The 69004-nt window shown below is 53.9% G+C and overlaps 3 protein-coding genes across 7 annotated transcripts in view; 1 reads left to right on the forward strand and 2 right to left on the reverse strand.

Moving 5' to 3' along the window:
- Window positions 1–29645: 29645 nt before the first annotated feature.
- On the forward strand, window positions 29646–42720 carry VGF (VGF nerve growth factor inducible). 4 transcript variants are annotated; one of them, XM_053363126.1, is made up of 2 exons: window positions 29646–29958; window positions 40367–42720. In XM_053363126.1, the coding sequence occupies exon 2, from the start codon at window positions 40388–40390 to the stop codon at window positions 42122–42124; it is 1737 nt and encodes a 578-aa protein (XP_053219101.1). In that variant the 5' UTR covers window positions 29646–29958; window positions 40367–40387; the 3' UTR covers window positions 42125–42720. The 4 variants fall into 4 exon arrangements, with proteins under 4 accessions (XP_053219101.1, XP_053219103.1, XP_053219100.1 ...); XM_053363128.1 differs by lacking the exon at window positions 29646–29958 and adding an exon at window positions 37079–37215; XM_053363125.1 differs by lacking the exon at window positions 29646–29958 and adding an exon at window positions 37738–37825.
- Window positions 42721–53658: 10938 nt separating this feature from the next.
- Window positions 53659–60385, reverse strand: AP1S1 (adaptor related protein complex 1 subunit sigma 1). Of its 2 annotated transcripts, none has more exons than XM_053363162.1 (5): window positions 60259–60385; window positions 58122–58300; window positions 56525–56633; window positions 54431–54568; window positions 53659–53741 (listed from the first exon to the last, which is right to left on the reverse strand). In XM_053363162.1, the coding sequence occupies exons 1-5, from the start codon at window positions 60259–60261 to the stop codon at window positions 53694–53696; spliced, it is 477 nt and encodes a 158-aa protein (XP_053219137.1). In that variant the 5' UTR covers window positions 60262–60385; the 3' UTR covers window positions 53659–53693. The 2 variants fall into 2 exon arrangements, with proteins under 2 accessions (XP_053219137.1, XP_053219136.1); XM_053363161.1 differs by having other exon boundaries at window positions 54425–54568.
- Window positions 60386–63419: 3034 nt separating this feature from the next.
- The window catches only part of SERPINE1 (serpin family E member 1), a 12019-nt gene continuing 6434 nt past the window's right edge, over window positions 63420–69004 (reverse strand). Inside the window, exons 5-9 of the mRNA XM_053363148.1 lie at window positions 68484–68682; window positions 67565–67665; window positions 66647–66733; window positions 65523–65606; window positions 63420–64310 (exon numbers count right to left, since the gene is read on the reverse strand). Of these exons, the coding sequence (XP_053219123.1) occupies window positions 64273–64310; window positions 65523–65606; window positions 66647–66733; window positions 67565–67665; window positions 68484–68682 (509 nt within the window). The 3' untranslated portion in view covers window positions 63420–64272. The remainder of the gene's footprint in view (window positions 64311–65522; window positions 65607–66646; window positions 66734–67564; window positions 67666–68483; window positions 68683–69004) is intronic.

Consider the following 69004-nt stretch of genomic DNA (forward strand, 5'->3'; position numbering starts at 1 on the left):
CAAGTGACCATTAACACATAACCTTCCAGACAGAAGGTAAACAACGCACTCAGATTTCTGTTGTAGACCACATTTTCTGTGATGTATGTATGATGTTTCTGGGGGTGGTCTTGGACTCCAGGGCGGGCAATTTAAAATGTCTATATAAGGGGGGGCACACCTTGGTTTGGGGTCCTCCTTCTCTCTCCTGCGTGTGAGGGGAGCACCCTGTTGCAACAGATCAATAAATATCAGGCTTACTAGCTGCTTTGCTTCTCAATATTCTCTGGTTGGCCTCTGTTATTTTCTCCGACTGATGGAGAACCTGCAAAGGACTTGTTAAGGAAAAATCTGGGTGCGAGGCTGCTCAGTCCCCCAGCTGGCCGGGCAGAGCCCGCGGGTCCCTGCGGAATAAAGGAAGGAGTCCAGCCAACCGGAGCAAATAGCTGTAGACCAAAGTTTATTGCGCAATAGGTTCAAAGAGCAAATTTTGAACCCCGAGGATGGGGTGACAAAGACTTTTTAAACTTTCCCACCACATCCCAGAATACAGTTCGTACAGCATCATTGCTACATCACTGCCACGTCACAAAAGGGGAGGGGTTAACCTTGGCAAACATGTCCAGACAAGTCCTTGGTACAAGATTAGCATAAGCAGACATGGGAGGGCAAGACTCAGGTATAAGATTAGCATAGGCAAGTATGTCTTAAGTACCCACCACCCAAAAGTACAATAGAAGTTCCTTTGCATGTCTGGAGCCTGAGGCGGGTCAGGTGATGAGATTTGGCTTCCCTTGGCTAACCATGAGCCCAGCAATTGTCACCTTTGAGAACTTCCTGGAGTCCTTTTGCAAGGGGAAAATAGCTTTGGAATGGAGGAAACTGGGAAAGGAGATGATTTTATATTATTTTTAAAGCTAGGTGACTTCCCTGAGCTGTCAAGTTGGAAGGATATATTCAGGCATAATATTTGTAATATTTAACTTGAAAGATGTGCCCCCCCCGTAATTTCCGTAACAGACTCTATATGGGCTCTTACCCCATAAGGGAAAAGGAGCAGTTTTTTTACTTATATCACCAGTTTGGGGCACCTGCATTTAAGATGGGTATTGACAAGCTGGAAGGTGTGCAGAGGTAGGCGACCAAGATCATACTCCCCCAACGCTTCTCAGGTGAAAATAGGGACATGCCATTACAATCTCCTCTAACGTTTCTCCGGTGAAAATAGGGGTGTCCTATACCATGTCCCCCCAAAAATTTCTCCAGTGAAAATAGACACATCCAAAAGCAGCACCTTCCAAGATCAACTCAGAAAACAGAACGGCTTCTGTAATTCCGGGACTCTCCCTGGAAAATCGCGACACATTGAGGGTCTGCGAGATGATAAACAGTCTGGAAACGAGGCCTGATGAGGAACAGTTGAGGCAGTGGCGGTGTTTAGCCTGGATGAGATGAGAACGAGAGGAGATATGATAGCTGTCAGGGCCTGGCTGGACGAAGAGGAGGAGGAAGGCTCAGAGTTCAGGGATTGGTGGTGGGGCACTGTTGCAGGAATTTATGTGTAGATTGGGGGGGGTTGCCCCTCCAGCAGATTTCATGCACCTGCAGCCCACTACCAAAATCAGCACCATCGCTTTTGTGACTTGTGACTTGTCCCCACAAAACACTTCATCACAGTTTCTTCCTATCTATTCAAAGGGCCTTTGCTGCACGATACCAAATGTTGGAATTCACTGATCAATGTATCTCTGTACTGGCTCACTGGGAAAACTTCAGAAATTCATCTAGACATGTGAGCTCAGCTCCTCAGCAGCCCCTCTGCCTGAGGGATAATCCCTGGCCTCCTGATACCTGAGTGCCGGACAGGTAGCCATTCCAGAATAACAAACCCAGATGAAGACAAAAGGGTGGGACGAACTTGGCTGGGAAACAGGGAAATGTAAAGATCTCTTTTGTTCCACTTGATGGGTGTTTGGTGGAGGGTAACATGGGGCAGGGTCCAGGATGCTCAGATTATGGCCACCAGACCTCCCCTTTCATGATGTAACCATGATGTATTAGTGATGTAGTTTTTTGAGGGGTGTAACACAGGGATTAGCAGCTAATAAAAGTTTGGGGCTCTTTTGTTTGGGGCTTCCACCTTGTTCCACCTGGCGGCAGGTGGGAGTCCTGTCGAGACAGTCTTCAATAAAGACTGGCTGCTGTTTTGCTCTGGTCTTCCTGGCTGGGGTCCTTGTTTTTTGTCCAAGGGAGCCCTCAGAGTTCTCCGTTAACAACACTGAGGTCAGAGGGAAGAGAGTGGGAGGAGGTGATGGATGCTGAAGGGGCAACGGGGTTTAGTGAGCAGGAAGAGCTTGTGACAGGGAGCTGTTCAGACTCCGAGAATGAAGCAGAGGAGGGGGCTCAAGAGGCTGCTTGAGAATCCCAGGAGTCTCCCTCTCCCCCCTCCTCCCCCCGTCTCCAAGAATGTGCAGAGTAATGAGGGCAGAACAGAAGGCAGAGGTGTGCAGACGCAGTTTGGGGATGTATGGGCAATCTATCCGAAAGATAATTGCATTTTGAGGAGTGATGTGATCTAGCATGGTCATTTCTCCCTGCCTCTGTCTACTTCCCCTTCTCTATCTCTTGTTCTGCTCTTTGATGGCTGAGAACAGCCTTTTAATGTCCTAATCTGGGGAAGGAAGTGATAGGGCTGGGTACCTTCCTCCTTTGAAGTGAAACATTGGGAGAGGTAGGTAGCTAATGAATAATCTGTAGGTAGGTAGCCAGTAGCACTTTGGCAGTCAGGCAAACCACACAGGTTAGCTACCTATGAATCAGATGGTGTTGGGCATAGTTTTTGAGAAGCTCATGTACGAATTGATGGCCACAGGACCCGGGGGGGGGTCACTTTGCCATTTCTTGAGGGCTTGCCAGTGGCAGATCAAAGTGCTTGCTTGATAATGTATGTAATGCTTGCTGTTTAGAACGGAATCTTTAACCTTCTCACTCACTTGTGTTTTGCATTACTTCTGAATCTCATTAAAAGAACCGCCTTGCATTTGGCAAGACAGGGACTGCTTGTCTCAAACATGTGGGAGAGAAGGACCCTTGGGAGGAGTGGAAGGCAGGGAACTTCAGTCCTGGCAACTGCTCCATCGGGGGCAAGACCTGCTGGGAAGGGTTGGCAAGACCACCAGGCCGGGATGTACCGTATTTTTCGCTCCATAAGACACACTTTTTTCTTCCTAAAAAGTAAGGGGAAATGTCTGTGCGTCTTATGGAGCGAATGCGTGGTCCCTGGAGCCGAATTGTCCAGGGGAGAAAAGCAGATCATGCTTTTTTTGGGGGGGGGGAAGAGGGAAGTGGGTGTTGAAACAAATCCTCTGATTGGCAAGTGATAGGGAGGGAGATAAGGGAGGCTAGAGATAAAGGAGGCTGCCTGGGAGCGGGGAGGTAAAGACAGCAAACTTGCATGGAGAGGAGACAGGAAGACTAAAGCAATGAGGAGAGAAATTAGAAGAAAAGGAGGAGCAAAAAACTGCTCCAGCTAAGGAAAAGACACGAAGGCAAACAAGAGGGAAGGGAGTGTTGAAAGGAAGCAGCTGATCAGTGGGATCGGGAGGGAGATAAGGGAGGCTAGCGATAAAGGAGGCTGCCTGGGAGGGAGAAGGTAAAACCCATGGAACCTCAGGATTTTAGCATTGGGTCACCCCAAATTCACCATCAGATCACATAGCATGTCCATGGCTGCAGCCTGCACCAAAAAAATCACACATCCACTGTTTCGTGGGGCCACAATGGCACAAAAACGTGGTTACAAAGCACTGATCCACATGGATCCTCAGGATTTTTGGTTACCCCAAAGTCACCGTCAAATCACATGTCTGTGGCCACAGCCTGAACCACAAAAATCATACATCCACTGTTTCGTTCAGAATATTTTTTTTCTTGTTTTCCTCCTTTAAAAACTAGGTGCGTCTTATGGAGCGGAAAATACGGTAGCTTTGCTGATAACAGAGAGCTGCTTCCTTTATTGCTGACTCCAGCCCTGACCAGGGTGGGGGAAGCTACTCTGAAGCGGTGGAAGAGCCCTCCCTGCATGAGACACACACCTGGCTTGGGAACTTTTGGGGGTTCACCTATCGCTCAGTATTGTCCGCACTGGGTGGCAGCAGCGACCTTCCAAGGTTTCAGGGACATGACATTTCGCAGTCCTGCCTGGAGAGGCCACCGTGGGGCTGAACTTGGGACCTTCTTCTGCATGGAGAATCACAGAGCTGTAGAGTTGGAGGGGACCCCAAGGGTAATAATAATATTATTATTATAATTCGTTATTTATACCCCGCCCATCTGGCTGGGTTTCCCCAGCCACTCTTGGCGGCTCCCACCAGAATATTAAAAACACGATAAAACATTAAAAGCTTCCCTGAACAGGGCTGCCTTCAGATGTCTTCTAAAAGTCAGATAGGTGTTTATTTCCTTGACATCTGGTGGGAGGGCATTCCACAGGGCAGGAGCCACTACCAAGAAGGCCCTCTGCCTGGTTCCCTGCAGCCTCGCTTCTCGCAGGGAGGGAACCGCCAGAAGGCCCTCGGAGCTGGACCTCAGCGTCCGGGCAGAACGATGGGGGTGGAGACGCTCCTTCAGGTATACTGGACCGAGGCCATTTAGGGCTTTCAAGCTCAGCACCAACACTTTGAATTGTGCTCAGAAACGTCCTGGGAGCCAATGTAGGTCTTTCAGGACTGGTGTTAAGTGGTCTTGGCAGCTGCTCCCAGTCACCAGTCCAGCTGCTGCATTCTGGATTAGTTGCAGTTTCGGGGTCACCTTCAAAGGCAGCCCCACGTAGAGCGCATTGCAGTACTCCAAGTGGGAGATAACCAGAGCATGCACCACTCTGGAGAGACAACACAAGAATCACGACAGGAATCCCTGCCTTCAGCCCTTAAACGACTAACTCTTCTTAAATCCAGAAAGCAGCTGACACACCAGATGTAAATTCACACCGGCAGACAGAGAAACTTCTCTCAGTCATAGATTACAACCGTCTCAGAGATAATTAAGAAAAGGAGGCTTTTGCAGACCCTGTGCCCTTCAGGGCTCTTACGTGGCTTTTGGGCAAAATGTGCCCCCCCCCATGTCACTCACCCCTGTCCAGGTTCCCAGCAGCTGACAGCTTCTCAGTCTCCAGATGTAGATAGTGGCTTTTTCAGAGCACCAGAGGTTAACCCCCTGTTCACTCCATATCTCCAGAGTAAATCTGATAGCCGAGATTTATGCCTGGCTATCACCAATCACCACAAATACCGGATAGCTCAGTTGGTTAGAGTGTGGTGCTGATAACGCCAAGGTTGGAGGTTCAATCCCTATATGGGGCAGCTGCATTGCAGGGGGTTGGACTAGATGATCCTCAGGATCCCTCCCACCTCTGTAATTCTATGATTCTACGATAATTGCCTCTGTTGGCAACCTGCAAGCAAAAGACCTTCAGTCCACTGTGTTCCTCGCCTGGAAGCATGCCGGAATTGCTTGAGTCAAGAAAGTTTTAAATTATCAAGGGAGTTCTGAGTGCTAAGAATTTTTGTTTCCTTAAAAAAACCAAAAAGTTTTCTCGACAAAAGTGTGGGAGAGGAATGTGTTTTGATAAGAGGTAATGCTGCGAAGATCTTAAGGTATGGCAAATATATCACTGGACATTCCACTCACTGTTGTCATTCTTCTCCAGATGTTTGATGAGCAAACACAGTGGATTGGATTTAAGATTTGATGAAATGGGGAATGAAAGCAGATCAGAGAAGGGTGGAAAGTGGAACTAGAGAGAACACTGAGACTTGGGAGAACAATATGGGTGAAGGATTGCCAGAAGAGGAGGGTGACATGATAAGAGTTGGGAGCAACAGAGGGTGAAGTGAATAAATCAGGGGTCAGCAAACTTTTTCAGTTGGGGGCCGGTCCACTGTCCCTCACACCTTTTGGGGGGTCGGACTATATTTTGAAAAAAATAATGAACGAATTCCTATGCCCCACAAATAACCCAGAGATGCATTTTAAATAAAAGGACACATTCTACTCATGTAAAAACACACTGATTCCCTTACCGTCCGCAGGCTGGATTTAGAAAGCGACTGGGCCGGATCCGGCCCCCGGGCCTTAGTTTGCCTACCCATGGGATAAATCCTGCACTCAGATGTTTAGAGGAACGAAACAGCCAAATGGCAGAGCTGTGATGTCGGAGTGGAATGAAGCCATGGATGGGGAGGTGAAGGAATAGATGTGTGAGAGAAAGGACTGTGCGTACAATTTGGGGAGAATCCAGAGGGAAAAAGCCCTCACACCTCTGGTGCTTTTCTTGCAAAAAGAATGGAAGAAGCGTAAACGGAAGGAGAATTTTTTTATAAAAAATTAGGGTGAAAAACCACCGCAAATACAGCAGGAAATTGGATCGGACGATACGGAACTGGGGTGCAAATTAATGAATACATAACAAGAAAGAAACTATGGGGTAATTTCTCAATATACAGTCACAGCAGAGAGACTCTTGTGCAGACAAAGATGTAAAGACTTGCTAGTATTTAATATGGAGGGATGGCTGATGAAGCTGTATGTTTGATTAGAGGAGAAACTCTTCACAACATCAGCTGCTTCATCCTTGCAATCCAGCACCCACATTCCATTTTGTTTGTTTCCACATTATTTTTCATGACCAGGAAGCCTTCCTACCTCCACTCCTGCCTTAAAATTAACTTCCCATCCTTCTCCAGTCGCTGCGGGGACGGACAAAAGGGCATTTGCGAGTTGGGGCAAATGTATACTGTATCATGTGCTGTTGTCTTTGTCCATGGGGTTTTCTTGGCAGGGATACTGGAGTGGCTTGCCGGTTCCTGCTCCAGGTGGATCACGTTTGGGCAAAACTCTCCACTATGACCTGTCCATCTTGGGTGCCCTGCACGGCATAGCTCATAGCTTCTCTGAGTTATTCAAGCCCCTTCACCACGGCAAGGCAGTGATCCATGAAGGATCACTGCTTCTTGGGAGAAAAGCAATGACAAACCTAGACAGCATCTTAAAAAGTAGAGACATCACCTTGCCAACAAAGGTCCATATAGGTTAAAGCTCTGGTTTTCCCAGTAGTGATGTATGGAAGTGAGAGCTGGACCATAAAGAAGGCTGATCGCCAAAGAATGGATGCTTTCGAATTCTGGTTCTGGAGGAGACTCTTGAGAGTCCCATGGACTGCAAGAAGATCCAACCTCTCCATTCTGAAGGAAATCAGGACAGATCCTGAAGCTAAGGCTCCAATACTTTGGCCACCTCATGAGAAGAGAAGACTCCCTGGAAAAGACCCTGATGTTGGGAAAGATGGAGGGCACAAGGAGAAGGGGACGGCAGAGGACGAGATGGTGGGACAGTGTTCTTGAAGCTACCAGCATGAGTTTGACCAAACTGCGGGAGGCAGTGGAAGACAGGAGGGGGTCACGAAGAGAGGACACGACTAAACGACTAAACAACAATCATGTGCTGCATTACCCTTCCATCGCCACTAGGTGTCGCACAAGCCACAATTCCAGATCCTCTTGAACTTGAAGAGAAGATCTTTCTGCTAAAATCATGGAATCAGCCTTAAAACCTATAAATAATTCTTTGTTGGGTGGGACATGCGTGAGTTGGCACCAGAGCCAAGAATAAAAGCACCTCTGGACCAGCCTCCATAAATTACTTGCATCCTCAGGAAAGGAATTGAAAATTATAGTGCCTGTATCATAATGCCACAAATATATGCTGCGGCCTCATTTGGAATACTGTGTCCTGTTCTGGTCGCCTCACTTCCAAAAGGATATCGTAGAGTTGGAAAAGGTCCATGAAAGAGCCACCAAAATGATGGAGGGGAAGGAGAGACTTCCCTGGGGGGAAAGGTTGCAGCGTTCGGGGATTGTTAGTTTAGAAAAAAGGCGCGTGAGAGGCAACACGGCAGAAGTTTCTAAAATTATTACTGCTTGCTGGTTTCCCACAGGAAACTGTTCAGCCCCTGGGAGAAGAGGATGCTGGACTAGATGGGCCAGGGGCCTGATCAGGGCCGGCCCAAGGCCTTTTGGCCCCTGATGTGGACCCCAAGATTGTTCCACCTCCCTGGCTGAGAAGAGAGGAAGATCTGCATAAGAAACAAGGAGAGGGGAAGAAAGGTCAATAGTGGGATCTGCTGCTCCTGTGGATTCTGCCACCGGAGGCAGCCGCCTCGCCTTGCCCATCAGACCCTGGGGTCCTAATCCAGCAGCCTCTTCTTACATTGTTATGTTGCCAAATATTTACTCCTGGTCTTCATTCCACTCCTGGGTGTCATCGTTTTATATATATATATATATATATATATATATATATATATATATATATACACACACACACACACACACACACACACACACACACACCATTTTCAACATTAATTAAACATACTTTCACATCTTATTCAATTTTCTGACTTCCATCAGTCCTGTCTGAAAATTTTCCAATCTAATCTCTCAGTATGCATGTCATACTTTCCCTATTACATTTAAAACTCATAACCAATATGTCTGTCTTTTTCTACTTTGTAACACTTCGTATATTTCTCCTTATAAAATTTCTTGTAGTCCTACTAGCATAATTTGTTGGTTACAATTGCTCTTCAAATAGTTCATATACTTCTTCCAATCTTCTGTAAATCTCTGGTCCCGCAGGTTTCGAATCCTTCCTGTCAATTTGTCCAATTCTGCTTAGTCCATTAATTTTGTCTGCCATTCTTCTTTCCTCAGAATTTCTCCTTGCTTCCACTTCTGGGCTAACAATACTCGTTTTCTGAATGATCTAATGGGTGGAGCCTAGGGCTTGCCGATCACAAGGTCAGCGGTTCGAATCCCCACAACGGGGTGAGCTCCCATTGCTCGGTCCCTGCTCCTGCCAATCTAGCAGTTCAAAAGCACATCAAAGTGCAAGTAGATAAATAGGTACCGCTCCAGTGGGAAGGTAAACGGCGTTTCCATGTGCTGCTCTGGTTCGCCAGAAGCGGCTTAGTCATGCTGGCCACATGACCCGGAAGCTGTACGCCGGCTCCCTTGGCCAATAAAGCGAGATGAGCGCCGCAACCCTAGTTGGCCACAACTGAACCTAATGGTCAGGGGTCCCTTTACCTTTACCTTTTACCTAATGGGTGAAGCAGAGTTTCTTAATTGCCTTTGTTCCATGCTCGTGGGGCAGGGGGGCATCTGCCCCCTGAAAGGCAACCTGCTCTTCTTGCCAGCCAAATTTCCCTTCTCACAGACAGCGCGAATGGTCCCTCTCTGCTGCCTTGCAAGGGATCCGGCCCCTAAGCAGGCGACCATCTGGCCCAGAGAGCTTCTCTGTCGTCTCTGGCATTGCGACGACAGCGTGGTGAGACTTGGGCGAACAGGCCAGCAAGAATGCAGCCAAGATGTGTGTAGGGTGTGCAGCCATGTTGCAAATGCATCTTTTGCTACATAGAATCATAGAGTTGGAAGAGACCACAAGGGCCATGGAGTCCAACCCCCTGCCAAGCAGGAAACACCATCAGAGCACTCCTGACATATGGTTGTCAAGCCTCTGCTTAAAGACCTCCAAAGAAGGAGACTCCACCACACTCCCCGGCAGCAAATTCCACTGTCAAACAGCTCTTACTGTCAGGAAGTTCTTCCTAATGTTTAGGTGGAATCTTCTTTCCTGCAATTTGGATCCATTGCTCCGTGTCCGCTTCTCTGGAGCAGCAGAAAACAACCTTTCTCCCTCCTCTATGTGACATCCTTTTATATATTTGAACATGGCTATCATATCACCCCTTAGCCTCCTCTTCTCCAGGCTAAAGAGGATAGGACTAGTAAGCACATAAGCACAGGACTAGTACACAGAAAGTTCTTAAATTTCCTAGAGAGGACCCTCTGTGTGCAGCCACTTCCTTTGCCTCCTCTGGGTAGGAAAACTGTAACAAATATCTTCCACATCTTTTTGCCCCTGATAAGACTCTCTCCCTTTCCACTATGCTCCCAAGATAAGTAGACATGTGTCTGGGGGCTGCAGTCACAAACACCCTATTTTGATACTACCAACTTTTATTTTACTGTAACTTGTAAGTCTTTTTCTGCACACTACTTTGCTGTATTTGCTGCCTGCATTGAAATGTAAGTAAACCCTTTTTTGTTTTGTTTAACTTACTGTAAACATGTGGTTCATTCTCTGCAACGGTGTGAAGAGGGGGATGTCGGCAGACCACAATTAAAAGGAGATACAAAGGTATAGCTGTCTAATTTCTAAGCTTATGTAAACTGCAAACTGTATACAGTGGTACCTCGGTTTAAGAACAGTCCTGTTTATGAACAATTCGGTTTACGAACTCCGCAAAACTGGAAGTAGTGTCCCGGTTTGAGAACATTACCTCAGTCTAAGAATGGAATCCGAACGGTGGAAGGGCACCAGCGATGGGAGACCTAATTAGGGAAAGCATGCCTCAGTTTAAGAATGGATTCGGTTTAAGAATGTACTTCAGGAATGGATTAAGTTTGTAAACTGAGGTACCACTGTATGTGTTTTTACTCTGCTAGAAAAAGGCTTCACAGCCTGCTTATTTTTGTATTTCTCCCACACACATGCAATAGGAGGTTTAAATGTTACTCTACAGATTTAACCCTCAATCTATCTCCCATATAATGTGGCTCTCCAGTTCCATAGAATTCTAGAGTCTGGAGGGACCCCTAGAGAGCATCTAGGCCAACCCTCTGCAACAGCTAAATAATTCTGGACAGATGGCCATCTAGCCTCTGCTTAAAAACCTTCAAAGTAGGAGAGTCCCATCACCTTCTGAGATGTCTTCTTTCCTGCTTGGGCCAGACTCAGAAACTTACTCAAATGATCTTCATTTCATTTCACTTTTAATTTGTGTTATAAGAATTCGAAGGTCTCAAATATAAATTAAATGCTCATAAATGTACAAGGCAAACACATACATAAGTATATAAACCACGTGTCTGAAATGGTGCAGGAGAGCAATCCTGAAGCCATTTTGACTCTCCCAAATTGACCTCAAATATTTCTCTGCAAGGAGGAAGGAAATGGGGAAAGCCCCTCCATTGTCTTTTGCTTACCTGTTTTTAGGGCATATCTGTGTATGAACAGGGTGAGCCTGTGACCTGGAATGAGGGACTAAAGCATTTACCATCAGAAAAGAATGGCCAGGCTGCCCAGGTAAAGCAATCAGTGATCATTGTCAGGTATCCTGGCAGACAGGATTTCTGCTGTAGATGCCCTTCTTCTGTGATGTATGTATGATGTTTTGGGAGGCGGTCTTGGGCTACAGGGTGGGCAATCTCAAAAGCCTATATAGGGGCTTGTGCACCATTGTTCTGGGTCCTCCTCCGTCCTCCTGCATGTGAGGGGAGCACCCTGTTGCAACAGTTTAATAAAGATCAGGCTTACTAGCCGCTTTGCTTCTCAATATTCTCTTGTTGGCCTCTGTTCTTTTCTCCTACCGATGGGGAACCCACTTAAGGACTCTATACGAGTTCTTGGGTACTCCATAAGGGACAAAGGGGCAGGTTTTTTCCTATAACATTTGCATACCGTCTTTCTGCACTACCATAGGCAAGGCGACTTACAACAACAATCAGATCTTCTACTAGGGGATGTATCTATTTCATTTTTAAGGCTGACAGTTCTTGAGAAATAGACGTTTTTACAGGCACCACTGGATTCCTCCTACAAACTGCTCCCATTTCGCTGGTCCTGAGTCACAGGAGAGCAGTTTAAAGGTTACTGCAATATGGAGGATAATCTCTTCGTCTTGGGAAATTATCTCAGGAAGATTCCTCCTTTTGCGCAGGGAGCCTGGCATCTGGGCCGGCCAGAAAGGATAATTCAACTGCCGGTAGCTGAGTCATCTTCTCAGCCGCTTGCTGCCATTGTTTCCTGGGCTCTGACTTTCCCTAATCTCTGCCTTTTGTGCAAAGCCTTTTCCAATCTCGTGTTCGCAGCTCCAGAACCTGTTGACTGATATGCAAAGTTGGGGGGGGTGCGCACGGAAGTGATCAAATAGCAGCACAGGAAAAAGGCGGTGGCGGGGGGGGGGGAGATTGTATGTTCACTCCTCTGGTTGTTGTTGTTTTGTTACTTTCCAGTTGCAAATGAATCAGCTATAAAAAAAGAGAACATGAAAATAATAACATCAACAATGACAGCAGCAGGTTGGTAAGAGCAGGAGACTCTTACTAATTTCAGGGTCATGGGTTTGAGCCCTGATTTGGGCAAAAAGACTCCTGCACTGCAGGGGGCTGGACTAGATGACCCCATGGGACCCCATCCAACTCTACAGTTCTCTGATTCTGTCACCAAAACAGGGGGAAATAACCCCATGTTAAAGCCATGGTTTTCCCAGTAGTGATGTATGGAAGTGAGAGCTGGACCATCAAGAAGGCTGATCGCCAAAGAATGGATGCTTTTGAATTCTGGTGCTGGAGGAGACTCTGGAGAGTCCCATGGACTGAAAGAAGATCCAACCTCTCCATTCTGAAGGAAACCAGCCCTGAGTGGTCACTGGAAGGACAGATCCTGAAGCTGAGGCTCCAAGACTTTGGCCACCGCATGAGAAGAGAAGACTCCCTGGAAAAGACCCTGATGTTGGGAAAGATGGAGGGCGCAAGGAGAAGGGGACGACAGAGGATGAGTTGGTGGGACAGTGTTCTCGAAGGTGCCAACATGAGTCTGACCAAACTGCGGGAGGCAGTGGAAGACAGGAGGGCCTGGCGTGCTCTGGTCCAGGGGGTCACGAAGAGTCGGACACGACTAAACGACTCAACCACAACAACAAACCCTTCTCAGCAAGCTGTGTGGCTGGACCAATGGTGGTGCAGTGGTTAGAACTCCGGACTATGACCTGGGAAGGACCAGGGTTCGAATCTCCACTGAGCCATGAAGCTCACTGGCTGAGCTCTGGTCAGTCAGCCTGGTCTACCTCACAGGGCTGTTGCGGGAGTAAAATGAGGACTAGGACCTGGGAGGGAGGAGGGTTCGAATCCCCACTGAGCCATGAAGCTGACTGGGTGACTTTGGGGGCTGGCCCCCTGCGTCGCAGCTTAACTTCTACACCACAGGAGTCTTGTGGGGATTAAATGAGGAGGAACCAGGAGACAGGAAGAACTTTCTGACGCTAAGACTTGTTTGACAGTGGAAAGGACCAGGATTCTTCTTCCTTGGAGGTTTTTGAGCAGAGGTTGGGTGGGCATCTGTTTAGCTGAGATTCTTGCGTTGGAGATGGTTGGGCGAGAGGACCCTCAGGTCATCTAGACCAGGGTTTCCCAAACTGGGGCCACAGGATATTTCAAGGGGACCACATGTGAAAATCGTGTAAATGAGGGGCCACAGAACGAGGTGAGGGAAGAGAGAAGTGAAGAAGAAAACCCCCTGAAAGGCTGGCTCTCAGCTTGGCCAATGCCCAGTGGATAAGGGGGCCTAACGCTGCTTTTTGCCACATGTGTTTTCCTGGAGCAGTCCTGGTTTGTGTCCTGTGGGAGAGGGGGATCGCTGAGGCTCCTGTTTCGACCAGTGGCGCCTGTGATCCAGGACCCCCAAGTCAGGTAAGTGTGGTGGGGGGGTGGCAATGGGGAGGGGGCTGGGTGAGCCGGAGCTGTTTGTTGCTGCTGCCAGTCTTGGGCCCGGTGGCAGCCTGGGCCTGACTCTGCAATCCACCCCAGCGCCTAGTGGATCAGGGCCTTCGGATGTTGTTGAGGGGTGCAGGGCCTAGCTGACTGGGGTCGTCTGGTTAGGGAAAAGGTTTTTGCTAGGAGAGGGGAAACCTCATATCTCTGTTGATTTTTACTTACTTGGGGGGCAGATGCCCCCCTGCCCACGCCCATGGGGGGGCCACAGGAAGCTAACGAGGTCGGAAGGGAGCCATGGTCGAAAACCTTCCCATCCTGGGATTCCAGGCAACACCGGCCTCCCTCATTTGGAAGAAAAGTGATGTTCTCCCCATCTTAAAGGGGGGGGGGGAGCTCCCATTCAACCATCAAGCCCAGTGTCTAAAACGACCTTGATTTCTGCACTGCATTTGGGCAGAATGACCCCTGAGGGAACGTTGGGTCTGCAAACCCAAGTCTACGATTCCAAGCCTTCGGAAGGCGGTGGGCGCACCTTCACTGGAGATTTCCAAGCCACCTGCCAGGTAAGATCCTCACAGAACTCTAGCCCAATGGCTGCCGTTAATTTGATTTGAATTGATTTTAGAAGGAATTGATTTTAGAATGCTGTGTTACTTTTATTGTTGTCAGCGGCTCTGAGCCCGGCTCCGGCTGGGGAGGGCGGGATATAAATAAATTATTATTATTATTATTATTATTATTATTATTATTATTATTATTATTATTATTATTACGTTGCTTGGGGGGTTGGATTAGATGATCCTTGGAGGTGTCCCTTCAAACTCTACACATTATTTGACCTGAGTGACCCACGGTGGAGCCCGCGTGCCCTACCGGGGCTGCTTCCATCCTGCTGTCTCTTCTCCGAGCACAACAGGCCCCTTTAAAGGACGTCCCGCCTCGCGGATCCTGCAAAGGCAACTCGGGAGTGATAAGAAGTTATTCGTCACGGAGCGAAAACCGCCGCGTCTGACTGTGTCTCCCTTTGAACGAGGCACCGGGAGGCGAGAGGATGAAGCGAGAGCCGGGGGGGGGGGCGGCATCTGCGCAGGAGCAACGAGGCACCGCGCTGCCCCCCCTCCCCGCTTTGAAGAGACTCCTCCGAGTCGGGAGGGGGATGCGCGGAGAGCCTTTCGCGTAAGGTGCCTGCGATGGCGTCATAGAGGGCAGGGAGATTAATTGCCAATCAAAGCCCCGGGATGAGCTCAGCATGACAGCCCAGAGGAAGGCAGAGAGAAAGAAGGGGGGGGGAGAGAAAGACCCGTCGCTGCCTCTGCTGCTGAGAGCAGGGGGCACCCAGAGGACAGCAGCAGGACCCCAGCAAAGTCTCCTGACTAAAGGAGGAGAAGGAGACAAGATGTCTCTGCAGCGATGTTTCTAGGGACAAGTTGCTAGAAGCCGCAGGAGGGGAGAAAGGGCTCTTGGGCTCGGATCCTGCCCCAGGTTTTCCCCATTAGTGGCATCTACAGTAAGGTTACCAGACGTCCCCGTTTCCGGGGGACAGTCCCAGGATTTACAAATCAGTCCCCACACAAAATCCATTGAAGTTGAAAAGTGTCCCCGGATTCATTGACAAAAATCTGGTAATCTACAGGATACTGGACTAGGTGGGTGGGTGTTCCCCCCCCGGGGGGGGGGCTGATGCAGCAGGCTGGACCCAGCTAGGGTCGCCCGGATTCAGGACAGGCAAGAGAGGAAGTGCAAAGTTAATCTCTGGAACTCCCTTCCACAGCAGGCAGGTGGGCAACCAGCCCCGGGTGGCTTTGCAAGGGGGTTAGAAAAAGGCAGGGAGCAGGGGAGGGCTATGAATGGGCAATTAATGGTGGCTAGCCATTGACAAAGGTCCGTATAATTCAAGCTGTGGTTTTTCCAGTCGTGATGTATGGAAGTGAGAGCTGGACCATAAAGAAGGCTGATCGCCGAAGAATGGATGCTTTTGAATTCTGGTGCTGGAGGAGACTCTTGAGAGTCCCATGGACTGCAAGAAGATCAAACCTATCCATTCTTAAGGAAATCAGCCCTGAGTGCTCACTGGAAGGACAGATCCTGAAGCTGAGGCTCCAAGACTTTGGCCACCTCATGAGAAGAGAAGACTCCCTGGAAAAGACCCTGATGTTGGGAAAGATGGAGGGCACAAGGAGAAGGGGACGACGGGGGACGAGATGGTGGGACAGTGTTCTTGAAGCTACCAGCCTGAGTTTGACCAAACTGCGGGAGGCAGTGGAAGACAGGAGGGCCTGGCGTGCTCTGGTCCAGGGGGTCATGAAGCGGCAGACACGACTAAATGACTCAACAACAACAGCCATTGATGGCGATGTTTCATACAAGGAGCAGGAGGAAGACTAGTGCACTCAGAACCTCCTTCCGGGAGGCCTCTGGCTGGTGTTGCTGGGAGCAGGCTTTGAAAGCCACGGTCTCTTTTCTTTCTTAACAAAATAGTTTTCATTAAAAAAAATTTTTGGGTGATCATAGAATGATAGAGGGACCACGAGGGTCATCTAGTGTAGTCCAACCTCCTGCAATGCCCAACCTTTTGCCCAGTGTGGGGCTTGAATCCCCAGCCCTGAGGTTAAGAGCCTCGTGCTCCACCAACTGAGCCATCCCAGGACGAACCCAAACAAATAAACAAGGAAAAGTACATGCAGCACCTCCACTTTCAGTCAATGAGACCCTATTGTCATAGACATTGGGGTGGAAGAGAGTGGGGAGAAGGTTGAGGGGGCAGGTCCTTCATTTATATGGTCATTTGTTTTTAACGACAGCGGCACACAGTAGGAGCTGACAAGCCAGCTACTCTCAGCAGCCGGGAGCATGAAAACGAGACACCGGAAGGAGCTATCAGGAACGGACATAGCCAGCTGGTACCCAAATGTGTGGGGAACTGCCCTGCCAGAAAAGTTGACCAACCTTACGGGGACCAGCAAAGGAACCATAGAACTGTAGAGCTGGAAGGGGGCCACAAGGGTCATCTAGTCCAACCCCCTGCAGTGCTCAAACCCATGACCCTGGGATTAAGCATCTTGTGCTCTATCAACGGAGGCTATTTGCATGGTTCCCCTTTATTGCATACACAGCACAACAGGACAATGACCTGTCCGCCCAACTCAACAGCATGCAGTTAACATGGCTAATCTGACCCAACAACAACAATAATATAATTTATTATTTGTACCCCACCCATCTGGCTGGGTTTCCCCAGCCACTCTGGGCGGCTTCCAGCAAAGATGAAAAATACATTAAAATGTCACGCATTAAAAACTTCCCTGAACAGGGCTGCCTTCAGATGTCTTCTAAATGTCAGGTAGTTGTTTATCTCTTTGACACCTGCTGGAACGGCGTTCCACAGGGCAGGCGCCACTACCGAGAAGGCCCTCTGCCTGGTTCCCTGTAGCTTTGCTTCTCACAGTAAGGGAACCGCCAGAAGGCCGTCACCGCTGGACCTCAGTGTCTGTGCTGAACGATGGGGGTGGAAACGCTCCTCCAGGTCTACTGGGCCTTTGAGGCCGTTTAGGGCTTTCAAGGTCAGCATCAACACTTTGAATTGTGCCTGGAAACGTACTGGGAGCCAACATCCTCACACATGCAAACAAACCACACTGCAACCAACCAGCCACTGGAGCCTCCAGTCTCTCCCCCAAGCCATGGTCTTTGTGCTCTAAGGCAGGGTTGGCCAAGTTTCCTGCTCCCACAGCCACAAATTGGCCTTTTCTGGGCCACACAACCTGGGATGGAATCCAAGCCAAGCCGTTTCCCAACACCTGTCACTCTTGGGGTTAAGCCCTGGAGCCCCCGTCCCAGACAGCAAGTGCCACAGGTGAGTCTTTTGTTTGCCTGCTCATTAGGCTGCTCACGAGAGGCAGTGTGGCTCTGTGGTTAGAATGTTGGACCAGGACCAGGGTTCGAATCTCCTTTAAGCCATGAAGCTCACCTTCAGCCCTACCTCCCTCACAGAGTGGTTGTGGGGGTTAAATGAGGAGGGGGGGACCATGTGGGCTGCCTTGAGCTCCTTGGAGGAAAAGGTGAGATATGAATGCAATAAGAAAATAAAATAGGCCACAGGGGCTGAGGGGCTTCGCTGAATCCACCGGACTCCCCATTTCACTTGCAATTCTCTCACCGCCATGGAAGGAGAGGGGTTGTTTGCCATCTCCCCACACGGCCAAAGCAGCATCAATGCTTCCCCTGCCACAAAGCCATTAGAGACAGCGATGCTTTCTCATCTTGGGAGTTGCCAGTCAAGCCTGGTCATGCGCTTGTTCTGTGGGATTTCCAGTCAAACTCACAAACGTACGATTGCCAGACAGGCACAGAGTTCCTGAATCAATATAGAAAGGACTGTGTGAGGTCACCTCCTTAATGCTTCGGCGGGAATTTCTAACAAAGGAGATAATTTTATGTACTTCCTTCCTGCCTGAACTCTCTCTCTCTTCTTTCAAGCCAAGCATGTGTGAGCAGAAACACATGCCTGGGCTCTACTCAGAGCCCAGACTCCATTTTGGAAGCTAATTTTGTCTTTTGTAACTATTTTTGCCAACATACTACATTCATGCATTTGCTGCCTGCACTGAAATGTAAATAAAACCTTTGTTTAACTTACAAAAATGTGTCCTTCATTCTTAGCAACAAGGACAAAGAGGACCACAAATAAATGGGGATAAAATGTGTTATTTCTAGCTTCCAGTAAGCTGCAAAAGGGCGTAAGTGTTCTTACTCTGCTACAAGGGCTTCATAGTCTGTTTACTCTCCTTCCTTGGAAGTTTTTAAGCAGAGGTTGGATGGCCATCTGCCATGGAAACGTTAGCTGTGCTTCCTGCATCCAGAGAGAAGTTTTTCTCCGCCTCACATAACACAAAAACCCATGGACACCCAGCTCAGCTGAATATTGGAGGATTCTGTGGGACAGGTTTTAATGGGTAGGGTTAATTGCAATTAATTGAAACAGGGTTTCAAAATCCCACCCTTGACAGTAAAAATTAAAAGCATGGGATCTGAGCTGCAAAGGCTACTTTTGAGCAAGTCCAGCTATGAAGCTTCCCCCTTTTTGCCACACTTAACAAAGAATCAGGTAACAATTTATAAAGTAAGTTTAAAAGTAAGGTTGACTTCCTTCATAATCAGGCTCTGGTTCATAGCAAACAGTAGCTGTAAAAACTATGCAGGCAAAGCACATTTACAGCATAACCAGCTTCAGGCATGTACAGTGATCTGTGCGGGATGCACATTCGCAACCTGCAGTGTTTGCAACCCACAGCGGCACGTCTGCGCAAGCGCAGGTTGCGATTTGGCACTTCTGAGAGCCAGTGTGGTGTAGTGGTTAAGAGCGGTAGTCTCGTAATCTGGGGAACTGGGTTCGCGTCTCCGCTCCTCCACATGCAGCTGCTGGGTGACCTTGGGCCAGTCACACTTCTCTGAAGTCTCTCAGCCCCACTCACCGCACAGAGTGTGTGTTGTGGGGGAGGAAGGGAAAGGAGAATGTTAGCCGCTTTGAGACTCCTTAAAAGGAGTGAAAGGCGGGATATCAAATCCAAACTCTTCTTCTTCTTCTTCTTCTTCTTCTTCTTCTTCTGCTCATGCGCAAAGTGTGATTTAGCGCTTCCGCTAAATGCGCGACCGCTGAAACCTGGAAGTAACCCCTTCTGGTACTTCCAGGTTTCGGCGCATCCGTAACCCGAAAAAAACGCAACCTGAAGCGTCTGTAACCCAAGGTATGACTGTACTTAAAGCTGGAGCAATGCTGGTCAAATGAAGCGAGAGAGAGGAACAGGAAGTACAACATGCTCCTTCCTCTCTAGGAAAGGAGGGGAAATGACATCACAAGGAGCCCTCTCTACCAATTGTATTTCTATGGTCTGCCCATCTGCAATACAGCTCTGTGGGCTTAGCCCTTTCTCATGCGAACTAGCAAGAATATGCATTTGTTAGGTTTGGCGTCTAATCTCCCACAGAACAGGGGCCAAACAGATGTTCAAATTGGAAACCAGAGCACCAGAGCAACTCTCCCCACCTGTGGCATTTAAAAGTATCGCTGCCTCTGACCGTAGATGAATTATCGAATCATAGAGTTGGAAGGGACTGTGTGGGTCATCTTGTGCAACCCCCTGCAATTCAGGAATCTTTTGCCCAACATGGGGCTCAAACCCACTACCTTGAGATTAATGGTCTCATGCTCTGCTGACAGAGCCATCCCAGCAGACACTTGCATTTGTCTGGAAGCTTGACACCAGCCTAGTGCCTGCTCCATGTGGCTATTTGGGTTGTGGGTGTGCAAGGAGGCTGCAGGGGAGTGGGGTTCCTGCCACACTGCCACCCCCTTCATGGCAGAACTTACTGGCAGTGTCCGGCCCTGAAAGACTGAGAGGGAGAACCACACCCTGTAGAGCCCAGAGCAGAGGCGGATTTAGGAGAGCACGACCAGGTCTTCTGCACTGGGCACTGAGCCAAGAAGGCATTGCAACCACAAGAAGCAAGAAGCCAGCAGAGTCAACAGAGATTCATGAAGTATACACCCTCAGCATGAACTGTTGCCCAGAGTGTCTTGCTCCTCGCATCTAGTCTATGTGGGATGTGAAACACAAGAGCAGTCAAGTACAACATGCCTAGAGTGAACATGTTTACACATGGGGAGGGATGTTTGTTCCGCCAGCAAGTAAACCTCCTGTTTCCTTCTGGGCTGGGACAGACTTCCTCTGCATGTGACTAGAGGTGGGCGTGGCCTCACCTGTGCAGGTAACGACAAAAGCACAGGGCAGGGCAGCCATCTCTGTCTTTTAGACTACATGCATCGAAGAAGCAACATCTGCTTAGCCAAAGATGCCGTCTTGGCTTCCAGCCAAGAGAGGACAAAGGGACTGTCTCCTTATGAGATATTTTCTAGGTATATGTTACTTTTCTAAGCTAAGTCTGCCTTCTGGGATCCGATTGTGAACAGAATGTGAGTAAACTCTTTTTATACTTTTATAGAAGACTGTGTCGTGTCTTATCTTTTATGAGGGAATAAGGGGAAAATACCAGAACAGTTATTATAGAGGCTTTAGCGAGCCTGAGCAAACACATCCGCTGTGAGTTTAAAAGGGGGAATGTTACTCTGCTAAATTGTGAACTTGTTTACACAAGTTGGAAAGGCTATAATCAGACAATATATCCTCTCCTGCATCCCTGAACATTCCCACAGTCTATTTTCTAAGTCTCAGGTCCTTCCCTCTGCCTATGGCGAGTCCCAAGGAACCCTCTCTGTTTCTGCCTGGTGTTCTGTTCTGTTACGTTGAATAACCATCCCTTCTTTTAGGGATGGAAGCTGGAGCTGGCAGGTTTTCAACAGCCACACTATTGGTTGGTGCTGGTGTTCCCTCTATTAAGTCTGACTCCAGTCTTTGCTCAGCGCTGGAACATTTGCTTATCTGCCCCCATTCCTCTCCCTCCAGCCTCCCAGACTCCAGTATTTCCCAGCTCTCCTCTGGGGTGTATCCAGTCTCCCACCACCACGAACCTGGGTCCAAACTGTCCTTTCCTTCACTTTCTCTGGAGGCCTCTTAGTCTGGTGGTCTCCACCACTCCTCCTCATCCACCCAGACCCTGACAAATGGAAGGGGTGTGTGTGTGTGTGTGTGTGTGTGTGTGCCGATTTTTGGTGCCACTGGAATTTCAAAGCCAAAAGTTTGCCCCTGCCCAGTGGCTTCGTGGCCCTCTGCCCGCCTGCCTCATCTTCTCCTGAGCTCCATCAGGGGAACCTGTTTCCCAGAAGGCCAGCCCTGCTTGCTGACGGGAACCGCCCATCCATTAAAGGAGGCTGGAGTGCGTCAGCTCCAGGCACCTGCCCAATGGGTAGCTGGCAGCCTGCCAAGATGGCTCGTGGCCTGTGTGCCCGCCTGCTCCCTCCACACCTGCCCTGCCCGACTGGGGGAGCTGGGTGCAAGTCTCCCAACTGCTGGGGGGTGGGCACAGAAGGGGAGAGTTGCTCTTGCACCCAGGTTCTGCTTGTAGGCTTCTTCCCTTTGGGGCAGGGGTCAGCAAACTTTTTCAGCAGGGGGTTCATGTTACAAGAAAGGAGATTCTGACTCAACATCAGCAAGAACTTTCTGATAGTAAGAGCAATTTGACATTGGAAGGTGATGGGCTCTCCTTCCTTGGGGGCTTTTAAGCATACGTTTGATGGCCGTCCATCAGGGATGCTTTAGCTGAGATTCCTGCATCACAGGGGGTTGGACTAGATGACCCCAGGCGGTCCCTTCCAACTCTACCATTCCATGACTAATACCCCGCCCATCTGGCTGGGTTTCCCCAGCCATTCTGGGCTGCTTACAGGATATATTAAAACATAATAAAATATCAAACATCAAAAACTTCCTGAAACAGGGCTGCCTTCAGATGTCTTCTAAAAGTTGTATAGTTATTTTTCTCTTTGACATCTGGTGGGAGGGCGTTCCACAGGGTGGGCGCCACCACCGAGAAGGCCCTCTGCCTCGTTCCCTGTAACTTCGCTTCTCGCAGGGAGGGAACCAGATTCTGTGATTTGGCTGGCCCCTGGGGGGGACAGGATGCTGGGCTAGGAGGCACCCCTTGGGGCCTATTCCGGTAGGCTGTGGTTAGCTCTCTCTCTCCCAGCCTCAGCCACCCAGCCCTTTCTTTCAGGGAACAGCAACATCCCTCCTCCCAGGGTTTTTGTGAAAACTACCAGGAGATCAAGTTGCAAAGCAGAGCGCAGTTTGCTTGTTATAGAGGCCTGCTGCACTTCCTGGTCTTAGCCCGCAGGGCTGTTGGGAGGAAAGGTAAAGAGCTTGCATTCACAGTTTCTCCACTTTGGCTCCCCCCTCTGCTCCCCCCACCCCCAAACGCTGTGCGGGGCTGCCTGTAGCTACTGAGAAAGATGGAAAGAATTTTTTGCCCTGCACATTCTCAGAGGTAGAGCTCTGTTAGGCTCCCACCACGTCGTCCCCTTTCAGGGAAGCCCTGGATGATTCTCTAAAGTTCTGTGCGAGGGGGGGCAGGAGGACCCGAAGACCCTCCCACCTCCCCACAAGTGATCCAGAGTCTCAGCTGGGAGACGGGAGGGAGGTCCACTACTGACCTCTCCCACCCTGGCCAGATCTCACCCCTCCTAGCTGTCCTTCTCTATGGGGCGCCTCTGGTGGTGGGGGGGAAAGTTTTCGTGGCCCCCTAGCCTTCCTCCTCTCCGTCGCCCTATATTTAGCTGCCGCTGGTCTCTGAAGCGCTCTCGGAGCGGCGTGACTCACTCTCTGCAGCCGCTTCCTGCGTCACCGGAGCGGGAGGAGGAAGAGGAGGCGGCTGGGGGGGGGCTGTGCTGACCGGCGGGTGGGAGCAGCTTTCAGATGCAAACCCCTCACCCCAGGAGTGCACCCCAGGCCCGAATGCGGAGAGCAGCCCCGAAGCCTCTGCTGTCCCCGGTCGAAAACCTTTTCCGGGGCTCACAGCCTCACTGAGCCCAGTTCCCAATACAACCCAGTGCCCGGCGCTGCACGCCTCTTTCTGTGAAGTGGGGAGGGAGTCAATTGCTCCATTCATGGAGGAGCGAGTTGCCTCCTCCACCTTTCCCTAGAGCATGTACAGAGTCCCTTTCCCTCGCCCCCACTAAGTGCAGGGGGTTGTCGCGGGGCTTAAAAACCACGTGCCCTTTGCTAAGAACCAGGACCCGGCCCTCGGTACACCCCCCCCCGCCGCATCCCAGCGAGGTAAGGGTCGATTGGTCCGCGCCGGTTCCGCCAAACAAGGACAGCGATGCTGGCGAGGTTTGTGCGGAGGGATCGTTTTTTCCCATTTAATCCTGACCACATCGGCACGCGGCTCTTTCAACCTTTGACGGGGGGGGGGGGGGGAGAGAGTGTTTGCTTCTCGCGCTCCTGAAATGGCCCCCGGCACCTCTTCTGAGAAATTAATCGCTTCCTTTCCCCCCGCCCGCCCCGCCCCGCACTCCAAGGTGGCAGCGAAAGGCCGAGGCGACACCGGAAAAGCGGTTCATCCTTCGCAAACCTTCATTAACTGTGACTCATCCGTCCGTCTTCGCCCCCACCTTCGCCCCCACCCCACCCGAGATACCTGCAGTGAGCCTGCTTGCATGTGGATATTTGTGGGGAGGGAGGGGGGACGAGAGAGAGAGTGGAAAGAGGCCAATACTCTTCTGCAGGGATTGGAGCTCGCTCGCGTGTGCCTTCCGCCCGCCCCCCCGCCCCATCCTGTAATGGCATTCATTTCTCCTGCCCCCCCCCCGCGCTCCCCGCCTCAGGACGAAAGCGAAGTGGCAAGCAGCTGATAACACTTCGGAGCGCGCGCGGCCGCGTGATTCATCGCTTCCTAAAGCCCTAAACGGAGATCGGAGCGTAACAGCGAGGGAGAGAGCGCGGCTCTCCAGATCACACGCAAACTCCCCCCCCCTCGCCCCATCCACTATACACGCGTCCACGCAACGCCACCGCCGGCACGCTTCGTTTCATTCACACCACCCATTCAGAGGTTCGTTTCACGCTTTCCCGAGTGCCCCTGAGCAGCTGCAAAGTACTTTTCCGGAAGAACTGCAAACAGCCTTATTCTCTGTTTTGCGTTTCTGTCTTCTCTGCGGCCAATAAAGGCTGATTGATTGAACTGCAACCAGCCCCTCCACCGCTGTCTGTAGCAGCTGGGGCTTCCAAAGGGGGGCAGGTTCCAAGTCATGTCTGAGCCCCCACAGCACCTCTCTTGAGCCCCGCCAGCGCTTGAGAGGAAGCCGGGAATGGCCAGGGGGCGGCCAGGGAGAACCGCCCGGGGCAGCTGTCCGAGGTGCTGAAGGAAGCCGCTCCCCGGAGCAAGAAGCCGGTAAAGGCGCCGGGTGACCCTGTTTTCCTAGGCCCCGATTCCCTCGTAAACGCAGCCCGCCTGACCGAGAGGCCGAACCCCACGCCCTGCCTGCTTCTCGCGGGCTCGTTCCCTGCCGGCCACGCGGCAAAGAGGGAGATTTATAAAGCGCAGCAAGCGACCGCGATGCTAGAGAAAGAGCGCGCCGGCAGGTTCCCTCGCCACGCCGGAATGCGCAAAACTAAGGCAGGCTCCTTCTAGTCCCAGGCACAAAACGCAAAGCTCATTTACACCCCGGAGAAACACTTGATGCGCCGCCGCTCATGGGATCGAGGAAAGAGCCCTGCTCAAAGGATCGGGACCTCTCCGTGGCTCCCAGGCGCAAAGAAACCGTGATCCTAAACAGGCTGGATCCTGCCGGAGAGAGCAAAACTGGCACCTCTCCCGTGCAGGCGCTTGGCACTAGCTCAGCCGTTAAAAAGTGCTGATAGATCACCGCCCCCTCCCCTTGAATTTGGACGACCGGCTCTTCCCCCTGCGCTCAGATCCTGACAGATTTTCAAGCGGAGTGGGGGGGGGGCACATCGGAGCTGTTGGATAATGGGGCGGATGACCTCGGAAGGTGGTGGGGCTGTTTTTCCTTGGAGTTCTATAAACAGAGGTTGGAGGGGGCGCACCTGACAGGGACTCTGTGACTCCCGCATTGCAGGGAGGCTGGGCTCGGTGACATTTGGGGGTCCCCTCTCCAATAAGATCTGCAGCACACCGGCCGTATAAGAGGGGAGCGCGCAAATATTGCAGCAACAGGCTCTGAACTGAGCGTGAGACTTTTGCAGGGCAGAAATGGCTCTTGCGCTTGGAATGGGAGCGGGGTGGGTCCGTTGCAAAGAGCAGGGGTCTTGCATTGTAGGGGAGAGCGGGGGGGGGGCGCACACCAGGGACGGGGAGCGAAGCACCCCAGGAGTAGCAGCATCTAGAGGCGGCGGAGAAACAGCTTCGCCTGGTGGGCCTGCAGCAGCGCTGGTGTAGCGTGACACGTCTCTCTCTCTCTCTCCGCTGGCACGTGCTGCGCCACAGCCGCCCACTCGCCCACCGGGACCGGGACACACACACACACACTGGGCCCCCCATCTCGGGCTATTTCCAGATCCCTATTTTGCCATCACGTGCCCCACCAGCTGGAAGGAGAGTGAAGGGGAGGAGGAACAGCCAGGATGACTCTTCTGCAGCATGCGTGTGTGTGTGTGTGGGGGGGTCTTTTTGCCTCTCACCTTGACAAGGATGGAGGGGGGGAGGGAGGTGCTTCGCCGCTTTATTTCGAGGCCTCCTCCTCCTCCTCCTCACCCCTGGACTTTCTGCCACCGGAGAGGCAAGTTGGCAAAAGCAGCTCTTTCCGTGCGCACCAGCCTTTCACACGACCCAGCCAGCACTCCGGTGAAACTCAGAAGGCATGATGCGGGTGTGTGTGGGGGGCAACAGCGTCACTCTCTCCCGCACGCCTGTACCATGGAGGTTCTCTTGAGCCCCGGACAGAGCTCCCCCCCCCCCGCCCCACGGATCCGTCCCTTTTTAAAAGCCTCCTTCGCCCGATGTCAGTGAGCCAAACCCTGGCCGGCGCGAAGCAGGCGCCTCCTTTGCTCCACCCTGAATCCGATTCCACTCCGTCCCAGTGGGAAGCCTGCAGATTCCCAGAATGGTAGAGTTGGGAGGGATCCTCAGGGATCATTTAGTCCAGCCCCTCTGCAGTGCAGGAACCCCATCGCGAAATCGCAGCCTGGGGGCTCTAGGGAAGAGAGTGGGGCGGAAGAAGCTCCCTCTCCACAGGATCCCTGCTTCTTAATATATAACCCACCCCACCCCCGCCATAGCCTGCTCTTCCTGGGGGAGGCGCCTCCTCCTCAGTCAAGTCAGTTGCCCCTCCAGGAAGTTTCCTATCCGGCCTTCCCCTCTCTCTTCCCCTTTGAAGGGGCCCCCAGGATCATTATAGTCCAGGGGTCAGCAAACCTTTTTCAAGAGGGGGCCGGTCCCATGAGACCTTGTGGGGGGCCGGACCATAATAATAAATATGATAATAATGAACGAATTCCTACGCCCCACAAATAACCCAGAGATGCATTTTAAATAAAAGGACACCTTCTACTCATGTAAAAACACGGTGATTCCCGGACCGTCCGCGGGCCGGATTTAGAAGGTGATTGGGCCGCATCCGGCCCCCGGGCCTTAGTTTGCCTACCCATGCTTTGGTCCAACCCGGGAAGAAGCTCCAATGATTCCCCCCAATTTCTTTTCACCAACGCCCCCCCCTACATCCCTTCCATTCCTTTCCTGGCCCGTCCTCTCTCTCCTGAGCTGGGGCCAAGGGCGAACCCCCCCCCCCGCGCCACGGAGCTCCCCCGACGCGAGAGGGAAGCGCCAGCCGAGGATGAGTCTCCCTCTCAGCCTCCCCCCCCCCGTCTTGCTCTTTTCGCTGTTGGCAGCAGCACAACAACTAGCTCCGGCAGCAGCACAACACGCGCAACACACGCAGACACACAACTAGCTCCGGCTGCTGCTTTCCTCCTCCTCCCTACAAATCCCCCTGAGTCGAGGCGGGGGGGGGGTGTCCGCCTCCCTCCTGCCCCTCCCACCCCAGAGCTATAAACTGTGCCTAATTAACCAGAAAGGATGTCTCATCATCATCATCACCGCCATCATCATCTCCTCCTCAATGGCTTGGCTCGGCTGCTGCCCGCCTGTGACTCACACGCTCAGCCTCCCGCCCCGCGGAGAGAGAGGGGGGGGCGGCTCCAGAAGCAACAGGAAGGCAAGAACATCAGGAGGGCCTGGCTGCTGGATGAGGCCGAAGGGGGCCCATGGAGGCCAGCGTCCTGTCTTGGCCAGTCAGGTGCCCCAAAGGGAAAGCAGGCTAGTGGCCATTGATAGTCTCCTCCATGGATTTGCCCCCATCGTCTTTTAAAGCCATCCAGCCTGTGGCCGTCCTGTCTCCAGTGGCAGAGAGTTCCTCAGCTCAACTCTGCGCTGCATGAAGAAGTAGAAAAAGCGGCAGCAGCACCATACCAGCCCCCCTCCAGCTGACCCTGTTATCACCCCTCCAACACACACAGCACTGACAGGCAGCAGGGGCACCCACCCACATTGTTAAAGCAAGAGCACTAAAAGCCTCACACCGGGCTAAATTGGAGCCTCCTGGCCCAGCAATGCCTACCTGAGGAGCCAGCCCTGACCTGCAGCCAGCCTCCTGAGCCCACTTGCTCCTCTCACCATGATGTGCGCTGCCAGTCAGTGCAGGCAGTACTGAACTGGGTGGACCACTGTGCATAAGCCAGTTCCCAACATACATTGCAGGGGTTGGGCTAGATGACCCTTGTGGGCCCCTTCCAAAGCCACAATTCTAGGATTCTACACATGGTGGCTGTGGGAGGATCTGCGGCCAAATCACGAATGAGACTCTGTGAGGTCATATCCTCTAAACTTTTGTGGCGGGAACAATAGAAAACTTAATATTCTTTCTGCCACCGCACACTCTGATTCTGACCTGCAGTGGGGTAGCGTCTCTGCAAGTTCCATTTTGAACTGGACTGCGGACTTCTGCAACTTTTCAGGATTATCGCCTGCCTGCTTTTCACCACTGTCACTGTTGAAACATGGCAAGACTTTTAATGTGAGTAAACCACATATTTTTCTTGTTTACTTTAACAGTCTGGAGAGTGGTTTCTTTGTTAAGATGGAAAGATAAAGGGAGAATGTAATCCAGGCCTGCCTAATGTATCCTTGGATGTCATCATTTGTTCCAGAAGCTTGTACAACCTTCTCCTAAAAGCTTCTAGAGATGAGCTGCGCACAGATGGTGATATCACTCTGCTGAAATAGGTATTTGCATTCTTCACACAAAGTGAGAAAGAGGGAGGGTAAGAAATGAATAAAATATCCTCTCCAGCTCATCAAAACCCACCCAACAGTGCGAAAGAGACCTCTGGGCCTTGAGAAGCTGGAGTGATGCTGCCGGTCAGATGCAGGAACACAAGAGGGTCAGGTGGACGGACAGTCTCTGCCCTGGCAAGGCAGCTCCCATAGTTGCGTCTGGGAAAGAGTAGTGGGGCCTGCCCTGAACCCGTGGCCACTCCACACATCAAGAGGGCATCCCCACCTCACCTCTGAGGACGATGCAAACAGGCTGCAGTGGGGCAGGGGGTCCTGCTCCAGACCTGCCCCCTCAGTCATCTGTGGGTGGGAGAAGTGTTCCCAGATTTGCAGCTGACCCACACGCCTCTCTTCCTTCCTCCCTGGAAACCTGGTGAGGCTCCAAGTCCGAATGGAGCCTCTTTGTAGAGATGGATCAGAAGCAGGTGCCCCCACACCCTGCAAATTACCAGACCAAAATATCGCCGCAGGATTGAGTCAGTGGAGCATCACTTGCACCCAGGACTCGGCTCTGAAACCTGTTTTGAATCAGACCTGCAGCCTCTCTCTCTCACCCTCCAACCTCTGCTTATGCTGCCCAGCAACAGAGAATCACCCCCAAACCTGGGATTCGGGGCAAGCGGGGCAGAAGCCCCAGCATCTCCCCTTCTATAAACTGGGGTGGGGGACCAGCAAACTGAATCCCTGGCTGTGCCTCTGCCTCTTCTCTTTCTTCTCCGCTCAACGAACAGAGGAGCGCCCCAGGCCTCTGACTCATGACTTCTGATTTCTCGCAGAGAGTGTTTAGTGCCATAAATAATCTTCGCAGGAGTCTGTTATTCTTGATGGGTGCAAACAATCACAGCTTATTTGTTTACCAAAAAAAGAAAAAAGAAAAAAAATTCCTGGGCTGTGGGGAGGCTGGGAATCTGCTGCCACCCCCATCGCACAAGTCCGTCCACTTTGGGGAAGGGCAGGAGAGGTCAAAGGTTCAGAGGGAGGCAGGCAGGCAGGCAGAGATCAAGATGTGTGGGGGGGGGCGGGATTCAGGGCAGCTGGTTGTGTTGAAGGGCAGAATGGGGGGGGGGTGAGTGGATGAGACATGGAGGGATGTGAGGGGAGGGCAAGCAGGGTCTCTGAGAGGGAGAGCTGTTCTTAGAATCGTAGAGTTGGAAGGGAACCCAAAGGTCATTTTGCCCATCGCAAACAGAAATAAACGGGTGAATGGATGAACGAATGGGCAGAAAGAGGAAGGGCCAAGGTGGAGGCAGCCAAGAGAGTCCCCAGAGCAGAATAATGGAGAAGAAAAGGAGGCAGGTGTGATGAGGAGGCAGGTGTTCTTCAGGTAGGGCTGGGGCGAGGCAGCCCCCACTTCATGTCATGCCTGCTGGAGGACTGATCCGCTAGCGAGTCAATGTATGATGTCATATCCTCTAAACTTTTGTGGCAGGAAGGGGAATGATAGAAAATGTCTTCTTCCTCTCACACTCTTCTCCTTACCTGTGATGGGGCAAAAGATGCCTGTGAGCTCTCCTCAAGAGAAGGCACACCATTTTTGGACTATGCGCTTTTGTAATTGTTCAAGATTACTGCCTGTCTGATTTTCATCACTGGAGCTGTTGAATCCTGGCAAGACTTATAGGTGAGTAAGCTTTATATTTTTATTGTTTACTTAAACAGTCTGAGAGTGTTAAGAGGGAAACAGAAGGGAGAAGTCTGCATAGCACATGTTTGGATATCCTAATTGTTCTAGGTCACACCTTTTTGGAATTAATTTTGCATTTTGTAACTAAGAAGTACCTACTATTTTGATGCATTTGCTGTCTGCGTTGAATTGTAAGTAAACTTTTTTGTTTTTGCTGAAAGGGGTGGTTTATTCTTAGCAACGGGGACAAAGAGGGGCAGGTCAGCAGACCACAAACAGGGATAAAAAAGTGTATCTTCCTAATTCCTAGCTTCTAGTTAGCTGCAAAAGCACACGTGTTTTTTTACTTTGCCAAAGAGGTTTCACAGCCTGTTCACTCTCACAATTCTCCCACACACATGGGACAGGAGGTTTACATTTTAATTGACAGCTTTAAAGCTCAGTCCATCTCCATCATGAAGGCTGCAGGGTTATGGACGTTCCAGCTTAGAGAAAAGCTGAGTAAGAGGCAAAGTGATAGAAGTTTGTAAAATTAGGGATGGCATGAAGAAAGTGGAAAGAGAAAAAATTGCTCCCTCTCTCCTATCACAGAGACTCGTGGGCATCCAGTGGAGCTGAACACTGGAAGATTCAGGGCAGATTGAAGAAAGTCCTTCTTCATGCAGTGCAGGGTTAACATGTGGAACTCCCTGCTACAGGAGACCTGGATAAATTCACAGAGGAGCAGAGGGCTGCCAATGACTACTAGCTGTGAAGGTTCTGCTCTGCCTCACAGCTGGAGTCAGTGACACTTCTGAATCCCATGCGGGAATAATTTTGCTCTTGCGCTCAAGTCCCCCTTGAGAGTTTCCCAGAAGAGGCAACTGTTTGGCCACTTTGAGAACAGGACACTGGACTAGATGGGCCATTGGCCTGATCTAGCAAAACCCCAGGCGGGGAAGGGGCTCCCCCACAGGGGGGCCTTGAAGGGAAGGAGCGAGGCCATAGGGAGCATTTCCCCCTCAAGTCTTACCTCCAAGCCCCTCGGCCAAACTTCTCAGGAAGATTGTCTGGGTGTCTGGCCCTTGCAACCTCTGTAAGGGATGGGGGGGCCACGGCCTAGAGTTTGCCTTTGCAAACCTGCCAGATTTTATTCCCTGGTGAATTGCTGGTGGTACCCCCTTTGCCTGTGGGTGTTTTTTTGGGGGGTGCAGGCGCTGAGGTATTGCAGAATAGTGGGCCGCATAGGAGGAAGGGGGTGTAGCTGACAGAGCAGCCGGAAAGCGAGCGAAGTGGTCCTAAGCGGACGACTCAGTCCCTTCCCCTCCTCTCTCTCCCATCTCTCCACCCACCTACTGGATCTGGCCAAGCATGAAATTGAATCCGGGAGCCTCTGTTGAACTGGGCTGCCCCTCTGCTCCGCAGGTCCAGCCCCCCCACCCCATAATTCCTCCACCTGCGGCTCCTGACTCTGGGCCAGCCCCCTCCTGCTGCAGTCGAGGAAGAGCGGCAGAGATCCAGGCAGAGCAGCCCTGCTTTACGCCAGCCAGGCAGGGATCCAGCCCCTTTGATTCATTCACACAATCAGAGGCTCCTGCTGCAAGAGTGACTCACTCACCAGGCATCAATCTAAGCTCTGACAGCCCGGAAATCCGGCATTAGCCCCGGGAGGGAGCAGCTAATTTTCCAGGAGAAAGGATGGGAAATGGCCGAGGAGGAGGAGGAGGTAGGAGTGATTGTGTGAGTGAGTCAATGTGGGCGTTGGAGGAGGGCGTCAGGTAGCCCATGGCACGGAAAGGGGCCAGGGGTCACACGTGGGGAGGCTGCTCTCACACACCCCACCCTCTGAGCCCAGGCTCCCTTCCCTATTGCCCCCTGCAGGCTCACAGCTTCTAGCAGTGGCGTAGCATGGGTTGTCAGCACCCGGGGCAAGGCAAGTAATTTGCACCCCCTAACCCGTGGATTTGCCCTAACCCCCAGATGTTGCGCCCGGCCCCCCCTGCACCCCCCACGCTACGCCACTGGCTTCTAGACCTCACTTCTCACCCCAAGCCCATGGCTTCTCACCTCACCCTTTATGGAGTAAGGTAAAGGTAAAGGGACCCCTGACCATTAGGTCCAGTCGTGGCCGACTCTGGGTTTGTGGTGCTCATCTCACTTTACTGGCCGAAGGAGCCAGCGTACAACTTCCGGGTCATGTGGCCAGCAAGACTAAGCCGCTTCTCGCGAACCAGAGCAGCGCACGGAAACGCCGTTTACCTTCCCGCTGGAGTGGTACCTATTTATCTACTTGCACTTTGAGGTGCTTTCCAACTGCTAGGTGGGCAGGAGCAGGGACCAAGCAACGGGAGCTCACCCCGTCATGGGGATTCGAACCGCCAACCATCCGATCGGCAAGCCGTAGGCTCAGTGGTTTAGACCACAGTACCATCTGGGCAACTCAACCAACAAGGAACCCCTCCTCTGGTCTCCGGGGTCTTAACAACCCTGTTTCATGGAGGAGGGGGCTATCAATGGCTAATAGCCACAGTGGCCCTGCTCTGCCTCTGTGGTCGGGGCAGCGATGCTTCTGACCCCCAGTTGCTGGAAACCCCAGGAGGGAAAAGGGCTCTTGTGTTTGGGTTTTGCTTGCTGGTTTCCCAACAGGGAACAGGTGTTTCCTGCTTGGCAGGGGGTTGGACTCGATGGCCCTTGTGGTCTCTTCCAACTCTATGATTCTATGATTCTATGATTCTATGATCTAGTGGGCCACTGTGAGGACAGGGTGTTGGACTGGATGGGCCCCCTTTGGCCTGACCCAGAAGACTCTTCTAATTCTCTTCTATGTGGAGGGGCAGAATAAGGAGTTTCGGCTTGTGCCAGCAAGGGGGTCTCCATTGGCCCGTGGTGGGTGGGAGAAGCGGGGGAGAAACACAGTGATGAAAATCAGGCAGGCAATAATCCTTAAATGTTTACCAAAGGAGGGGGTAAATAATAAATAAAATTTTATTATTTACCCCCTCCTTTGGTAATCCTCAAAAGGACGCAGGTGGTGCTGTGGGTTAAACCACAGAGCCTAGGACTTGCAGATCAGAAGGTCGGCGGTTCGAATCCCCACGATGGGGTGAGCTCCCGTTGCTCGGTCCCTGCTCCTGCCAACCTATCAGTTTGAAAGCACGTCAAAGTGCAAGTAGATAAATAGGTACCGCTCTGGTGGGAAGGTAAACAGCATTTCCGTGCACTGCTCTGGTTCTCCAGAAGTGGCTTAGTCATACTGGCCACATGACCCGGAAGCTGTATGCCAGCTCCCTCGGCCAGTTGGGCGAGATGAGCGCCGCAACCCCAGAGTCGGCCATGACTGGACCTAATGGTCAGGGGTCCCTTTACCTTTACCTTTACCTTGGTAATCCTCACAGAACTCTAGCCCAATGGTTGCCATTACAGTGGTACCTCAGGTTACATACGCTTCAGGTTACAGACTCCGCTAACCCAGAAATATTACCTCGGGTTAAGAACTTTGCTTCAGGATGAGAACAGAAATTGTGCTCCAGCGGCGCAGCGGCAGCAGGAGGCCCCATTAGCTAAAGTGGTGCTTCAGGTTAAGAACAGTTTCAGGTTAAGAACGGACCTCCGGAACGAATTAAGTACTTAACCCGAGGTACCACTGTAATTTGATTTTGAATTGATTTTAAAATGGATTGATTTTAGAATGCTGTGTTACTTTTATTGTTGTTAACCACTCTGAGCCTGGCTTCGGCTGGGGAGGGCGGGATATAAATAAAATATTATTATTATTACAAATATCCACAGTCCAGTTCAAAAGGGGGACTGCTCTCTGGAGGAGAGTGAAGAAACATCTCCCTCCATCGCAGGTAAGAAAAAGAGTGCGTAGTAGTGGAAGGAAGAAACAGAGGGAAAGTTTCGATTATTCCCCTTCCCACCACAAAAGTTCAGAGGATATGATGTCCTGGAGTCTCCTGCCTGTGATTGGACGGCAGGTCCCCCCAGAAGAAGCAGAAGAGTCAGAACTCAGTGGCAGAACACCTGCTTGGCATGCAGAAGGTCTCAAATCCACACATTTCCACATAAGGCTGGGAGAGAGGTCCTGCAGGTGAGCCTCTCCATTTTGGTGCACCTGACAGAGAACAGGGTGCTGGGCTATATCCAACTGCTGGGAACTTCTTCCACTCCTGTTGTTTGTGGTGGAGCTGTCAAATTTAAACGCAGCTAAACAGGAACTAGCTGCATTTAACTTTGCGCAAGGCAGGGAGGTCCAGTCTTGCACACAGGAAGTGATGCAATAAGGAGAGGGACCCAGGACTGCATTTTGGGGTGTGAGGTTCTTGTGCTGCTCTGACCTCACAGAAAGACTGCCTGGAGAGTATGGATACCAAGGAGAGAGGGAGGGAGGGAGGGAGAAAAGGTTGTTGCCCTCAAATCCTGGTCGGCCACCATGGAAAGCAGGAGGGTGTTGAGCTAGATGGATTTTTGTTCCGCTCCAGATAAAGGGCTGTTCCCGTGAGGAGGGGGTTGCAGCACTGGGGGGCTTTTCAGGCAGTAAGAGGCGGCACGGCAGGAGTTTATGCAATTATGCATGGCATGGAAGAAGAAAAGTTTCCCTCCCTCTCCCATGACACCTGGATTTGTGGACATCTGATGACACTGAATGCTGGAAGCTTCAGGATAGATAAAAGAAAGAGTTAAAGTGTGGAACTCCCTTCCGCAACCTTCCGCAAAGATGGCTTTAGAAGAGAATGGGATGGATTCATGGAGGAGGCGGCAGAATACCTTTTGAATCTCAGTTGCTGAAAACCAGAGGAAATGGGCCCTGGCCTGATCCAGATGCAAGTTTGTCTCATGTTCTTACAGGATGGCAACGTATGGTCCTTATGTATGTATGGACTCTGGTTTCATAAATCTAGCCACATGGTGGATTACTAGCGTCTCTCTCCAAGGAAACCTTCACTCTGCAGGAAGAAGCCTATGGATACTTTAGCAGCTTAAGACAAAAAAATCACTCAATTGTAGAGTTGGAAGGGACCTCAGGGGTCATCTAGTCCAACCCCGAGATGCAGGAATCTTTTGCCCGACGTGGGGCTCAAACGTATGACCCTGAGATTAAGAGTCAAGAGCCAGTGTGGTGTAGTGGTTAAGAGAGGTAGACTCGTAATCTGGGGAAGCAGGTTCGGGTCTCTGCTCCTCCACCTGCAGCTGCTGGGTGACCTTGGGCCAGTCACACTTCTCTGAAGTCTCTCAGCCCCACTCACCTCACAGAGTGTTTGCTGTGGGGCAGGAAGGGAAAGGAGATTGTGAGCTGCTTTGAGACTCCTGAAGGGTAGTGATAAAGCGGGATTTCAAATCTAAAACTAAACTCCACCAACTGAGCTTTTCTACCTGCACTGAGGTTCTTTCTCCTCCCCAAGTTTCAAATCGCATTTTCACAGTGCTGTACAACTAAGTGACTCACTGCTTGTCTGCCCCAGGGGGTGCAAGGGGAGCGGGGATATCATCACCTGACGCACATTACCTGTCTGCTTTCCCACACACCTGCGATCCACCCCCACCTGGAACGCCTGTTTGTAAAGCTGCCCTCTGCACATGCTCAATGGCCGGCTCAAACCTCCACATCTCAGCTGAGCTGAAAAGGGGGTGTTGGTGTGTCTTCGGTTTCCAATTCAGATTGGAGCTGGCTTGAGGGGAGAATGCATGAAGATACACAAATAGTTACAGGGCAAGTATGAATTGTGGCTAACGTCATGTCTATACGTCTTCAGAAACCAGCAGTGGGAGCGGGAGGACAGAGGCAACAGCAAGATGTACACAGCTGTTGTTTCAACCCTACATTTCAGGAGAGAGAAATCTGCTGCCAAACCTCCTCCTTAGAGCTGAATGCTCGACAGCCACGTCTACCAACAATTTGGTCTGTGTTTAGCATCCAGAATATTTCATACCTTCAGCGGGTTCCAATATTTGATGTTATTCGACAGCTTGCATGCAGACGGTTGTTCTGCTTTGAGGGTTTATCATGGCTGAAACCTACCCAGCCCAAAAAGGATCTAGAAGGTTGCCCAAAAATCTAGAAGCAGACACCTTTCACTTGGGGGGGGGGGGAGAGAAGGTGGGATTTCATTCAGGCAATGAGATATTGCTGTGTCCCAAGTATTTGTGAATGTCTCTTTCAGTTTTAAATCCAGGCTGCTGAGGAGCCCCTGCAACTGGGGTGGGGGGGCAGAGTTCGCTGAAATGGGGCAGGAAGACCCCCAGAGACCCTTTTGGCGTTGTGTGCATACATGGGGGGCTTCAGGGACGGAGCCACCTTGCTCAACTGCAGCTAAGGAGGGGGGGTGTCAATGACCTTCCCGTGGATGCTCGCCCACCCCCAGCATTGTGCAGCATAGATCCCTCCACTGCAGCGGGGGGGGGGCGCAAAATGAATCCCCTCATTCATTGCAGCAAAACACGAATGACAGTGTTGGGGGAGGGGCAGAGAGGGAACCAGCATCTTTGGAGTAATGTCAGAAAGGGAGAGGTGTGTGTTGGGGGTGGGGTTCCACCTGTAAGCATCTCTCTCTGCCCTAAGCTCCCCTCTCCCCACATATGGGGCTGTTGCAGCAGCCGAGCATCAGCAGCCACCGCAACGCCCACCCCAACCCCCACTCCCAGGACCGTGAAGGGGGCGTGAAGGACGCAGAGGACTGCAGAGCGTGCGGAGGGTGACTCATCGCCCCTGCCCTTCTCCCCACCTGCCACCCCCCGAGGCTGGAAGCACCCGGTGGCACGTACCCCCACCCAAAAGTGTGGGGCGGGAGCTGATCAACCTGGGAGCTAAGAGGAGGAGCGCCGTCCAGGGATGGAGGGCAGGATTAAAATGCGGCGCTGGGGGGGGGGCGCTCTTTGTATGAATGGGCGAGCACCGCGGTGAGAGGGGGCTGGAAGGAGAGAGGCGCGAGAGCGCGCAGGTGGGAGGGAGCCGGCAGTGAAGCGCCCGGGCCGTCGGGAGACCGAGAGCCAGCCAGCCAGAGCGCATCTCCCCATCGAATCGCTCGTAAGAGGCGAGGGCGCAGAAGGAGACCCGCCGGTTAAAGCGCGGAGGAGGAAGAGGAGGCGCGCCCCGGGTCCGCACTGGCGCGCGCGCGCGCGGGCAGGAAGGCGACGTGGACTCTCCGGGCGAGCGCCCGTCTGAACACACGCGCGGAGCACACGCGTCCTCCTAGCGCGCCCCACCTCGCCTGGTTACCTGCGTGCGCGTCCACGGGCGCCTCTCGCAAAGGGCGCCCTCCGCGCACTGGCCCCGAGGTAAAGGGCGCGGGAGAGAGAGAGGTTCTCTCGGAGCGGCGCCTGGGAACAAAGGGGTCTTCGCCCGCCAGCGCGCTCCCGAGCGCCCACACCGGCCAGAGGCGGCGGGGAAGCCTCCCCCAGGCCCTGGAGCCGAGGCTTCCTCCGTGTCTCCCCCAGGCCCCGTCTCCCAGCCCGCCGGTCCATTCACGAATCCCTCTCTCCTCCTCCCGATTCTTCTTCAGTCATTCATTCACCCAACACTCCACTCTCTTCCCATTCATTCCCTTCATTCATTCTATTCGCTCGCTCGCTCGCTGGACTTTTTTTCCTTTCTTTCCTCCACCCCCCCGGTTCTGCGCAGGCGCGGGGCTCCCCTCCAATCGTGCTCGAATTTTATGAATGAACATTGACGTCAATGGGGCCCCCCACGTGAGCCCGGCTGGAAGTACAAAAGCGGCCGCCCAGCCCAGCCGCTCTCCAAGGTGCTGAACGGCGGTAGCGCAGCCCCGGCCAGCCAGCCAGCGAACCAGCGGCGCCGGGAAAAGGCAGAGCCCGGCAGGCGGACCCAGCGACTCCAGAGGGTGGGGCGGACCCCAGACCCCCGGCCGGCGCAGCTGCCACGGAGCCGGTAACACGTCCTCCTCCCTTGCAGTCATTACACAGGCGGAGAGAGGGGGTGGGGGTCCTAGAGGACAACCCCTGGCCCGCCTCGCCCATCCCTGGAAGGACGGTCGGAGAGGGTGGGGGGAGCTGAAGGAAGCGCTGCTCGGTAGCTGTGGTTGAAGGCCAGGCGGCGGCCGCGGCTGTGGGGCGGCGGCTGCGCGTCTCCAGGATGGGAACCGCCGGTTGGCGAGTAGGGCGTCTGCTCCCCCCCCCCCCGCGGCTTTGCAGAAGGGTTGCCCCGAGATGCGGGGCTCAGGGTGGTCCCCTTGGAGCGGTTCCCCAAGAGGGGCGGGCGCCATTCGATAGCGACAGGGGGAAGCCGGTCGTAGAGGGGGAGAGAGAAATGGAGGGGGGGGCTCGGCCGCTTCGAGATATGGCAGGTAGGCGGACGCAGATGTGGGGCAGGGGATTCTATCATTTGAGGATGGAGGGGGAGGATAAACGCTTGTGGGGAAAAGAATCGGGACCTGGAAAGGAATTGTGCGAACGCTGGAGATGGCGAGGAATCCGGGGGTGTTGGTGGGAAGGATATCTTGAAACTGGGGTGGGGCTAAGTTATGCAGAGGGGCTGAAAATGGGGGGCGGGGGCTGCTACAACGGCATTGGAGCGGGGGTCAGCTTTCAAAAGGTGAATGGCTGTTGGGAAAGAGGGGGGGCAGCGGAGGGTCTCAGCCGGCAGAGGGAGGCGGCGGCAGCAGCGCTGAGGCTGCCAGTCATCTCCTCCCCTGCATGTGTGGGCGGTGGGTGTGGGGACTGCAGAGAGGGGGGGAGCGAGCGAGCGAGCGAGAGACGAGCCAGCAGGTCCTTCGCGCGCTCTCTCTGATGTGGGGAGGCGCCGGGCGACGCTTTCGCTCCCCCAGAACCAGTCAGCCCAGTGACCCACAGCTCAGAGATAACTGAGGAAGGAAAGGTGGGCTTGGGGGGCGCGAGGGGGGGGACTTCTTTGTTCTATATTAACTCTTATATGCGGGGTGGGGGGAAACGAAGATCCCATCGGTCCCATATAAAGCCGAATAGCGGGGTGTATGAAAGAACACCCCAGTCGATGAGAGGAGGGTGTTGGAGCAGCTCCAGGAAAGTGGGTGGTGGGTGGGAGGCAGGGAAAGAATGATGGGGACCCCAGATCTAGCTGCAAGCGGACCCCCGCAGACTCCCCTCTTCCACAGCACGATTCAGACGGAAGAGCCCCCCCCCCCGTTCCCCACACAGTATGGGGGAAAACTAGGCTTGGTGGAAAAGGCAAAAACGAGGGTAATAAAACTGCCAGTTCAAAATGCACTTCCGATAAACAGCAGCCCCCCCCCAATTGAACACACCTAGGCTGAGAATGCAGGAATGTAGCCGGGTGCCAAGAAGATGGTCCTGGCGACGGAGGAGTGGGGGTGGCGGCACCCTCCTGCCCCCCTCCCTCTGCTGAGCACGATGAGCGGGCTCTTCCGTCTCGTGGCAACCCTTGGCAACCCCGGCGGAGTTGGGAAAGTGTGCGGGGGGGGCGGAGGAGAGAGAGATGCATGGCGTAGTGTTTTGTACGTGCGCGCAGAGAGAGACGTTTTGTCGAAAGGAGCTGCCCGGGTGTGTGTGTGCGCGCGCACCGCTGGCTGGCAGGCAGGCAGGCAGGCAACCCTACGAGGCGAGCAGGATCCCGGAATCCGGCGGCGCTGCACGGAATTGTCAATGAGAGACCCATTACGAGCGTACAGTACACGACGTGCCTCTCCGCCGCTCAGGGGGGAAACAAAGCCCCACCATGCAGCCGGGTCTTAAGAAAATGGGAGTGGGGGGGGGGGAGATGTGGGGACGAGAGAGGGCCACGTTAACACGAGGGCTGGAGCGCTGCGCGTGGTGTGGGGCTGGGCAGAAACCATTTTCCGAGGGAAAAGCGGGGGCTCAGCCCCACAGAAGGGGAAGTACTAATAAGGAAGAGGCTTGTTCCTTCGGGGAAATGAGAGCGGCTCGCCAAAGGACCCCGCCACCCCCTCCTCGGTGACAGAACTGTGTCACCTAGCCCGGCCAGCCCCCCTCAAAGCTTGTGGGTCGAGGCACCTCCCCTCCCGCCAAGGAGATGACGTCTCCTTTTCCAAGTTCGTTAAGTTTGTGGGTCTCGCCAAATGCCAGGGCAAACTTGCATGAGGCAACAGTGTTAACAACATAACACGGAACAGCTCAGCTGGTCAGAGCTTGGTGCTGAAAACGTCAAGGTGGCAGGTTCGATCCCTGCCTATCCCTGCACTGCAGGGGGTTGGACTAGATGATCCTCAGGGTCCCTTCCAACTCTAGGATTCCATGGCACGTGGGGGTTTTGCTCTTCCACAAGACCACTCAATCTGTGCGCGTGAATCATAGACTTCTAAAGGGACCTGAGGGTCATCCTGTCCAACCCGCCCTATGGCTCGAGCCCTGAGATTAAGAGTCTCCTGCTGTACAGAAGAGAGAGAGAGAATGGGGAGGGGGGTCTCCTCGACTTCATGCCGCTCTGACCTCGCCTTTGTCTGTCTCCCCTGCACAGCACCTCTCTCCGCGTGGCAGGATGCCGTGCCTTCACCACCTTCGCAGAGCTGCCTGGCTCCTCTCTCTCTGCCTCCTCCTGGCGCAGTCCCACCTTCGCGCTGCTGCGCTCCCCACTGGAAGGGGGCAGGAGGAGGAGGCCCGCCCAGGCGGCGACAACGACCGCGAGTCCCCCCAGCCTGAAAACTCTCCAGCCGGCCGGGGGATCCTGCCGGGACCCCTCGGCGCCGAAGACCAGAAGCGGGGCGGCTCCGACGAAGGCGACCTCTTTCAAGACGTGGACCCCAAGGCCTTGGCCGCGGTCCTCCTGCAAGCGCTCCAGGCCGAGGCCGACAAGCCCAGCAGCGGCCAGAGCCTGAACCCGGAGCCCAGCGCCAACGAGGAGCGGGTGCGCAGCGAGACCAAGAGCTCCGACGCGCAGGAGCAGCCGGAAAAGAAGGCGCAGGGGCCGCGCTGGGAGGCGGGCGAAGACGGAGGCCGAAAGCAAGACGGGCTGGAGGAAGAGGGCGAGGCTGGCGAGAGAAGCTTCGGGCAGCAGGAGCTGGACGCCCTCAAGTCCATGTTGGAGGAGCTGCAGCGCTACAGCTCGGCCGCCAAGAGGGCGGAGCCCCCCCAGGGCCCGCCGGCCCCCCAGGAGCGGGACGACGTCCTGAAGGAGCTGGAGGAGTACGAGCGGCTGAGGGCGCACGCCAAGCGCAGCCCGGCGGCCCCGGGAGCAGAGCCCTGGGACGGGGCGCGCAAGCTGCGCCAGCAGCAGCACCTGGAGCACCAGCTCCTGCAGAGGCGCTACGAGGAGCTGGCCGAGAGCCGGCGCCAGGCGGAGGAGGCGCGGAGGGCGGCGGCCGAGGAGGAGCGCCTGGCGGACATGGCCTCCGACCTGCTGCTCCAGTACCTGCTGAAGGACGGCGAGGAGGAGGAGGAGGAGGACGGGCGCCAGGGGGCCAACGCGCAGGAGGAAGACGAGGACGACGAGGAGGAGGAGCAGCCGCAGCGGAGCGGCATCCGCCGCAAGGGCAGCGGGCTCCTCTTCGAGGACGAGGAGGGCAACGTGGCCGAGGACAAGCGCTCCAACGAGGCGCCCGTCGAGGAGGAGGACGACGACGAGGATGACATCGACCCCAACACCATCGACCGCCTGATCGAGCTGTCCAGCAAACTGCACCTGCCCGCCGACGACGTCATCGACATCATCAACAACGTGGAGAAGAAGAAGAAGGAGGTCCCCGAAGTGGCCCCCGCGGGAAGCAAGGCCAAAGGGCCCGGGGCCCCTCCGCTGCCGCCGCCGCCGGCGCGCAACAAGCCCAAGAAGGCGCCCGCCTACGCCGTCTACCGCCCGGAGCCGCGGCCTCCGCAGAAGCCCTACTACCCTCCGGCGGACTACAAGTCCTACCACCACCGCCGCCTCCCCAAGCAGAACGAGGCGGCCTGGAACGAGGTGCTGAAAGGGGACGAGTATCCGGCACCCAAGTGGTACCCGGCCCGGCCCAGCGGAGGCAGCAGCAGCGGCGGCCACAGAGGAGGAGGCGGCGGCGTCAGCAACTACGCGGGCAGCAACAAGATCTCCAACTACATCAACCCGCGGACTTTCCAGCCTCCGCCCTACGCGCGCTTCCGCGGCCCGCTCCCCGGCCCCGTGGTGCCCCGGGAGGAGTTCTACGACGACGGCCCGGCTCGCGAGGAGGACGACGGCGGCGAGGACGAGGAGCTGCAGAACTACATCGAGACGATGCTGATGAAGCGCCCCAAGGCTTTCCAGTGAGAGCCGCCGGGGGTCCCCTCCGCCCCTCTCCTCGCCCCCCGCCCAAAGAAACTTTGCCATCCGCCGTGTTTCCGACATGAAATTCAGGTTCTTGCATGAGTCAGGAGAACAGAGTCTCCCCCACCGAGCGAAAGGGCCACGCGGAGGACGCCCGGTTGCGACCCCACCCTCCTCCTCCTCTCAGCCAGCTGCCTGGTTGCCTCCTCACCCCCCCCCGGACACCAAGCCGCCGCCCCCCTGCCCACACGCTCATCAGGTGCGCATCTCACATACCTGGCCTCCAGAGGGGAATGAAAGCTGCCGCGGAGCGTTCAGACAGAGGGACAACTCTTTTTCCGCTGCAGTGAGTCAAGTCGGAGCTCCCCATGCAGCCATGGGGCAGGACCCGCCCCCCGCCTGTCCCAGCTGTACAAAACAGCAGGCAGCAACCCTGTCAATGCAAAATTGTCAAGGACCCCCCCCCTTCCTGGCCTCTCCTTCCTCGGGGGCAGCCTCAAAGCAAGCAGTCCAGGTGTAACGCTGAAAATCCTAAGGGGTTTTCAGTTGAAACCGCCCCCTCTGTCTGGATCTCCCTCCTGCCCCCTTTGGAAATAGCCACCCCCCAAAACCGCACAATTTAATGGGCACAGCCAGTATTTGTATTAGGGGGCAAGTTTCATGTTAGGGGGGCCAGAACCTCAGATAGTTAAGTATGTTTTATTGATTTACTTGGTTTAGGGAGGGCAGCTGCCCTCCCCCCATGGCTACGCACATGCACAGTTTTACAGCACACTCAAGAGTGGAGCCCCAGCAAACAGTGGAGAGGAGAGAGAGAGAGGAATGAATAATTGTGGCCACATCTCCCCAGGTGTTTGTGATCATGAAGGCCACCAGGTGGCACTGAAAGTGAGGACCCAAGAGGATCTGATCCTGCACCCTGAGCAGGGCAGCAGGGAGTGGTTTACTCTAGCAAAAAGCTAGACAGATGTTTCCCAAACTTGGGTCTCCAGCTGGTTTTGGACTACAATTCCCACCATACCTAGCTAGCAAGGCTAGTGGAAAGGATTGTAGCCCAAAAAACAGCTGGAGACCCATGTTTGGGAATCCCTGGCCTAGACTGAGGCTCTGAGCACCGCAAAAGCTCCTCACACAGCTGGATACAGAGATAACGCCCCTTTTATCTGCAACAAGAAGAATAGCAGAATCCTAAAATTGCAGAGCTGGCAGGGACCCCAAGGGTCATCTAGTCCAGCCCGCCCTTTAAAACACAGACATGTTTTGGAAATCTAACATAGCTGCTAAATACCTTGCCCTTCTTTGCTCATCCAATATTTAGCCTACCGAAAGTGGAGGGGGTAAAAGATGCGACCCAGAAACTGCACACAGAAGTGCCCCCACTCCAATTTCCTGGCTGTGACCCCGTTCAAAGAAAGGTGTGTGGAAATTCAGGGTTGCTGAGAAGCCGCAAACATGGAGGAGTATTTGCCCTCAAATACTCGGAGAGCAGAGGAGAGGAGGACTTATTCTCACGGACCTAAATTAACCCAGTTCACTTGTGTTCAGTTTACAAACCCTCCTGCTCAAACCAAACTTTCCTCTGCTTAGTAGGCGTGGGAATCTAAAGAACCAGGCTGGAAGCTAAATAAAATTTGAAACCAATGTTTAAAAAGAGCCACTCCAAACAGGTGGCGGGGGGGGTGTTCCGGCCCCTTGGGGCAGACTTTTGGCTCCAGAGTCTGGCTGAGGTTTATACCGCCTTAAATCAGGTGGAAGAGGCAAAATTGCCACAAAATCCACACTCCTCCCCCTCAAGCACTGGGGGCCCAGAGGCTCTCTGCTGCTGCTGCTGCCTCCGCCACCCCCTCTCCCCACGGAGTTCTGTCCAGAACAAAAAGATTCCCTGGCTGAGATGGAGGAGGACGGGGCATCAGAAAGAGACCGAGAGGTTCCTGACCACAAACTGCCTTACCACAAACTCTTCCCGCGCCCCGAGCCGTTCCTTCCAGCACCCAAGTGTGGGGCACCTTGAGCTCCACCGGCACCCAGAAACAAGTTGCCGCCCCCCCTGCAAAGGGGGGGAGGGGGAGGCTTTGAGCATGCTGTATCGATACCTACTTGTGTAAGTCCATGACCATCTAAAGCTGCACCTGAAAGGGTCCACCAGGGCGGGTTTCCAGAGAGCAAGCCGGGGGGGGGGAGGGGGAGGGTGGCAGTGAAGGAAGCAGTCTGCACGCGTCCAAAAAAAAGAACCCCCTTCCGCCGGCATCAGTCCTAGAGTGTGCGAGTTTCTTCGCTTTGTGGCGTCCAGTCCTGTAAAATAATAATAAAAAGAGTTGTTTCGATGTCCTGATCCATTTTGTTGTACTTGAAATAAAACACCTTTGGCCTGTTGTAAATAGCATGTGGAATTCCTAGTTTTGCTATAAAATAAAAGCAACTATTTTATTACGAGTTACTCTCATTATTTGCAGATCTGGAGGGTCAGTGGTGGCACAGGAGGGGGGGCATTCAAGGTGTGGCGTGACCCCCCCTCCAAAGAGCACCTGACCACATTTCAATGGTAGGTTAAGGTGCACCTTTCTGCACAGGTATCCGGTCTGTGTGTGTGTGCGTGTGTGTGTGTGTGCAGGATGAGATTAAAAACCTCCCTCCTGTTGCAGCCGCCACCGCTGTTCTCATTTCTTCCTGATGCAGCATAACTTACAGCCTAGAAATGATTATGCATTACAGTTTCCTTGCATTGCACTGTACATAACCCACCCTGGGAGCACATGCGGAAGGCCTGGTTTGAAATCCCAATTTAGAAATAAATTAACAATAACCTCTAGGGCTGGGTGATGTCCGGTTTTCAACATTGCAATATTGTTGTTGTTGTTTAGTCGTTTAGTCATGTCCGACTCTTCGTGACCCCATTGCAATATATCATCAACTAAACATAATGACGCCATGATATATCACCATGTCTGAAATAAGGATGGAGATGCGTAGAGGCATCGGCTGGCTTCACAGTTTCTCCAGCACTGTGATTTTTGCCGGCGCCTGCTCTTGTGATTCGCTGCCCCCCTGCACGAGGCAGGGGAGAGCTGAGATGGCAGAGGTTTTATTATTAATTATTATTATTAATTTTATTTATTTTATGCCACTTTATATTTTTAAGAAAAACCTCAAAGCGGTTTACAGCATTTTAAAACGTCAATAAAACAATCCAGATCCAAACATTTCTAAAGAAAGTCAAATATAGCGTATACAGTCAAAGCAACATAATTAACAGAAAACTAAAATATTATCTTAAATATTTCAAAATAAAACATTACAAAGGAGGTCAGCTACAGAATACATATGAGACGGCAGAGTTACCCGGGGCTGAAGGAACCAAGAGAAACATTGGCTGGCTTCACAGGTTTCCCCACATTGTGATTTTTGCATAGCACACGCACACATATCATGATTCGCGATACTTTTGCCGGGTCAACAATGATGAAACTGGTATCACAATATGGACTTCAAACTGGTTTTGGACAATATGTCAATATATCACCAGCCCTAAAAATCCCCCTCGTAACCTCCACACCCAGCAGAGGCATGGACTTATCCCAAGAGGCTGCAGGATCAGGCCAGGGGCTCAACTCGTCCAGCATTCTGCTTGCATTGTGGCTAACCAGGAAGTGCCAAAGCGACTCTCCCCTCCAGCGGTTCCCAGCAGCTGGCATTCGGAAGCCTGCTAGGCCATGTTGAAGTTTATTCCCGCGCTGCCTTTCAGCTAGAAAAGTCCTCCAAGGCAGCTCACAAAGAAAAAGACAAAGGATGATCCAAGCCGGGGAGGCAGGCGCGTGGGATGCAACTTTCCCAAATTTAAAACATTTTGGAAGAGTCTAAGATGCATTTGTGTTCCTGCCCAAAAGGCAAAGGCAGCCCCAGAAAATTGTCTGAGAGAGCAGGAGCAGTTCCTGCTTCTCCTAAGGGTCCGGAGAGGGGCTGGGCGAGGGCAGGGGGTAGGTGGAAGAGGTCAACAGAATCGGCTTCTGAGGCCAGGTTATTTTTTTGCTGCAAGTGCTGAATTCAGCAGTTCTCGAAGGGTGGGGCAGGAGAGAATGGCAAGAGCGGGGGACCATCAATATGATATTTTGGGGGAAATTTATGTCCTTGTGTGGCTGCGTTATTTCATCCTTTCTGGACGTCCCGTCTGTGATCGTATCATAAAGCAGCTGTGCCCTGTGTTATAATTCTTGCTTTTCGTTCTGCGACCAAAAAGTTCAGCGTGGCGCTAGCAATTTTTTTGTGTGAAAGTGCGGCCCAGAGAAAAAACGTTTTGAGAACTACTGTTCTAAGGGGTCCAGCCGCCCGCGCCCCCCCTCCCGGAAACAGCTGCGCTTTCAGGCGGGTGGGGAGGAGCTGCGTTGCCCCTCTGGACCCTAAACTGAGTCACGGGATATTCTGAGCTCGCTCTGCGCAGAGCTGGAGGAGGCAACCCCGGATTTGCACCTCGGGCCGGGGGGGGGGAGCCGAACCTCCACAACTTGCAGGACTGAGGAATCCTGGTGCCCTGTTCCCCCCGCCCCCCAAAAACCAGGCCTTCCCCAAGGCAGCAGATGGGAACCCCACACTTTCCCATCCCGCTAGGGTCGCCTCGCCCGCCCCCTTGCAGGGCCACAGCCCGGATCCGAGGCAGGCGGAGTTGGGGGTTCGGAGGAGGGCAAAACGAAGCGACTAGCCCCCACCGCCTCCCGCCACTCACCGGCGCTGGAAAACTCCCCCAAGAGCCGACCCGCCGCAGCAGCGGGACAGAAAGGCGCCTCCCGGCTCGGGCCTCGCCCCTGGCCCCTGGGGCCGCCCCCTTCCCGGCCGCCCACCCCACATGCCGGCCTGGAGGGAGGGTCTCGCGGGACTTGCGGCGCGGGACTCGGGAGGGTCTCCTGGGCAGCTGTCCAGTGGGGAGACCGGGAGTCACAGCCCCACCGGCACCACGTGGCGCTTTCCTCAAGGGGCAAGAAGAGGCGCCCTGCAGCTGGATCGGGTCTCAAAGAGCGGAGCGCGCTCCTTCCTCCTGCTGCTGCTGTCGGGGCCGCCTCCTTGACGAAGGTCGGGGGTCCTTCGGCATCATCGCAAGAGAAGCCCCCGACGGCGCCCCCGCTTCCTCGCTCCTTTCCTCGGGCGATTTAGGGGAGCGCGACCGCCCAGATTTAGGGGGCGCAACAAGGACCCAGAGCGAAGGGAGAAAGTGCGGGGAGGTGGCGCGGGTTTGGGCGTCTCACGGGGCGCCCCCTGGAATCTGAATGGCCAAATCCCGCCCCTGGGGGGCAGCAGGTCAGCAAGCCAACTGGGGAGCGGACTGAGGGGGGAGGAAGCCCCCCACCCACCCAAACGCGCGGCGTAGGAGGCCGCGCCCTCCCCACTGCGCCCTCACAGCAACCCTGCGAGGGAGGCGACACGGAGAGCTTCGAGGCTTAACCGTTACGCCACACGGGCGCCCCCCAAAATAGCTTTGCAGTGGGGGTTTATGGGGGAGGAAGGAGATGCAGCCCCCCCACGACGGAGTCAATGCCAGGGAGGGCCGGACCAATTTGATCTGGTCCGGCCCTTTGCCTCACAGCCCGAGGGGGACGCGGGGCAGAACTAGCCCGCCCGACGAAGCGGACCACCCGGTCGGTGTCCAGGTTTCCCCGCAGAGGGAGCCGAGGGGTGTGTGTGGCCATCTTGGGCACAGCGGGGTCAGGACGCCCCCCCTCGAGCTGGGGGAGAGTCAGTCTCACAGGGTTGTTGTGAGGGGGATAGAGGGGGCAGGTGGGCTTGCTCTCTGGGGGAAAGGCAGAAGGTCTGAAGCATCTTCCTCTCTCTGCGCGGGGGCTGCCTGGTCCTCAGGAGCAGAAATCGCCCCCCCCCAACACTGCGGAATTTGCGGGGAAGCGGAGTCAGGAGTTCGCCCCCTCGCTTGCTGGAAACTTCTAACTTAAGCGGGGAAACACAAAAAGCCCTTCTCTAAACTACCCCCCCAAACAACCCCCGCCATCCTTATTTATTTGCTGATTTGCTCCGAAAGAAAAAGCCAGGATTCAGGAAGCAACCGCCGGTTTTTGTTTTTAAAATGTAGAGCAAATGTAGAGAAGAGTGACTAGTGGGGTGCCACAGGGTTCTGTCTTGGGCCCGGTCTTATTCAACATCTTTATCAACGACTTGGATGATGGACTCAAGGGCATCCTGATCAAATTTGCAGATGACACCAAACTGGGAGGGGTGGCTAACACCCCAGAGGACAGGATCACACTTCAAAACGACCTTGACAGATTAGAGAACTGGGCCAAAACAAACAAGATGAATTTTAACAGGGAGAAATGTAAAGTATTGCACTTGGGCAAAAAAAATGAGAGGCACAAATACAAGATGGGTGACACCTGGTTTGAGAGCAGTACATGTGAAAAGGATCTAGGAGTCTTGGTTGACCACAAACTTGACATGAGCCAACAGTGTGACGCGGCAGCTAAAAAAGCCAATGCAATTCTGGGCTGCATCAATAGGAGTATAGCATCTAGATCAAGGGAAGTAATAGTGCCACTGTATTCTGCTCTGGTCAGACCTCACCTGGAGTACTGTGTCCAGTTCTGGGCACCACAGTTCAAGAAGGACACTGACAAACTGGAACGTGTCCAGAGGAGGGCAACCAAAATGGTCAAAGGCCTGGAAACGATGCCTTATGAGGAACGGCTAAGGGAGCTGGGCATGTTTAGCCTGGAGAAGAGGAGGTTAAGGGGTGATATGATAGCCATGTTCAAATATATAAAAGGATGTCACATAGAGGAGGGAGAAAGGTTGTTTTCTGCTGCTCCAGAGAAGCGGACACGGAGCAATGGATCCAAACTGCAGGAAAGAAGATTCCCCCTAAACATTAGGAAGAACTTCCTGACAGTAAGAGCTGTTTGACAGTGGAATTTGCTGCCAAGGAGTGTGGTGGAGTCTCCTGCTTTGGAGGTCTTTAAGCAGAGGCTTGACAACCATATGTCAGGAGTGCTCTGATGGTGTTTCCTGCTTGGCAGGGGGTTGGAGTCCATGGCCCTTGGGGTCTCTTCCAACTCTAGGATTCTCTGATTACCTTGTGCCTCTGTTGCATTCCACGGGGCGGGGTGGGGGCTGATAGAAAACAGGGGGTGCAAGAGAGAGGGGGCACACACACCAGTCCCGGGGGGAGGTGCCTTTCCTTCCTTTCCCCGTTTCCGTCGAGGGCGGGTCTCAGGATGCTGGGAAAACGCCCGACGCTTTTTGCCCCGTGTTTCTCATCCGGGGTTAATCCGAGCCGGGACTCGGAGCTACAGAGATCTCGTGGGTCCCGGTGAACGTTTCTATGGGAGATCAGCCTGCAGAGATCTTGGCTGCGCCTCCTCCCAGATACATTAATGAATAACTGCGGGGTCCCGAGATTTATGCAGGCTGGGTCCTCCCCACACCCACCCATTTTAAACCCTTCTGAAGGCCTTTAGCAAAAATTGGGCGAAACGCGTTGGACTGGCTGTCCCCTCCACCGATGGTGCCAACTTGAATAAAAAATATTGGGGGGGGGAGTAAGCCCCACCCGACATAATCGATACAAGACGCCGTGCACACTCACACCATTTGAATGGCAATGCCCATCAATTTGGGGGGCGCCTGCCCACCTCAGATATTTTATTGGGGAGCTGAAGGGACCTTAGGAGTTCGCTCCTCTGTAGGCAAACTAAGTCCCGGGGGCCGGATCCAGCCCAATTGCCTTCTAAATCTGACCCACGGGCTGTCCAGGAATCAGCGTGTTTTCACATGAGTAGAACGTGTCCTCTTATTTAAAATGCATCTCTGGGTTATTTGTGGGGCAAAGGAACCTCTTTTCCCCTCTCCAAAATATAGTCCAGCCCCCACAAGGTCTGAGGGACAGTGGACTGGCCCCCTGCTGAAAAGGTTTGCTGATCCCCAGCTTTGGGGCTCAGTTTGGGCCATCTCTCGGATTTTTGCATCTCCTTTACTCCTCCTCCCCACCTCTAGCCCCAAGGAGACCCACGTTGCATTCACCCCCACCCCACCCAAATTATCTCCCCACTCCCAGCAGCCACAGCAGGGTTGGTTTTCCAACAAGCCAGGCCTGAGGCGGCTGCTAGAATGACCTCTTGCCTGCTAATACCAGGAGCCCAAGCTGTGCAGGACACGGGGAATTGTGCCAGAGGACTGGGCTCCATTATACAGTGGCAGTGATAGTAATAGTAATAATAATAATAATAATAATAATAATAATAATAATAATAATAAACTGAGATTCCTGCATTGCAGGGGGCTGGACTGGATGACCCTCAAGGTCTCTTCCAACTTTACGATTCTGATTCTATGATTCCTGGCACACACAAAGTCCTTGTGAACTCCAGGAGAAAGTTGGAAGAGGGCTGCTCTTCTCCACGTCCTCTTTCAGCTCCGTGTGCCCGGGTTTAATTCGCCGGATCGGACTTTCAACCAGATCCCCTGGAAAACCAAAGTGAGGTGCTCTAGCTTTCTGCTGGGGGGGGGGTTGGGGTGTGAGAGGAAGGACTAGTGGCAGGGAGGGGCACCAATGACGCTCGTCCAAAAACCCCAATGTGCCCAAACGCACATTGTCCTGATCACCTCCTTCCCAAAGCCCAGTGCCTCACTTATTTGACACTGGGAAGGGCATGCAAGGGCCAGCGGGGGCATACAATTTTTGCACTCGCTCCCACCCCCCCGCCCTGCAGGACAAATGCAGTGTGCAGCCCAGGGGTGGAGTGTGGGAATACAGTGGTACCTCGGGTCACAGACGCTTCAGGTTACAGACTCTGCTAACCCAGAAACAGTACCTCGGGTTAAGAACTTGGCTTCAGGATGAGAACAAAAATTTTGCTCTGGAGCCGCGGCGGGAGGCCCCATTAGCTAAAGTGGTGCCTCAGGTTAAGAACAGTTTCAGGTTAAGAACAGACCTCCAGAACGAATTAAGTACGTAACCAGAGGAACCACTGTGCTTTTGCGGCCCACTTGATCTGGAAGGTTGGACCGCCCTGATGTAGAGCTGGGGTCAGCAACCTGCAGTCCATGGCCCACAAGCGGCCTAAAGGGTTGTTTAAATGGTCCGCAAGTCGCCCCCAAACTAAGCTGCCTGCTTGGCGACTCCCTGCGCGCTGCACTAAACTGGCGCAGCGGGGACTCACTTCTGTGGCGCTGGAAATAGCGTCCATGCAGACGCGATCCAGCCCACAGAGCCATCTCCGCAGGAGTGAACCGGCCCAGGCGAGGTAAACCTTGCTGGCCCTCTCTTCCCGGCCCTCCTCTCCCCTCCCAGCCCCATATAGCAGCCACAAACCGCCCATGGGTCCAAGGTGATCATCGCCTGCCTTAAGCCCCAAACACCTGAGAGGCTGCCTCCCTCCTTGCAGGCCTTCAACCCCAGGTGTTACGATGCCCTCCTAGAAACTCGACTATCCTCAGAAGGTGGCTCTCCTCTGGCAGCCCCCAAACTACAACTCCAAGCACCTCCGTTCTGGTGAACCTGGGCATGGGCACCCATGTGTTTTCAGGGCCCACTCTCTTCCCACGGCTGCAACCTGTTTTAAGCCTTTTTCAATTCCGAATGTTAGAATCAGGCAAAGGACGGGTGATAAATTTTAAGGCGTTGTCAAGCTGGAATGTTGATTGGCAGAGGAGGTCCGACCGAGATGATCCAGTGTCTGGAAACCGAGCCTGATGAGGAACGGCTGAAGAGCTGGCTTTGCAGCTGGCCTCTTGCAAAGCTCATCTCAGTTGGCAGCTGCGCTCTTGCAAAGCACATCCACCTCAATCGTTTTGGCTCCTGGGGTTCCTCTTCCTGAAAGATTCAGGGAGTCAAATCCCTCCCCCAGGTGCTGCCTCAGTCAGACCCCTGGCTGGAGTTCTGGGCACCCCAGTTTGGGAAGGAGATTGGCAAGCTGAGAGATTGTCAGGGGTCTGGGAAACAAGCCTGATGAGGAATGGTTGAAGGAGCCGGGGATGTTTAGTCTGGAAGAGAGACTATGAGAGGTGATATGGTAGACGGCTTCAAATTCCTTAAAGGCTGTCCCATGGAAGAAAGAGCAAACTTCTTTTCTCCTCCTCTGGAGGGCAGGACCTGAACCCATGGCTTCAAGTTGCAAGAAAGGAGATTCCGAATAAACAGTAGGAGGCTAAGAGCCATTTGACGGTGAAACAAACTCCCTTGGAATCAGAGACTTGTAGAGTCGAAAGGGACCCCCAGGGTCATCCAGCCCAACCCGCTCTGCAACGCAGGAATCTCAGCTCAAGCATCCCTGACAGATGGCCACCCAATTTCTGCTTAAAGATCTCCAAGGAAGGAGAGCCCACCCCCCTTGAGTGAATCTGTTCCACTGTCGAACAGTTCTTATTGTCAGAAAAGTTCTTCCTGGAGTTTGGCCGGAATCGCCTTTCTTGAAGCCGTGGGTTTGAGTCCTAACCTCCAGACCAGGAGAAAACAAGCTTGCTCCATCCTCCAGCCCTTTAGGTGCTTGGAAACGGTTCTTTCATCTCCTCTCTTCCAGGCGAAACATTCCCATCCTGGAAAAGCGGATGGAGGGCTTCCCTGCCAGGGATTCATTCGCCGCAATTCCTGCATTCGCAGCGGGTTGGGCTGGATGACCCCTGGGGTTCCCTTCCGACTTCACAATTCTAAGAGCGATGCAGATGAAACCTGCTTCCGCTCAGGTGCTCCTCCCTTGCGACGGCAAATGACCTGCACCTCCACCGGCCATGCCGAGTGACCTCCAGGCTGGACCCCCTCTGCTCTTTCTGCCCCCCCCCTTCTGAGCTGGGGCTGGAAGCATCTCAGCCTGCGCTGGAGGGGCAAGAACCACAGCCAGGCCACCGTCTTCCTCACACGCTTTATTCCAAAACAGAGAAGACACTCGCACTCACGCCTTGGGTCCGGAAAGATCATGCCTTATTGGAAAGGGGCTGGGGGGGAGCGTAGGGGGGAGGGAATACAGGCACCCAAAGTCGGGGGGGGGCTGCTGGTCTTCCAAATGGCAGGCTCCTCTGAATCTCCAGCTACCTGCGTCCACGTGCCCCACATGCATGTGGGGCGCCTGCCCCCCCAACAAAAAAAATGAGAAAGAGGGAAGGGGAGGGAAGAAGGCAGAGGCGCTGCTGCTGCTGCTGCCCCCCCCCTCTGGGATCTGTCACATGCTGCCCGGGTGAGTCACAGGTTTGGGGGCGGCAGGAAGTGCCACGTTGCTGGTGTGAACAGATTGGGGGTGCTGGGGGGGCGGCAGGAGAAGTAGGAGAGTTTGGAGGGGCACAGAAAAAAAGATGGAGAATGGAGATAATTCGGTGCCCCCGAATTCCACGCTGTGCTCTCTCTCTCTCTCTCTGCCCCACAACAGGCAGGGGCAAAATGCCTCCTTGCCCCCCCAAACACTCTGACGCAGGGCACCCCCCACCCCACCCCCAGCTGGTGGTTCAGTATTTACATCGTGCGGTTTCCTTGGCCAGGAGGCCGGCTGCAGAGCTTGCGTGGCCGCCACAGGCTCTCAGCCCCACTGCGCGTGGGGGGCAGAGGGGAAGTGGCGGGGGCAGGGGGGGGAGCCGGCTCACGATCCCAAGTCTACGCCAAGCCCATCTCCTCCAAAACGCTCCGGGGAGACTCGTCTTCCTGTATCAGGGAGAGAAGCAGAGGGGAGTCGGGTTCAGAGGAGGGGAGTGGGAAATGGGGGGGGGGGACAAAGCAGCCTGACCCCCTCCCCAAAAGACCCCCAGCTCAACCGCTACCCCGACACTTCCCGGAGGAGGGAAGGCTTTCTGCGCTTGCTCAGAGGTGCTCTTGACGCCCCGTAGAGCAACTAACAAGGCCTTTTTCCATTCTAAGGGTTTGGAGGTTCCAGGTGTGTCAAAGTCCACCATGCTGGGGGTTTTTTTTCTTTGGGGGGGTGGCAGCGGCTGGGGGTGCCAAGGCTGCTGCGTCTCCTTCCTCCCCACCCTGAGGATTTGCACTCGGCCCCAGCGGCAGGCGGCTGAGTCGCTCACGCCCACTGCAGAGAGAGGGAGCGATGGCTGCCGGTGACTCATGGCATGCAGAAAGCAGCAGCCACAGCAGCCAAGAAGGCAGCTATCTTGGGGGGCTCCTCCAGCAGCAACCCCCCCAAAAAAAAATTCCTCTGCGGAAGCAGACAGAAACCAGGCATGGCCAGGGCAGCAGCAGCAGCAACAAGTTGCTTGGCCCCACAGCTGGAGGGAAGTGTATGGTTTGTCTCTTGGGGAGGTGCAGGGAGAAGGGCCCCCCCAGGCCTTGCCGCCCCCCAGGGTTGAGGCATGCAGGACCCCCATGCAGGGCCCCACCTCTACCTCCTGCAAGAGGTCCGCCTGCTCAATGGCTTTGAGGACGCTTTTCTTGGAGGTGTCCTGAACTTCTCCCCCCATCAGGAACTCGTCCAGGATGAAGTAAGCCTTTTCAAAGTTGAAGATGATGTCCAGTTCACACACCTGTCGGGGGGGGGGGGAAAGGGGGCGTGAGAACCAAGCAGGGCCCCCCAACACACACACACCGCTCCCAGGATCACAGCTGTCAATTCCCCCCCTTTTTAAAAAGGGAAATTCCCTTATTCCAAATAGGATTCCTCGCAAGAAAAGGGGAAAGTTGGCAGCTATGCCCAGGATCCTGACCCTCCAATCTGGCTGCGTTTCCTGGGGGTGGGGGCAAGCGGCTCTGGCGCATTAGCTGGGGCGGCTGCCAAGCCCTCATTAAGCCCAATTAGCAGCCATGCTTAGCTGGATTTTGTGGGTCTAAGAGCAGGCTTAGGCGAGGGAGGCTGGAGGGAGGCTTTCTATGGGGCAGGGAAGGGGGGGGCGGATTAAGGAATCAAAATGACAGCAAGAGTAATTAGTGGCGGGGTTTGGCCTCTGCCCTCCTGCCTCCCCACAGCAGCCGCAGGTCGGAAACTCTGCTGGGGGGGGGGGAGCCCAGGACCTCTTAGGACCCCCCTCCCAGGTCTGCCAGTGCCCCCCAACTGCCTCAGCTCAAACAGAGCTGAACGTTGGAAGGTTCAGGATGGAGAAAACTTCTGGCGCAGAGTGGAACTGCGGAACTCCTTGCCACTGGAGACAGCGACACCCAACAACCTGGTTGGCGTTAAAAGAGAACATGACAATTGGAGACAGCAAAGCTTCTGGGTACGAATTGCTGGAAAATGCAGGGTTCTCCTGATCGGATCCCGCATACTTTTAATGTCTGACATCTCATGCGGTTTTTAATCTTTTGCTAGAAGCTGCCCAGAGTGGCAGACCCAATTTATTAAGTAGGGTGGGCTAACATAGGGACCCCCTTGGCCCTGACCCAGCAGGGCTCTTCTCACGGCTCAGTTGGCAGAACGCGAGACTCTTGATTTCAGGGCCGTGGGTTCAAGCCCCGGGAGGGGCAAAAGATTCCTGCACTGCAGGGGGCTGGACTGGATGATCCCTGGGGATCCCTTCCAACTCTACAATCTTACGATTATAAGCCCTAATGCTCCTTCAAAGGTCCAGTAGACCTGAAGGAGCGTCTCCACCCCCATCGTTCAGCCCGGACACTGAGGTCCAGCTCCGAGGGCCTTCTGGTGGTTCCCTCCCTGCGAGAAGCCAAGTTACAGGGAACCAGGCAGAGGGCCTTCTCGGTGGTGGCGCCTGCCCTGTGGAACGCCCTCCCACCAGATACCCTGTTTTAGGGAAGCTTTTAATGTTTAATAGACTTTTGTATTTTAATATTCTGTTGGAAGCCGCCCAGAGTGGCTGGGGAAACCCAGCCAGATGGGTGGGGTATAAATAATATATTATTATTATGGAAATAAACAATTACAGTCATACCTCAGGTTACAGACGCTTTGGGTTGCGCGTTTTTGGGTTCCGCACCACACCGAACCCGTAAGTACCAGAACAGGTTACTTCTGGGTTACGGCGCATGCGCAGAAGTGCTAAATCGTGCTTCGCATATGCGCAGAAGCGCCAAAGCACAACCCGCACAGACGCGGCGCTGCCGGTTGCGGACGCTGCAGGTTGTGAACGTGCCTCCCACAACCTGAGCGTCCACTGTATCTGACTTTTAGAAGACATCTGAAGGCAGCCCTGTTTAGGGAAGTTTTTGATGTTTGATGTTTTCTTGTATTTTTAATCTTTCGTTGGGAGCCGCCCAGAGTGGCTGGGGAAACCCAGCCAGATGGGCAGGGTATAAATAATAAATTATTATTATTCCAGGTATCTCTGCTCTAGGGTTCAGGACTGAAAGGAGAGAGTTGAGATAAAGTCGTGTCCCCCCCAACATACAGAGAGAGGGGGGCAGAATGCTGGTGCTTTTCACACCCACAAAGAAGCAGGAAAAGAGCGCTCTGCAGTCACGGAATCCTAGAATTGGGACCTCTGAGGGTCATCTAGCCCAACCCCCAGGAGAAGCCCCTCCCCACAACTCACGCTGCCAAAGTATTTGTCCAGCAGCTCCACGTATCGGTGGATGAGCTCCAAAGTGATGAGTTCGTTGTCTTGGCCCTCGATGGCGCAGCAGAAGTACAAGCTGGCGTACCTGGGCAGGAGGGCGGGAAAAGGGGGTCAGGACCCCAGCTCTGCTGCTGCCTGGCTCACTTGGGGGGCAGCCTCCTCCCCCTCCCCACTGTGCCCCCTTGAAGAGGCAGCCAGCTGCCCACCACCACCCAAGCCTGCCTTGCCCTCCCTGGGGCGACCGGCCAGCCATTTCCAGGTGAGGGGGGGGAGCAGGTGCCTATGGTGGCCGGAAGTGGGGTGTGTGGGGCGCAGGGCGCTTATTAACCCCGTGCGCACCTGCAGAGGCAACCTTTGGCCAAGGTGAGCTCAGGGTGCCCCCTGCAGGACAACGCTATCCCTGCAGGCACCCATAGAAGGTGCCGTCACCTGGGGTTCACCTGCCCACCCCACCCTCTGCCCCACAGCAGCAGTGATGGGGCAATAATTAGTCTCAGAAGCATAGCTGTCAACGTTTCCCTTTTTCAAAAGGGAAATTCCCTTATTCCAAATAGGATTCCTCGCAAGAAAAGGGGAAAGTTGACAGCTAGGCTCAGAAGGCTTCTCCCTTCAGCACAGCCCTGCGAGGCCGTTCAGAGCACAAAGAAACCGAGGGCCACCTTCCGCTTCTGGACAAGCCTCTGAGGGCCACACACTCCAGGGCCAGAGGTAAAAGGGGCACAGCTACTGCTGTGAGAAATATATATTTTAGTATTGTACAATGGGGTAGTTCCTGCTGAGACTTCTCCCTCTGCAAAGCCAAGAAAGAGACGCCAGCAGAGTTCGGAGGAATCAGCCGGGCAAAGAAACACAAAGAAGAGCTGGCAAGGGCCACACAGAAGAGAAGGGGGGCCACACGCAGCCTCTGGGTCTGGGGCTGCCCCACTCTTGCCGGAGATAAAGCAATTTGTGGGTCTAAGAGTCCTTCATTCCCTAGGGAGGGGGGCTGCTTATTCTCCGTTCCTCCTGCCCCCCCAAAAGAGAGAGAGAATGAGACTGCCCCCCCCCCGAACGGACAGGGACCAACTCAGGGTGAGCAAAGCTTGGGGGGGGCTTTCCAATCCACACCCCAGGGCAGCTATGAAGAAAGTGACAACCAGGTCACCCCCTTCAAGGTGGGGGCTGGGGGCCCAGAGAAAGTGGCGCCCCTCTTGAGCCAAGGGACCTCCTGCAACAGGAGCAGGGCAGGGCCTTCTCGGTGGAGGCACCACACGCACAACACACTATTCCCCGGCAGAGCAGCCCAGCAAAGCAGACAAAGGTTCCTCTGCTTCCTCCAGGCCTTTCCCATGCCTGTTTCCGGCCTCCAAACCTTGTCCTGATGCTCTTGTGGGCAAGACGGGACGGGACCCCCAGGGGTCATCCATCCCAACCCACTGCAACGCAGGAGTCGCAGCCGAAGGGTCCCTGATGACAGACCTCCAGTGGAGGAGAGGCCGCCACCTTCCAAGAATCGCTGTGTTGCAAGGGACCCCCAGGGGTCATCCAGCCCAACCCGGAGTCGCAGCGGGTGGGGAGCGGGTTCGAGAGTCACCTTTTGTAGACCACCTTGAGGTCCCTCCACTCCAGGAAGCTGCACATCTTGGGCTTCCTCGCCAGGACCACCTGCATGAGCTCCCTGACCATCTTCTTCTTGTCCTTGTCGGACGTGGCCAAGTACCACTTCTGGAGGCGCAGCTTGCCTTGGCGGCTGAAGAGGAGCATGAAGCGCATCTGGGGGGGCGGAGAGGAGGGGGGAGGTCAGGGGGGGCTCCTATGGCAGCAAGCAGCAACCCCCCCCAAAAACCCCAATAAAATAAAATCCTGCAAAGCAAGCGGGTCCCCTGCAAGCACAGAATGAGGTCCTTCCAAGGTTTCTTTGGGTGGGGGCCACACAGCCTGCCGAAAAGCAGCCCAAGGGAGGCTGATCAGAACTTTCCCCTCCAGAGGCAGAACAAAAATTCCTTCATTTATTACATTTTCCCACAGTCCTTTCTCCACAGATCTCAGGGCGGTTTTAAAAAAAAGGGTCGGGGGAATTAGGGGAGTGGTCCTTGGTTTCTTCTGATTCCTATTGTTACTATGCATTTTGCGGTTTTTATGTCGTGGTTTTATGCTGCGGGCTGCCCTGAGATCTACGATGACGTACAAAACCAGTAAACAATAAATGAGTAATAATTTTAAAATGCAATATATATATATATATAAAACCAATCCACAAAGACTGACCCCCACAGATTCCCAGGTTCCCCCTCCTCTTCCTAAAGAACCCAGGAGTCCGGGCCCCACTCCCTTGCTGGACTCGTCTGACACCCCCTTCTGCCGGAGATAATTAATAATAATAATAATAATAATAATAATAATAATAATAATAATAAGGCTCCCCGACTTCCATAGCCCCTCTGGCAAAAGGATCTTTTTCCTCTTCTTAGGATCTGGCCAACAGCTCATCTCTCGTCCAGCCTCCTGCTCTCACTGGGGCCGACCAGTTACCCCAGTTATGGGAAACCAGCAAGCAGGGGCTGAGCTCCATAGGACCCCTCTCGCCTCCTGGGGTTTCCTGACACTGGGATCTACACCTGTGGCCACAGCTAGCCCTCTCCTCCTCCAGGAATTTGCCTTTTAGAGCCATCCCTTGGTTCCTGTGGCAGGGAGTTCCGCAGGGCAACTGTGCGCTCCTGGTGCCAGCTGGTGCGTCGGAGGGAAGGCGGGTCGAGCGCAGCTGAGCAATCCTCCCTGGGAGAGTCACCAACAAGCCTCAACAGGTGAGCCAGGAGGGGCGGCTCAGGTAGGAAGAGGCGGCCACTCCTGGCCCTCTGGAGCAGTGGGAGAGAGTGAGCAGGGGCTTTGCAACACCCACTAGGCGCCTGGCAAAGGCGGTGACCCCGAATCCACACATTGGGTTGGAAGGGGACCCCAAGGGTCATCTAGTCCAACCCGCTACAATGCAGGAGTCTTTCGCCCAGTGTGGGAGTCGAACCCACAACCCTGAGATCCAGAATCTCCTGCTTTCCTAACTGAGCTGGCCTTGCCTCTTTATCAGCGCCCCCCGCCCTTGATAAAAGCACGCCCTGAAATCCTGCCCCACAAGTCCTGCCTTTGCCCCAGTCTCTCCCCACAGGCCTCGCCAGGCAATTCCGCTAATGGCCCAGAGGAGGGAAGGAGCTGGCAGGCGAGTCCGGCAAGGACGTGCCTTTTCCGTGGGGCGGGGCGGAGGCGCAAGGGAGAGGCCGGGGGGGCAGGCGGGGCGGATGGGGGCTCCGGAAACCCCCGACCCCCGGCTCAGAGGCCCCCCCGGGCGCTGCCAGGAGGGAAGGAGGGGCGGGGGCGCCGCGGACCCCACCCAGGGGACCGGCTGGTTTTGTGGGGTGGGGTGAGCAACTCAAAGCCTTGCTGGGGGTCACCCCTCGCCCGCCGGGGACCCCCCTGCCCTGTGATCTGCGGGGTCTTCCTTTGGGGGGGGAATCTCTTCCGCCTGCCAAGCCCCCCGTGGCGCTGCTCTCCCCGCCGTCTGCATATGCTCAGAGGCGCCCTTGCTCTGGAGGGAGGAGGCGAGGGGGCCCCCCTCTCCCGGGGAAGGTCCAGCCCCCCTTGCACCCGGGGCCGGAAGTGGCCGCCCTGCCACGTGGGAGCCAGCCCCCCCTCCCCCGGGGCTCCGGGTGGGGGTCCCTCCCCGCGCCCCCCCCGCTCACCATGTCGGGCGTCCGTCCGTGGCGGGCCGTTCGGCGCGGCCCCTGCGGCCCTCCGGCTCCTCTTCCGCGGCCCGAACCTGCCCAGGTGCCTCCCGGCCGGACCCGCCCCCCGCCCCGGGGCCGCGCCTGCGCACTGCGACGCCCGCTTCCGGGGCGGGAGGGGCGCCTCTCGCTCCCCATCGCCCAGGCAACCGGGCGGGGGCGGAGCCTGTCTCCCCGGGCGACGGGAGGGGCGGGAAGCCGGAGAGGAGCAGGGAGGGAGGGGCCTCCTCCGGTGACGTCATCCGAGAGGGAAGGGGGCGCGAGGAGGGAGTTCTGGCCACGTGGGAAAGGGGGCGCAACTGAAGACCCCCCCCACTTGCATATGCTAATTTATGAGCCCCCAACCCAGAGTCTGCTGCGTTCAGGATTCCTGCATTTCAGGGGGTTGGGCTAGATGACCCCTGGGTGCCCCTTCCAGCTGCAGGTCACTTCAACCCATAGCTGTCAACTTACAGATTTGAAAATAAGGGACCGGCAGCCTCGAAAATAAGGGATTTTCCGGGCACAGGTATGTTCAGCTTCTGAGCCCCTCCCAGCCAAAGGCAGGAAGCCCAGCCAGCAGCCAAAGGAGGCCTCATCCAGAAGGGAGAGCAGCCGGACGTGGCGCTGGGATAAGGGACTGTCCCGCCAAATAAGGGACGCTTGACAGCTATGCTTCAACCCCTCTTATTCTGCCCCCCCCCACAAAGCCACATTCAATCCATTTTTCCCTCTCCCCTAACCCTCATTTCTGACAAGAGGTGGTGGTGGAGTGGAGTGGTTACAGTTCCTTGGAGGTTTTTAAGAAGAGGTTGGGGGCCCCCTCTGCCTTGGGGTCTTCGGTTGAGATTCCTGCATTGCAAGTAGGGGGTTGGGCTGGATGACCCCTGGGAGTCCCTCCAGCTCTACAGTCCTATGATCCCATTATAGGCACTCGGCTTCAAGAACACTTGCCTCTCCCCGTCTCCCCCACCCAGTTCCTCCTCCTTGACCTCCCCACCCCTCCCCATTCAAGTCCCCATGAGTTCCATCTGCAGCTCTGCACTGCATGGGGTTGGGCTGGATGACCCCTGGGGGTCCCTTCCAGCTGCAGGTCACTTCAACCCCTCTTATTCTGCCCCCCCCCCGACAAAGCCACATTCAATCCATTTTCCCCTCTCCCCTACCCCTCATTTCTTTTTAATAAGAGCCGGTGGTGGAGTGGAGTGGTTACAGCAGAAGGGTCTCCCTTGGGAGGGGGTGGTCTCTCCTCCCTTGGAGGTGTTTGAGCAGAGGTTGGGGGGCCCTCTGTCTGGCACGCTTCAGCTGAGATTCTTGCATTGCATGCAGGGGGTTGGGCTGGATGACCCCTGGGGGTCCCTGCCAACTCTACGGTTCTCTGTTTCTATGATTGCTGGACTAAGACCTGGGAGAGGCCTGGGTTCGAATCCCTGGGTGACCCTGAGGAGCCAGTCCCTGCCTCTCACAGCCTGGTCAACCTCACAGGGTTGTTGTGGGAATTAAATGAGGAAGCGGGAGAACCCTGTGATGCCACCTGGAGGTACTTGGGGGGGACAGGTGGGGGGTCCAGTGCAATGGATAAATATCCCACACAGCAACCCAGATCAAAACCATGTCAAAAAATAAATCAATCAATTTCTCCCCAAATTCACCACCCAGGCAGCAAAACCTCAGAACGGACAGGAAAATCCTTTGGGGCTGCTGAAGCATCTCACTGGCCCACCCCCCATTTGTGGTGCCAGGCAGGCCAGGACCTTTCTATGGGGTGGCAGGGAAAGTGGGGCTCGGACTGAAGCAGAAGGAAGAAGGTCTGCAAGAGGGAGTTTTCTGGGGCTGCCCTATAGTCGCCTTTAGGCAATAAACCGAGTCTCTTCCCTGGGTGCCAGAGGCTGCTGTAGGTTTGGGAATGGGCTTGCAGGGGTGTAGGAGAAGCCCAGAATCGGGACCCGTTTTGCACAAGAGAAAACTCAGGACAGACACAGCCGCCAGGATGGTCGTAGTGTTTTTATTTCCTATCAAAAGTAGAATGCAAAATACTCTCCCCGCAAACACACACACGTATAGAAATAGTTATATATATACAAATATAAATCAGATTTCTGTACAGAAAAGTGAAAAAATAACCTGCTCTAGGAATAGAATTCGATCTCTCTGTATAAATACTGGTTTTTGAGGCAGTGCAAGGGGGCAGGGGGGAGGCGTGACCCCTAAGTGCAAGGCAGAGAATAGCTGTGGGGCAGTTGGTCAGTGGAGGGGAAAACAGACGGCCTTCTCAGACACCCTGGGGAGCCTCTCGCAAGAGATGGATGCTCCTGAGTCAGCTAAAATCAGCAGGCACCTGAAACTGAAGGTGACTCCCAGGCCCCAATTAAATATCTAAATGCTGGCACGTTTACTTACTGAGGAGGGGGGCGCTCAGAACTGGCTTGCTCCCAAAGCGCTTCCAGTTTGCTCTCTTTCAGCGCCAGCACTGCACAAAACCAGCTTTCCTTTGGGACGTCCTTCCCCACCTATGCGGGGGGTGCCCTCTGCTTCCTCCCCAATTTGTACCAAGCTCAGCCTTCAAGGGCCCTCGCTGGGGGGTCCCCGGCAGCCGCCCGGCTCAGCGGATCTGGAGGGGATAATCCACTTGGAGGGCAGCCAAGGCCTCTGGGCAAAACATCGCGTCTGCTGGGCTCAGCAATCCCAGTGCCATTTTTACAATTAACTGGAAGCTGTTCTGGGAAATCACAAGGACGGGGGGAACTTGGGCCAGAGAGCCATTAAGCAGAAATGGGCGGGGGGGGGACCCTCAGGCTGGCAAACGCTGCTGGCACAGCACCATTCATAGCAGCTTCTGGGCCCCTGTGGGTCACGGCAAGCTTCCCGCGAAACTTTGCAGGGTTTCCAAAAGAGAGGCCTCTGTTTTTTGCCTGGAGAAGACCCCATGGCTCTTGGGGGTCTGAGCAAAAGGGCTCCTTCTGTGTGCCAGAGAAATTGCAGAATCCTTAGCATCTCAAAGGTCTCCGTGTCAGGAAAACTGGGCCGTGTTAAGGCCAGGCGTGTTGGGGTTTGAAAGAAAGGAGGAGATTCTTTTCGGGAATGTTTGGAGATGCATGCAGTTTTCTTAGCCCTTTCCAGAGCTGGCATCTTGCAAGAAGGAACGGCAATGAGCGGTTTGCCCCACCTGCCCCACGGGAGGGAAGCTGCCCTTCCTCAGGGGGGCACAAGAGGAGGAAGGGAAGGTTGCTCACATCATCATCATCATCACCACCCCAACAACGTATTTCATTAAATTCATTAAAAACAGTAAGCCAAACTTATATTAAGCCTCTCTGTTAAAACATACTTCATAACAAATGTCCATCTCAGCAGTGCAGAAGGAAAATGGACGTATTCAAAGTGCTAATCTGTAGCCCCCACCCATCCATATCCGATGGGGGGGGACACAACCCTCATCCCCTCCCCGCTCCAAACACATACATACATACGTAATAATAATAATAATAATAAAGAGAGAAGGCAGAGATCCCTCTCTACTCCGACGTAAACATCAAATGAAGCCACTAGCCCTGACTGGGCAGGGTTCCAGTCCAGTGTGAGGTAGGGGGCACACATCATCTGGGGATTTCTTGGCAGCGCCACCCCATGCGAGGGTGAGCAAGGGTGCTCAGTTGCTCTCCGGCCCCCCAGCAAGGAAGACTCTGGCGGAGGCAGAAGCGGCTGTGCGGACATCGTGGCTGGAGCCTCGTCTTTCCAAAGAGCGGATCTCTTCTGCCCCAGGGGGCAGAGGGGGCAGCCTCTTCCCAGCCGAAAGACCAACTGAGGCTTCTTCCCTGGGGGGTGAGAGGGCACTGTGCCTGGTGCTACCACTCAGCAGCAGGGCGGAGGGAGGTCACGGCTGGCGACAGGTCTCTCTTCGCGGGTGGGGGAATGTAGAAGGAGGGGAACAGAAAGGGAGGAAAAACTTCTTCCAGTTCCTGAGAGATTCTGGCTGAATGGGGTGGGGGTCACTCAGGGCTCCATCACTTGCCCCATGAACAGGATGGTGCCTGTGAAGGAGAGAAAGAGACGTGTTGCAGGAATTTATGCATAGGTTGGGGGGTGTTTGCCCCTACAGCAGATATCCTGCACATGCAGCCCACTACCAAAACCAGCACAATCACTTTTGGGACTTGTCCCCACAAAACACTTCCTCACAGTTTCTTCCTCTCTATTCAAAGGGCCTTTGCTGCACGATACCAAATGTAAGAATTCACTGATCACTGGATCTCTGTACTGGCTCACTGGGAAAACTCCATAAATTCATCTAGACCTGTGAGCTCAGCTCCTCAGCAGCCCCTCTGCCTGAGGGATAATCCCTGGCCTCCTGATACCTGAGTGCCAGACAGGTAGCCATGCCAGAAATACCAAACCCAGATGAAGACAAAAGGGTGGGATGAACTTGGCTGGGAAACAGGGAAATGTGAATATCTTTTTTGTTCCACTTGATGGGTGTTTGGTGGAGGGGAAGGGGAACCATGGGGCAGGTCCAGGATGCTCAGATTCCTGCCACCAGACCTCCCCTTTCATGATGTAACCGTGATGTAGTTTGGAGGGGTGTAACATGGGGATGAGCAGCTAATAAAAGTTTGGGGGCTCTTTTGTTTGGGGCTTCCATCTTGTTTCACCTGGTGGCAGGTGGGAGTCCTGTGGCGACAGTCTTCAATCAAGACCAAGCCGACTGGCTGCTGTTTTGCTCTGGTATTCCTGGCTGGGGTCCTTGTTTTTTGTCCAAGGGAGCCCTCAGATTTCTCCGTTAACACAGGAAAAGGTGGGATATAAAATGCATTGATGACTAAATAATATAGGTGGGTTCAAAGGTCACTCCTGCCTTGGAGGAAAAAAATAAAATAAGGCTCTGTGGTCCCAGAGGCAGCCACCAGGAGGCAGCCTTGCACCGTTCCCAAACACAGCCTTGCTCTGTTTACAGGGTTTGTCACGCGGAAGGTGGAGCAAATTGGTTCTCTGCAGAAGACAAACCACAAATTGCAAGGAAGGAGATTTCGACTCAACACCAGGAAAACCATCCTGAAGGCAAGAGTCGTTACGGACTCCCTCGGAAGGTGTGGGGGCTCTCCTTCCTTGGAGGCTTTTAAGCAGAGGTGGGGTGGCTGTGGGAATCAGGGTTTCTTGAGCTGCAATTCTTGCCTTGCAGGGGGGTTGGGCTAGATGACCCTTAGGGGTCCCTTCCAACTCTACAATTCTGTGAAAAGCGCTCTTACCAGTTGGGTTGTGTCGCACGAGGAAGAGGAAGGGCCTGTCCATCACAATCTCCAGGGGGGCCATCCGGGCATAGATGATGACAGCTGAGGAAAGGAAACACAATTCTTATTGCATCATACTTCCTATTTCTCTTTAGTTTTCTTTCTGTTTGATATGTTGCTTTTTTATTTTTCTGTTTAGCTTAGTTTGGATTTTACTGTATAGTATGTTGACGTGGGTGGCGCTGTGGGTTAAACTACAGAGCCTAGAACTTGCCGATCAGAAGGTTGGCGGTTCGAATCCCCGCAACGGGGTGAGCTCCCATTGCTCGGTCCCTGCTCCTGCCAACCTAGCAGTTCGAAAGCACGTCAAAGTGCAAGTAGATAAATAGGTACCGTTCTGGCAGGAAGGTAAATGGCGTTTCCATGCGCTGCTCTGGTTCGCCAGAAGCGGCTTAATCATGCTGGCCACATGACCCGGAAGCTGTATGCCGGCTCCCTCGGCCTGTAAAGCGAGATGAGCGCCGCAACCCCAGAGTCGGCCACGACTGGACCTAATGGTCAGGGGTCCCTTTACCATTTCCTTTTATGTTGATAATAAAATTGATATTATCAATATTTTTTTATCAATTAATAAAATAGATTTTTAGAAAGGAAGAGGAGTTTGAGGGCTGCATCAATGTGAGGGACGGGAGGCAGCCCAGAGGACAGCCCGCAAAATGAGCTGGCTGTTTGGGGTCACCAAAGGAAAGAGATGTGGTGGGGGAGGGGTGTATCTAGATGAAACCTCCAAAGACCCCCTAAGCAATAGGGTCAGTGGCCATCTGCTCTGCTTTGGGGAAAGGTGAGAGGTTAACAAGGGCCTTTTCTGCCGCGGCTATTTGGGATGATGCAGGAAATGAGGTTCCATCTTTGGTCACCTGCTCCAGGTGTCTTTTGGATACAACCCTTCCCTCCCCCAGGCTTTACTGCATACCTGAATTTTATTGCTCACAGATTTTTATATTAAGCAGTTCAGAACATTTCCACAGGGGAAGTAAGCTGATCAGAGCTCTGGTAAGCAGGTTCAAAACTCCCCCCCCCAAAAAAAAACCAGCTGCAGGAAGGAGAAGTGGGTCACCCTTTCCCAGCAACGGCTCCCTCACCTGTGGCAGAGGAGGCCTCCGTCCCGCTCTCATTCACGTCGATCTTCACCTTCTGCAGGGCTTGAGCCACGAAGAGGGATTCTTGGTCTGCAAAGGGGGACAAGGCAGTGAGCAGGGAAAGGGGGCCGCAGAGGGGCAGGAGGGGGCATGGGGGGCCATTGGCCGCCTTGTTCTCAGCTGGGGTGTCTGAGAGTTTTCAAACAGAGGTCAGATGGGCGCCTGCAAGGGCTTCTTTCGCTGCAATTCCTGCATCCCATGTGGGGTTGGGCTGGATGACCACTGGGGGACCCACCCAACCCTACAATTCTATGAGTCGTTTGAGGTTTCTAAGCAGAGATGGGAGGCACATCTGCCAGGGATTCCATTGCTGTGATTCCTGCGTTTCTGGTGGAGTTGCACTAGACAACCCTTGGGAACTGTTTCAAACTCTACGATGCTAAAAGCAAGCTGGGCATCAATATAGCCCCTGCCGCGTCCTCTGCAACAGTGCAATATATTTTTATTTAGAGTGTGGAAGGAGAAAACAGCTCTCCGATTGGGTGGCTGCTTCTGCAGCACACCCCTAAAAACCTTTCCACTCCAAAATGCTGTTTGACTTTCCTGTGTCGCCTGGGAGCTGGCTGCGGCCAGGTCCAGGCCCTCGGCACATGCTCAACAGCACCTTCCTCTTTGTTATTACTTTAATAAGAGCTTGCTCAGCACCCTGCTCTCACAGGGGCCAACCAGCTTCCCAAAGGAGAATTTCCCAGCACAAAAGCAGCTCTCCCTTCCTGTGGTTTGGAGTATCCAGGATTCAGAAGCATCGCTGCCTTAAGTCTGAAACACGTTCTCACATACTGCAGTTGGGGAGCTACAATCAGGCACCCCGGGGTGCAGATGACCAGAAGGGCCTTCACACAGGCATCAGAAGGGACTGACCTGACAGGCTGCTGAAATTGGCTTTTCTTGCGTCGAACATGTCCTTCATCCCCAGGGTCTCCAGGGGCCCACGGAGGTCCGCTTCGCTCTCCAAGGAGAATCTGCAGAAAAGGGAAGGCAAGAGGTGAGGGTGTGTGTGTGTCACAGTCCAGGCAGCCACCGGCTCCACACCATGGCTGGGAGATGTGGCAGGATCTGCACCCAAATCACAGCTTGCCTGATTGCTAGATAGTCACAGACAGGGGATTGGAGAATGTCACATTCTCTAAACTTTTGTGGTGGGAAGGGGAATAGTAAAAAGTTAAACTTTACTTCTCCCTGTCACTGCACACACTTCTTACCTATAATGGGGTAAGATGTCTATAAGCTTCCCTCTAGAATAATAATAAATAATAATAATAATAATAATTTATTATTTATACCCTGCCCATCTGGCTGGGTTTCCCAGAAAGCACACTCCATTTTGAACTGGGCTGTAGAGTTTTGTAACATTTAGGGATTACTGCCTCTTTGATTTTCACCACTGTAACTTTTGAAACCTAGCAAGACTTTTAATGTGAGTAAACCCTACGTTTTTCTGGCTTGCTTAAACAGTCTTGAGAGTGATTTCCTTGTTAAGAGGGGAACATAGAGGGGAGAAGATAATCCAAGTTTGCATCCTTGCATATCATAATTGTTCCAGGAGGTTATATAAACTTCTCCCAAGAGCTTCTGCAGATAAGCTGCGCCCGGGTGGAGATTTTACTCTGCTGTCATAGATACTTGCGTTCTAGTGAGGGAGAGGAAGGATAATTAATAAACTACCCACCCCTGCTCATCTAAATCCATCCAACAGGAGAGTTGGGGGTCTGGCGTGGACCCAGGGGAGTCTTGGTTCCCCACATTCCCACCTGCCCCCCTCAGGTGACGTGGCACCTACTTGGGTAAGACCAGGAGCCTTGTCACTTCCGTCATGTTCCTCTTCCATTCGGCCACCATCTGGGAGTCGATGATGTTGGTCAGGGCAGAGAGCGGGGTGTCCAGCTCAAAGGGGGCAGCAATGAGCATGCTGAGAGTCTCCCCCTGGTAGGGGAGCTCGATGACATCATACTCCACTCCTGTAGGGCTGGAGAATTCACCTGCAGAGGAAAGGACAGGAGGGCGTAAGAACAGAAGGAGAGACTGCTGGGTCAGGCCAAAGGGGGCCCACCTGGTCCAGCATCCTGGCTAAGAAATCTAGGACTCGAGATAGACTGCACCTGGACCTGGAGGTTCCATTAGAGGAGCCCAGCTGCTGGATCAGCCAATGGCCTATCTAGTCCTGCCTCCCGTTCTCACAGTGGCAAATCCACAAGCGGGACCTGAGCACAAGAGCAAGTCTTCCCTCCTGAGCAGCTGGGATTCAGAAGTGTTCCTGATCCAGAGCATCGCCATCCTGACTAGTAGCCATTGTATAACGGT

Source organism: Podarcis raffonei, chromosome 13 (genome assembly GCF_027172205.1).
Source record: "Podarcis raffonei isolate rPodRaf1 chromosome 13, rPodRaf1.pri, whole genome shotgun sequence".
Taxonomy (NCBI): domain Eukaryota; kingdom Metazoa; phylum Chordata; class Lepidosauria; order Squamata; family Lacertidae; genus Podarcis; species Podarcis raffonei.

What these genes read in the sequence shown, in the direction of transcription:
- VGF (XM_053363126.1), top strand. Translation starts at nt 40,388, where the DNA reads ATGCCGTGCCTTCACCACCTTCGCAGAGCTGCCTGGCTCCTCTCTCTC.
- AP1S1 (XM_053363161.1), bottom strand. An exon ending in CTCAAGGTGGTCTACAAAAG is followed by an intron (nt 56,634 to 58,121) that starts GTGACTCTCGAA and finishes CCTCCTGCCCAG; the next exon opens with GTACGCCAGCTTGTACTTCT. An exon ending in TGGACAAATACTTTGGCAGC is followed by an intron (nt 54,569 to 56,524) that starts GTGAGTTGTGGG and finishes CCCCCCCGACAG; the next exon opens with GTGTGTGAACTGGACATCAT.